Source organism: Vitis riparia, chromosome 12 (assembly GCF_004353265.1).
Source record: "Vitis riparia cultivar Riparia Gloire de Montpellier isolate 1030 chromosome 12, EGFV_Vit.rip_1.0, whole genome shotgun sequence".
NCBI lineage: Eukaryota > Viridiplantae > Streptophyta > Magnoliopsida > Vitales > Vitaceae > Vitis > Vitis riparia.
In genome coordinates, this window is record NC_048442.1 from 3,667,565 (window position 1) to 3,739,653 (window position 72,089).

The 72,089-nt window shown below is 33.8% G+C and overlaps 5 protein-coding genes and 2 pseudogenes across 5 annotated transcripts in view; 6 read left to right on the forward strand and 1 right to left on the reverse strand.

Moving 5' to 3' along the window:
* LOC117926846 overlaps nt 1-466 on the forward strand; it is a 1,936-nt pseudogene extending 1,470 nt beyond the window's left edge.
* Nucleotides 467-10,745: 10,279 nt separating this feature from the next.
* Nucleotides 10,746-16,349, forward strand: LOC117926847 (dimethylnonatriene synthase-like). The gene is made up of 2 exons (XM_034846136.1): nt 10,746-11,112; nt 16,168-16,349. Exons 1-2 carry the CDS (start codon nt 10,746-10,748, stop codon nt 16,347-16,349), a joined length of 549 nt encoding a protein of 182 aa, XP_034702027.1.
* A 1,965-nt stretch (nt 16,350-18,314) lies between these two features.
* On the forward strand, nt 18,315-20,503 carry LOC117927345 (cytochrome P450 CYP82D47-like). Its single transcript, XM_034846833.1, has 2 exons — nt 18,315-19,259; nt 19,806-20,503. Exons 1-2 carry the CDS (start codon nt 18,321-18,323, stop codon nt 20,424-20,426), a joined length of 1,560 nt encoding a protein of 519 aa, XP_034702724.1. The 5' UTR covers nt 18,315-18,320; the 3' UTR covers nt 20,427-20,503.
* A 15,910-nt stretch (nt 20,504-36,413) lies between these two features.
* Nucleotides 36,414-38,570, forward strand: LOC117926850 (annotated as a pseudogene).
* Nucleotides 38,571-39,972: 1,402 nt separating this feature from the next.
* On the reverse strand, nt 39,973-40,377 carry LOC117926851 (putative disease resistance RPP13-like protein 1). The gene is made up of 2 exons (XM_034846139.1): nt 40,294-40,377; nt 39,973-40,239 (listed from the first exon to the last, which is right to left on the reverse strand). The coding sequence occupies exons 1-2, from the start codon at nt 40,375-40,377 to the stop codon at nt 39,973-39,975; spliced, it is 351 nt and encodes a 116-aa protein (XP_034702030.1).
* Nucleotides 40,378-43,979: 3,602 nt separating this feature from the next.
* Nucleotides 43,980-50,156, forward strand: LOC117927134. Its single transcript, XM_034846546.1, has 2 exons — nt 43,980-45,018; nt 49,652-50,156. The coding sequence occupies exons 1-2, from the start codon at nt 43,981-43,983 to the stop codon at nt 50,045-50,047; spliced, it is 1,434 nt and encodes a 477-aa protein (XP_034702437.1). The 5' UTR covers nt 43,980; the 3' UTR covers nt 50,048-50,156.
* Nucleotides 50,157-70,946: 20,790 nt separating this feature from the next.
* Nucleotides 70,947-72,089, forward strand: part of LOC117926852 — a 5,942-nt gene continuing 4,799 nt past the window's right edge. Inside the window, exon 1 of the mRNA XM_034846140.1 lies at nt 70,947-71,966. Within this exon, the coding sequence (XP_034702031.1) occupies nt 70,947-71,966 (1,020 nt within the window). The remainder of the gene's footprint in view (nt 71,967-72,089) is intronic.

A 72,089-nucleotide genomic window follows, 5' to 3' on the forward strand; every position in this document is an offset into this window, starting at 1 on the left:
AAGGCTATTGTTAAGGAAACTCTAAGGCTATGCCCAGCAATTCCCCTATTAGTACCACTCGAGGCAATGGAAGACTATCATGTTGGGTATCACAGCAATTCCCCTGGGTATCACATTCCCAAAGGCACCCGCTTGCTAGTCAATGCATGGAAGTTGTACCGAGGTCCTGCTGTTTGGTCTAACCCTGAAGAGTTTCAGCCAGAGAGTTTTGACAAGCCATGCAACTTTAGATGTTTTTTGCCAGCATTTTGAGTTAATCCCATATGGTTCTGGTAGAAGATCTTGCCCAGGAATCAATATGGCCTTACAAATGTTACACCTGACAACTGCTCGGTTGCTTGAAGGATTTGACATGGCTACACCATCAAATTCTCTGGTGGACATGACAGAAGGGATAAGTATCACCATGCCTAAGTTCACTCCATTGGAAGTTATGCTTACCCGCCTTCCTGCTGAACTTTACTAGTACTGCATAAACAAATAGCAAAAAAATAAAAAGGCGTGCACACTTAGCATTGTGTATATCTCATGATTTCAACATGATAGGGTACTGGCTGGATTCTTAGTTGATTCACCAGATTGTCTTTTTTAGGTATAGGTCATTGTAATGAATAAATGTAAGGGCATGGAGCATCAGGGTAAGCCCATTTGTTTTTCATGTGAGTTTTAGGCGAGTGGCCGCTAGGATATGCAAGTGATCTTTTTAACTATGTAAACATGATCTCTCCATATATGATTCTATGGATCCGAGTGGTCTAGAGATGGCATCAGGGTAGGGTTGAGACAAGCAACCGCTATCCCAACCACCTTCAATTTATGAAAACTCATTTTTCATCCTTATCTTGATTAAAAATTTAAATAGGTAAGAATATGGTGGGCATGAGAATTTCTCATACTTTTTGCATCTTGCTTTGTGTAATTTTTTCTTTTTTAATTTTTTTTTAAAATTAATTATATTATGAAAGTTAATAGATCTAGACTAGGCAACATATAGAGGGGGGTGAATAGGTATTTAATTATTTTTAGCCCAAAATTTATTATTTTTAAGTTTCTCCTCTAATATAGGGAAGAGGAAAAAAACAATAATGCACAAGATTTCACATAGAAAACCACCCACATAGTCTCTCAAAGACTATGCGGATGTAAAAACCATAGGACCAGAGACCATAATATATAAATTCACTATTTGAAAGAATAGTATACAAATTGACCTTGCAGATACGATCCGTAGGTCTTATTCCTCAATATTTGCACTAAACTTCATATTCGTGATACAACACCATGCTTGCTCCCGGTGGACCCTACCTTAGTGCTTGGGGCATGTAGATCTTCTCAATTTAGAGAAAGCAAAGACAAACTTATTGAGAGTTTTGGGTGTGGGGAAGGCTGATAGGGTTTTGCCAATGTTCACATCATGAAACAAAACCTCTTTTTGGCATGATGTTTATGGGATAAAAATACCTACCAAATGGAAAGTTGAATTCCACAATCAAACCAATTAAAATATGGGAAAAATATAATTGTGAAGAGTTGAATTTCTGCCTTGAGCACTTGAGTGCCCTTAGGAGAGGTTGAGGGATTGGAGACTCTTTTAAAACCAAGTTTAAAACATTTTTCACTAAAATTAAAACCCTAATCCACTTCACGCCTTAATTGATTCCAACTAACCTTTCTAGGATCCCTTTAGACTTACCTATGTCATTCCTATTGAACATAAAACAACTTTGAATCTTCAATGGAGAATAAAACACAGTCTAAAAAGGTCCTAAGTTAGAATGAATGAAACAAAATTGTCAACTTAAAATACATACCCTAATGTACCAACATATTAAAAATAAATATGTTTTATAAATAAATAAATATTTTAATTTTTATAATTTATTTTTTAGAAGTAAATAATTTTTATTATTTTTAATGTGTTAAAAAGAAGAAAATGTAAAAAAAATAATAAATTAAACCATTTTTTATTGTAATTATACATACAATCAAGGCATGATGAGGTGGGAGAAGTCAATACTTAAATCATCTTAAGTTTTAAAAAATATTTCAAACTCACCCCTATATCCTATTTATCCTCATTCCAAAAGCAGCTTTATTACTGGTGTATGTGTGAGGGGTGAGAGGGTTACCCAAAAAAACCCGCTCCATGATAATCCATAAAATGGTTTTACCCCACCAACTAGGGGTTGAACTAAAGAAGCATGTAAACAAAGTTTGTTTTGTACACATTAAATTTGCCAATATAGGCATTCTGCTCACCATTTACATCTCATATATAGGCCACTTAAGAACTAAAATTTATTCAAAATAAAAAGACGTTGGAAATGGACTGAAGAAAATAAAAAAATTGAACAATTATGTTGTAATAATACTAATAATCATAAAGATATTTAAATTTCAAGATTACAACTTCTCCTTCTCAAGACTATATCGTTGAACTATCTTCTTTTAACTTCCATGATATTTAATACATTTTAACTTGTACTACATCCAAAACCATTAAATAGAGAATGTAAAATTCCATAAACTTTGGACTAGATGAAAAACATGGTTGGTAATAAACTAATTAAATTTTGTGATACTTGCTAAATTGTTTTGCACATATGCACTTGGACAAAAATTATTATCAAATATCTGTTAGTGCAATAGTTGCTTAGTTTAAGTTAGCAACTTAGTTCCATTCATCTTGGATGAGGATTTTTCTTGTTGACTGTGTCTTACTTTCCATTGAAGACTCAAGCTAGGTTGTTGCATGATCAACCCAAGATGGCGCAAGTAAATAGAGAAAGGTCCAGGAAAGGCTAATTTGATTAAAATATGGCATAAAGTGGGTTTTAGATTTTAATTGGGCTAACATATTTTTTAATTTAGTCGAGTGCTTAAGCACTCAAAACTTAGCACTTGAGCACTCAAACCTAGCATTGAAGTGTTGCAAGTGCTCCTTCAAGTGCTCAAGCATTTAAAGTAGATTTTCCTAATTTCAAGTAGTGATTTGTTTTAATTCTTTCCATTTTCTAAAGTTTTGAAAACTTTAGGATTTTGTCCACTAGAATTTCATCTTTATAAATACTATGCACAAATTTTTGAAAAATGATTATTAGCCTTTCCCACATCCAAAAAACTCTCAGACTATGTTTGTATTCTCATTATTAGCTTTGTGAAAGAGATTTACATTCCCTTAAGTATTAAGGTAGTCTACTAGGAGCACATGTGGTGTTGCATCACAGATATAAAGACTAATATAGGTACTAAGGAATAAGCCTTAGGGATCGCATTTACCTGGTGAATCTGTTCTTTCTTTTGATAGTGGATTTGTACATCCACAAAGTCTTTACGAGGCTTTATGTGTGGTTTTCCACATAAAATTATTGTCCCTTTGTGTGATTGATTTCTCTTATTTTTCTATAATTATTAAAGAGGACTTAAAAATTAAAAATTTAGGCTAAAAAAAGTTTATAGCTATTCACCTGGCCCCTCTAGCTATTCCAAAATTAAGATATAAATACTTTCATATCTAATTAAGTTTCATATGTTTCTTATGTTGATGAACCCACTCAAAATTAAGTGCAATGTCTTGTAAGTTTTATGATATTTTTTTATGCACATTATCACTATTTTTATATTATTATTGTTGCTGAAGTCTAGTTTTTGATACTACTGTCAATCTTAGTGCTTTTATGCAGGTTTTAGATTGCTTTTGGCCAAACTCTCTAATTTTGGTTCAAAATAAAATAAAAGAATGTAATTGTTTATAATGGCCTTTGGACAAGAAAAATATGTTACATTGAGCAACTAAAGTAGTGAAAAGAAAAGAAAAATTATTGGCTGATATGAGGTTCCAATGCCTCCCAGACAACTTAAAGAGTTGATATAATTGTTTGACTTTATTTAGAATCAGTCAACTCTTTTATAATGACTTACTTCATGTTTATATGCATAATAGTAGAAAACAATAACTGAAAATAAACAGGTTCTAACATTTACAATTCTGTTCTCATGTTTACAACTAATTCAAATATTAGATAGAGAAAAATAAGGAATAAGTGAACAACTGCTTCTAAGGCATTGTAACAGCTCTCTTCCTTTTAGAAAACACCCTTGTCCTCAAGGGTAAATTCTGGAAATTGCTTTTTGATGGCATTACAATCTTCCCACGTGCCTTCAGGTGGAGAAAGTCCTTGCCAATGAATTAGAACTTCGGGTTTCCCTTTCTTCAATCTTGATCCTAACACAGCTTGAGGCAAAGATTTGAACTTCTTTCTAATATTCAAAGTTGGAAAATCTTTGAACACCATTTACTCTTCCCCAATCTTCTTCTTGAGAACTGAGACATGGAACACCGGATGTTGTCGAGAATAAGAAGTCAAATCTAGCTTGTATGCAATCTTTCCTATCCTTTTTGAAATCCAGAATGACCCATAAATTTGAGGAGAGAATTTGTAATTTTTTCTTGCTACAAGAGACATTTGTCTGAATAGTTGTAGTTTCAAGAACACCCAATCACCCACAGAAAACTCATGCTCTTGGTTTTTGGAGTCATAAACCTGCTCCATTCTTGCTTGTGCTCATGAAATTTGACCTCGTGCCTCCTTGAGAACTTTTCCTGCTCCAATAATTCATGCTCAACTTGCTTTATTCTAGTTATACCAGGAATGTAATTCAAAAGCTCTGGTGGCTCTCGCCCATAAATGACATTCAATGGGGCTTATTAATAGTTGAATGCCAACTTGTGTTGTAATAGTATTAACCACCTCACTTTGACCGTCAATTTGAGGATGGAAACTTGAGCTAAAATTAAATGAGGTTCTATTTAAGCAAAACAAGTCTTTTCAAAACACACTAGTAAAAGGAGGATCTTGATCACAAACAAGGAATTTTGGTTGGCCATGTAACTTGAAAATGTAATAAAAAAATAATCTTGCTACTTCAATGGCAGTATAAGGATGTGAAAAAGGAATGAAGTCTGCATATTTGGAAAGTTTATCAACAACAACAAAAATAGTGGACTTACTATTTGACATGGGTAGGCCTTCCACAAAAGTCCATTGAAATATCTTCCTAAATTTGTTGTGGAATTAGATGTGGTTGCAACAATCGCAAAAGCTTAGTTTGGTCAATTTTATGGTGCTAACAAACATCACACCCATGGATAAACTTTTTAACTTGTCTCCTCATTCCCTTCTAATAAAAATTTGCCTTGGTTCTCTTAAATGACTTCACGTACCCTTCATGTGTGCTTCCATGAAACTCTTGGATAATATCATTTGAGAGGTTAGAAGCATATGGAAGAAAAATACTCTCCTTATACAAGATCAATCCATCCACAATCTACCATGACTTTGTGGCTTCACCTTGTTGAATTCAATTCTTAAGCTCTTCTATAGAAGAGTTGGCCTTAAGCTCTTCTTTGATGACATCTACCCAGTGAGGTATTAGACTTGAAAATGGAGAAATAGACCTGACAACTGGTTTAGCTTCATGGCACCTTGACAAGGCATAGACAACTATATTATCTCCTCCTTTCTTATACTCAATGCTAAAATCAAACCCCATTAGTTTGTATAGCTAGTGTTGTTGATCTATTATAGTGATTTCCTTCCTAATAGATAAGGTCACCATTTTTATACTACCAAAACTAAAGTAAGAATTTCCTTCTCATGAGTGGATAAAAGGTGTTTCCCATATAGTACTTGGCTAAAGTAAGCAATGGGTTATTCTTGTAATAGCACTATACCTATACCAACACCAACACCAAAAGCATCACATTCGATAATAAAGGATTTTGACAAATCAAGAAAGGATGACACTCGATCTTGTGTCATAATGAGCTTTAACTTCTCAACTGCCTACACCGATGTCAGCATCTACTCAAATGAGTCTTTCTTCAACATATATTGGTTAGAGGAGTAACAATCTTCCCATAGTTTTGAATGAACTTGAGATAATATTTTCTAAGGCCCAAAAGTCCCCTTAGAGCCTTAAGTGTTTTCGCCTTTGACCATGGGACCATAGCTTCAATTTTTATTGGATCAACCCTCCACTCCACATTGAGATATAAACGAGTTTTTAGGGAGGCTCCGTTTTCACCCTGTTCTGGACACCCAAGATCTTTCTGCAAAAATAAAATGCCAGGCGACTTTTTAAATTTGATTCACAATTTTTCCTCAATTCTAGGCTTTTTGAAATTGATCCTAGACACATGAAATATTAAAAAAATATACCTTTTTGAGGGAGATATGATTTTTCAAAGTCGGACTTACTGCATATGCTGAATTTTGGACATCTGATTAACTTGAGTGTTTTAAAAATATTTTTGAGTACTATCCAACCCTGGATTCATTTTTTATGTGATATAGACACTTTGAAATATGTGTGTGATTTTTTTATTTTTTATTTATGATTTTATGGATCATTTATTATTTTTAAAAAATTCATTTATGCATGACAATTTTTCTTGCCTAATTTGGACCTTTTGGAATTTTTAGGTGTCTTTGTTGCAATTTGTCATTCGAATGAGTGTTTGGATTTGGGTATCTCGTTTTAGACGCGTAGGAGTTGTTTCCTAAAATTTTTTGTGATTAAATTCCACTCCAAGACATTTTTTTTTTAGAAATTATTTTTGTGATACTCCCTTTATTATATGCATGCTGATGACTCAGTACTTGCTTGAATTGGTATTATTTTTGGAGTCATTTGATTTATCTTAGCTCAATTTTGGCTTTGGAAATGTATATTAGACATAATAAAGATGTTATATGATATATACTTGTCTTAACCACTCTAGCCTTTTTTTGAGGAATCTTATAAATTATGCAAGCTATCCATGTACATTCTCTATCACTAACTTTTTGAAATTTTATGAACATGCATGTTATTGTGAATTTCATTTATGCTTGATATGATCCTTAGGTGCTTAGATGTATGCTTGATTCTCTATGATTAAATACATGTTGTGTGATATATTTTTAAACTCTGATGTTTTATGATAGCGCTTGAGAAGTAGTTCGGGTATGCATCCTAACTCTCATTTATTGTGATTTGACCTTGTTTGGCATGCTATTTTTTGAAATCACCTTACTCTACCTAAGTACCTTCAATTAATCAATTAATTGCCACATTTCCCTCAACTTAGTTAGTAGAGACCTTTATAGGGCTTAGAGGGATGTTATCTCCTAGAGGTACCTTCCCAATAAGTAACCTGATCCTTGGACCTAGACTCGGGTTTTTCAAAGACACGCTTTTCCAAAAACTATGGAGTTATTTTTTAGGGTTTTTTTTCTTGTTTCATTTTCCCTTTAAAATAAAATAAAATAAGTGGCGACTTCGAGTTTTTTCCAAAACAATTTTTTTTTCACGAAATAATAAAAGCGAGTCTTGCCGATCGAGTGGGGGCGCACGTGAGAAATATGGGTCCACACCTATATATGGGGTTTAGAGATATTGTTACTAGTCTACCGCCTTTGTTTAAAATGGTTTCCCACAATACAATTAAGAGTGACAGTGAAGATTTATGAGGTTGAGAAAGGAAAAATGATTAGCTACTTAGAGAAATTTGAAAGTAGAATTGCTATCACAACTAATATGTGGACATCAAATCAATTGAAAGGCTATATGGCTATCACTGTACATTTCATTGATTAGTTTTGGTTATTGCGACATCATATTGTAAGGTTAGCTATGTTAATTATTATTTTTATTTTATTTTATTTAACTTCCTAAGTGTTTTTTAATTTGATCCTTTAATGATATCACTTATATTAATGATATAATCTTATATATATATATTTAATGTAGGTTTGTTTATGTGCTGCCTCCACACACAAAAAAGTTCTTTCGGATGTGTTAATTAATGGATTTTTTATTGGATTGGAATATGAATAGAAAAAGTATATGAATAATTGTTCAAGTAATGACAAAATGATTGATATCCCTGTGAAAATCTTTGAGTGGTTCACTTTTATTGAATGGAAATTTTGTTTACATGTGATGTGTGACACATGTCTTGAACTTAATTGTGAAGGAAGGTTTGGACATCATTGGAATAGAAATGGAAAAAATTTATGAGAGTGTCGCATATTGGTTGGCAATACCATTAAGAGTGAAAGAGTTTGAAGATGTAGCTCGCCAATTGTGTATTCTATGCAATAAGAAGTTAAGTGTTGATTGCAAAACACAATGTGTTGGGCTCCCTCATATGTGAGGGAGTGGTCCCCATATGCTTAGGGACCAAGTTGGTTGAATTGGAAAAGACAAAAAAAGACAAAAAGGTGATAAAGAAAAGGGAGCAAGAAAAAAAAGATCGGGAAAACCAAAGAGAAGAGAAAAGAGAGAAAAGAGAGAAAAATGCATCTCATTGCCCAAATTCCATCAACGAGCCGATCCCGCTTCATTTGTGGTCCGATTGAGTTGAAATTTGGAGGAGAGGTTTGAAACTCAGGTAGCTACAATCTGAACGTTGGAGATCAGATTTTGAGACCAGGAAATTATGTTACTGCCCATGAATAGTAATGACATTTTTGGTATACTTTCTCCAATTTTCTTTGTTTTTGACAAGAGAGATTGTATAATCCAAGACTACATGTGTTCTTGATGTATTTGGCAGCCTCTAGAGATTATTCTAGAAAAGACAAGTGTAACACTATTGATAGTGGAAGTTTGAACTGGATTAGGTCCCATGGTTTTTCCCTTCACATTGGGGGGTTTTCCACGTAAAAAATTCTGGTGTCTGATATATTTTCTATTGGATGAGTTTAATTATTTTTTGTTGCTAATTGATATTGCTTATTTAGTCTTGCACAAAGAAAGGGTAGAAAAATTATGGTGTTTGTTGGAATATTGTGAATTCACCTAATAAGTGGTATTAGAGCCAGGTTGATTATCAGTGGGATCTATTGTGTGAATTAAATGAAGGAGGATGACAGTGGAATGATTAAACTCATAACTTCCAATTATTCAATTTGGAAGACTAAGATGGACGATATTCTATATTGCAAAGAGTTGTTTGAGCCCATTGAATGTAGGGGTTATAAGCTAGTTACTACAACTGAGGATGAGTGGAAGAAATTAAATAAGAAAACCATTGGACAAATTAGACAATTAATTGATCAGAGTGTCTTCCATAGTTAAGAAAATTTTCTAATGACACCCTTCCTCAAAGAGAGGAGTTTGTCGGTTTATAAGACTTCCTTTTTACATTTTTTTCCTTGTACATTTTTTTTTGGGTTATAGAAAATAACTATTGATCTCCAATTAATAGCGCTCCATACCTGATGAGACGATTCTATTAATTGAACAACCATATATCTTGAAGACTACCTAAACTCCGTGTAATTTGGCAACTAAAATGGGTAAAATACGTTGGAGTTATGTTCCTATAAAAATTTTAAAACCAGGGCTGCCATCTTGAAAGAAGACAAAATTTTAAGTAAGAGGTTTAAGAATCTGATGATCCTTTTATAAAAGAAATTCTTCATATTTTTTAATCCCTCTTTGATTTCAGATAACGGTATTTGTACTCAGAGGCATCATAACATTTCCTCTAAATGTCGAGTACACAAGTGTTCTTCAGAAATTTATTTATCCCAAAAGGCAAGAAAAATCTGTTTGCCTTTGATTATAGAAATGGGTGTTTGACTCCTTCTCAAGCACAACGACCATGAAAATTTTGTATTGTATATAAAATTATTCAGTCTCTCATGCTTCTTCAATAAAAATAGAACCTCCAGATTTCATTGGCTGATACCTAATGTGATTTGAAAAACTCTGCATGCTACTAGCTAGACATAGCATCAAACGCAGCTAAATTCTTTGACTAACGCAATTGAATGCAATACTCCATGCTTAGTGTTGAAAAATCAAAACATGCATTGAAAAAGCAGTTGGAGGAGATTGCTCTGTAAGAGTGCATGCCGTCTAGCTCCAAAAATAAATTATTGATGTTAGTGGAACATTCTAGAGGAAATTAGAAAGGACGAACACGTGAGAGGAAAAAATTTCCTGACGGGGAAAATTATTTGAATTTGGTGGCAGCGGGCATGTTGGAATTTAAACATTGACGCAAGGGAAATCAGTATAATAATTAGGCCAGTGAGACCAGCAGTAGGCAGGACTTCATAGACATCATGCTAACCAAGCTCAAAGATGCATGCGTCCCTGTTTGGCTACTCGCGCGAGCCTATTATCAAGGCAACAGTAATGGTATGTTTTTTTATATCTATATATCTATTTCTATATATATACTTGATTGTCAGGAATAATAATTATGTTGAACAAAAGAATTGACTGCTATCACCATGTTCACCCTAGTCATGACTATTTAGTAGCTAGCAAGTAAATAGGAAAACACATATACAGATGCTGTTGGTATATAAATCGAATTTCTAGGTTGGTTCACCCATGATCGGTTGTTATGGGGCATGAACTACTGCCCATGGTTTCAGTAGGAGTACTCCATGAACTCTTTAGTAGAGTGCAGAAACAAGGAAGACCATAAAAGACTTGTATGAAAACTACTAGACTTAATCAATTGATCAACCCCAAGTCTTCCAATGATGTAGAAACGGGCAATATAATCATTGAAAGCAACTACAAATAATTCACGTAATGTATTCCCATACTTTTTTGAGTTGTCAATTCCCTTTCATATTTATTATGCATTTGGATTGATCTTAGGTTTTTTCTTTTGATACCTTCTCTCTTCTAAAAGCTTTTGTTTTGTTATTTTCTGAAATTTAAAACTATAGACCATGATCGTGGCGGGCTTTGACACCACTTCTATTACCTTTACATGGCTCCTGTCCGCATTGTTGAACAATAAACATGTTATGAAGCATGCTCAGGAAGAGCTAGACTTAAAAGTTGGTAGAGACAGATGGGTGGAACAATCAGATATCCAGAACCTAGTTTACATTAAGGCTATTGTTAAGGAAACCCTCAGGCTAAACACAACATTTCCCCTATTAGTACCACACGAGGCAATGAAAGACTATCATGTTGGTGGGTATCACATTTCCAAAGGCACTCGCTTGCTAATCAATGCATGGAAGTTGCACCGAGATCCTGCTATTTGGTCTAACCCTGAAGCTGGAGAGGTTTTTGACAAGCCATGCAAATGTAGATGTATTTGGCTAGCTTTTTGAGTTAATCCCATTTGGTTCTGGTTGTGAAAATATGCAGAATTGCAAAGGAAAACATAGGAGAAAACAAAGGAGCACTTAAATGTGTATTGAATCAGAAATTCTCCTTACATTCAAATAAGATAAAACTGTACAGGTGAGGTCTATTTATACACTTGAAATAGATTAATAAAGCTGTTAAGTATTGACAATTGACATAACTAATTTAACTGACATTAGTTAGATGAATTCTGTTTGGCTACTTGTGACTTTAACTCTAATTCATCTATCAAATTTTGGATATTCCAACACCCCCCCTCAAGATGAGAATGAATGTTTATCATTCCCATCTTGCTGATAAGATGATGAAAATTGAGACATTCGAGGGGTTTGGTCAATATATCCACCAGTTGATGCTTGGAAGGAATGTGGATTATTTTGATCAAACCCTCTTGCAATTTCTCTCTAACTAGATGGCAATCGAGCTGTATATGTTTTGTCCTTTCGTGGTGTACTGGGTTGGAAGCTATTTCTGAAGCAGGTTTGCTGTTAGTATATAGCAGTGTTGGTTGAGGATGCTTAACATTCAAATCAGCCAACAAATAAACCAACCATTGAAGCTCACAAGTTGTAGTGGCTAAAGCTCTATATTCAGCTTCTGCCGAGGACCTACTTACAGTAGATTGCTTCTTTGATTTCCAAGATATGAGAGAGTCTCCTATGAAAACTGTGAAACTAGTAACACTTCGCCTAGTGTCAATGCAGCCACCCCAATCACTATCGGAATATGCCTTTAAATGTAGATCAGATGAAGCCTTTAGGAATAAACCTTGACCCGGTGTTGCCTTAATGTATTGAAGAGCTCTTTTTGCAGCTTGTAAATGTGTTGAATGAGGATTAGACATAAACTGGCTAAGAGCTTGTACTGCATATGCCAAGTCAGGTTTAGTGATTGTTAAGTAAAGAAGTCTGCCAATGAGTCTTTTGTATGATGCAGGATCAGACAATAAAGGACTTGAATCATTGCCAGTAAGTTTTAAACTTGATTCCATAGGAAAACCAACTGGTTTAGAGCTAGAGAAACCACTATCTTTCAATACATCCATAGCGTACTTTTGTTGAGACAACACAATACCTTTTGCTGATCTGGCTACTTTAATGCCTAAAAAATATTTCAGTTCTCCTAAATCTTTTATAGTAAAAGATTCATGGAGAAACCTTTTCACAACATCTATTTCCTTGAGATCATTTGAAGCTATTATAACATCATCAACATAGATTAATAGAGCAATGAAACTAGTTGATGTTTGTCTGATAAAAAGGCTTGAATCTGACTTTGCTTGACTGAAACCAAACTTGAGTAAAGATGAAGACAACTTTGAGTACCACTGCCTCGAAGCTTGTCTCAAACCATATAAACTCTTTTTGAGTTTACAAACCTGAGGGTCATTTGGTGTTGAAAAACCTGGTGGCAATTGCATGTAGACCTCCTCATTTAAGTCTCCATGTAAGAAGGCATTATTTACATCAAGTTGATGTAAATACCATTGTTTAGCTGCTGTAATAGCAAGAAGCACTCTAACTATTGTCATCTTTGCAACAGGAGAGTATGCGTTAAAAAAATCAAGCCCCTCTTGTTGAGTGTAGCCCTTGGCTACAAGCCTGGCTTTGTACCTTTCTACACTTCCATCTGCCTTAAATTTCACTCGATATACCCATTTACAACCTATAACAGTTTTGTTTGGAGGTAAAATTGCAAGATCCCAAGTTTTATTATGCTCAAGAGCTTTTATTTCATCAGTCATGGTAGTTTGCCAATGAGGAATTGAGACAACTTGTTTGTAAGTTTTTGGTTCAAAAGTGGATGAAATAACAGAAATGAAAGCTTTGTGTTTAGAGGATAATCTAAAATCAAATAAAAAAGAGAATATGCAGTAGGGCTTACCAGATGAGGAGCAGCTTGAAGGTGCTTGAGTTGCTGAATCAATCTTAGTCATATTACCACAATAGTAATTCTGCAAGTATTTAGGTAAATGCTTAGTTCTTTCAGACCTTTTAAGACTATTAGCATCATTGTTTGCATGAATTGTATTTTCAGGAATTGAAGATTCAATAACAAAGGTTGGATCAGTAGAATTTGTAGAACCAGAAGTTATAGAAACTGAGTTGTTTGGATTCATATATTTGGGGAAAATTTGGAAAAACAAAAGGTTTGTGAATTATGTCTGGAATAGAGGGAAATGTAGATTCATGAAAAAGTACATTTCGAGAAACAAAAGTTTTGAGAGTTGTTAAGTCAAGAACTTTGTATCCTAATGTTTGGTGGATAACCAAGAAAAATACATTTTGTTGTTTTTGGCTGGAATTTGCCTCGATTGTTTGTGATTGTACTAGCAAAACATAAACAATCGAAGACTTTGAAGTAATTGTAGTTAGGTGGCTTTTGAAATAATAATTGATATGGTGTTTGATTATTTAGAATGGATGATGGAGTATGATTTATCAGATGTGTGGCTGTTAATACACAATCTTTCCAATAGGATAAGGGTAATTTTGATTGAAACATGAGAGATCTAGCTACATTCAATAGGTGTTGATGTTTTCTTTCAACCCTTCCATTTTGTTCAGGTGTTTCAACACATGATAATTGATGAATAATGCCATGTTCTTGATAAAAAGCAGGCATATTAAATTCTTGACCATTATCTGATCTAAGAGTTTGAATATTAGTGTTGAGATGAGTGTGAACATAAGCTAGAAAGTTGGTAAGTATAGCTCGAGTTTCTATTTTGGTTTTCATTAAGAATAACCAAGTGAATCTTGTGAAATCATCAACAATAGTTAGAAAGAATCTGTAACCAGACTATGAAGGAATGGAAAAAGCCCCCAAATGTCAATGTGAACCAATTGAAAGGCTTTATTTGATTGACTGTTTGATATAGGAAATGGTAGCTTTTTTTGCTTAGCTAATGGACAGATCTCATAAACTTTGTTATGAGTAGCCTTTACAGAAGAATCAGAACTATTTATGAGTTGTTTTTTTGCATTTGGAATATGGCCTAAACGAAAATTCCATAGATAAGAATTAACAGTACAAGACTCAACTAAAGAACTAGAAGGTAAACTAATTGAACTAGAAAGCAATTGTTTATTTGTTTGAGCAGATGATTGTTGAAGATGGTACAAACCAGATTGAACTTCAGCAAGCCCAATCATCCTCCATTTGCTGAGGTCTTGCAAGATACATTTGGATTGAAAAAAAAATAATCCAATTGAATTATCTTTAGTTAATCTTGATGTAAAAACAAGATTGATATTGAAAGATGGAACATAAAGAGTATTGTGTAAAGTAATATCAGGTGAGAATTTTACAGATCCAATGAAGATAATTGGAATTGTTTGTCCATTTGGTAAATGAACTTTGGAAGATGTTTTAGGTAAAACAATCGAGTCAAATAGAAGCAGAGAACAAATCATATGATCTGTTGCTCCTGTATCAAGAATCCAAGTAAACTGGTTCTTTGATGAAGAAACTGTATTGCAGAATAAGGAATTACCTGAGGTGGATGCAACATTGGCAGTTGCATTAGAATTTATGTTTGAGCTGGAAAAGCTATGTGCTAGAGGAAGCAGATTTTGGATTTGTTCTTGAGAAAAAAATCATGTTGGAATTACTTGAATTTTGCTCCAAAACATTAGTATTATTTGCAGCGGGCAATCTTTGAAATTTTTTGGCTGCAGTTGGTGTAGAGTTGAATCTTTTTCCTCTTGGTCCTTTCCATCCAAGAGGATATCCAATTAGCTGAAAACATTTATCAACTAAGTGACCTGAATAACCAGAATGAGAGCAGATTGCATCAGACTTTCCTTTTTGCTTTATGAATCGAGTATTACTTGTTGAAACAGTTCTTGATGATTGTTTAGCAACCATTGCTTGTGAATCAATGGAAATGCTAACTGCATTAGTTAATGATCTTTGACTCTCTTCTTGTAAAAGTAGGGAAAAAACTCTACTCATAGATGGTAAAGGAGATTGCAGTAGCAATTGACTTCTAATTGCTGAATAAGAATCGTGAAGCCCCACAAGAAATTTCATTACATAGTCTGATTGTTGTCTATCAGTCAGGTCCTTCAAAATATTACATGAACAACGATTAAAGTTCCCACATCTGCAATTGGAAATAGGACGGTAGCTAATGTATTCATCCCATAAAGCCTTGAATTCACTAAAATATTTAGTGAAAGATTTTGAATTTTGAGAAATGGAACTTAAGGATTTTTCCAAGGAGAAAACCCTTGGTCCATCATTTCTGAGATATCTGATTTTCAGCTCCTCCCAGATATAAAAAGCATTTGTGAAATAGAGAAGACTACCACAGATTTCTTTGGCAATTGAATTCATTAGCCAAGACAGGACAAGATTATTGGCTCTTAGCCAAGCAACACAAAGATAAGGTTCATTAGTGATCGGTTGAACTAGAGAACCATCAACAAATGCAATTTTATTTTTCACTGTTAGAGCAATTGACATAGATCGACTCCATGCAATATAATTCTTACCAGTGAATATCTCGGAAACCAAAAGTGCACCAGGATTATCAGATGGATGTAAGTAATAGCAGCTGGATGAGTCATCCGAAAGATTTTGTATAGATCCATTTGATGAATGAGAGTTAGCCATAGAAGCATTTTCTTCCTCAGTCATTGTGAAGTAATAATCGACCAGGAAAGATGAAGAAGAATCAAGAAAGATCAAGAAAATAAAAAAAGATCAAGAGCAGCGAAAAATATCTAGCTTTGATACCATGTGAAAATATGCAAAATTGCAAAGGAAAACAGAGGAGAAAACAGAGGAGCACTTAAACGTGTATTGAATCAAAAATTCTCCTTACATTCAGATAAGATAAAACTGTACAGGTGAGGTCTATTTATACACTTGAAATAGATCAATAAAGCTGTTAAGTATTGACAACTGGCATAACTAATTTAACTGACATTAGTTAGATGAATTCTGTTTGGCTACTTGTGACTTTAACTCTAATTCATCTATCAGATTTTGGATATTCCAACACTGGTAGAAGATCTTGCCCAGGACTCAATATGGGCTTACAAATGTTACACTTGACAATTGCTCGGTTGCTTCAAGGATTTGACATGGCTACACCATCAAATTCTCCCGTGGACATGACAGAAGGGATAAGTGTTGCCATTGCCATTCTCACCTTCCTCTTCTAGAGCTGCAACACCTTTTCAGTTAATCCATGTGGACCGATGGGGACCAACCCTGATGTTTAAACAATTGAGAAGTCTCAACTGCAGGTTGTTAGTTGTAGAAGCTATTACCAAAGGCTGTTAGTTGTAGAAGTTGTTACCATCTTTGTATGTATGTAAACCTAAAGAATCAATAACAGAATACAATGAAAAATTCCTCCTTCAAGCTGCCCCATTGCGAATGTTTTCAATTTGAACTCCTAACCTTCAATATAGTCCTGAGGATGATTGCAATTAAGAAATTCCTGTCTCTAACTGGGGCTTTTGTGGTATCAAATGTGATCCCATTTCTTGAATAGGTGGATTACGAGGCCATTTGTCCTCTTATGAAACTTGTTGCAAAGGAATTAGATTCACTTATAGAAAGTCGGGTAGAAGAACATACAGGGAGGCTCATCAGTGAGGCTAGTAGTAGGCTGGACTTCAAAGACGTCATGCTAACCATGCTCAAAGACGCTTCCCTGCTTGGCTACTCACGAGAGACTATTATCAAGGCAATAATAGTGGCATGTTTTAAATATCTATATCTCTATTTCTATATACATATGATATCTTCTCGATTATCAGGAATAATAATTAGGTTGAATAAAAGAATTGACAGATATCCAACCCCATCACCATGTTAACACCCCTAGTCATGACTGTATAGTAGTTAGCAATTAAATAGGAAAACACATATGCAGATGTTGTTGGTATATAAATCGAATTTCCAGGTTGGTTCACCCATGGGTTGATCAGGAGTCCATGAACTCTTTAGTATTAAGGAAAGCCTAAGGCTTTACACACTAGCTACCCTATCAGCACCACAAGAGGCAATGGAAGACTGTCATGTTGGTGGCTATCGCATTCCCAAAGGCACCTGCTTATGATTAATTTGATTTCCTCTTCAGCATCATTAATCAGCATCTGCTCAGATCCTTGTAAGGCTGGGACAAATTCATTGAAAAATGGATAAGGTGGGATTTTGCAAGCATGGCAATCCGGAAATCCTTGTATTTAGGGTCCAAGTCATCAACATATTCCACCGGTATCTTAATAGCTGCTGAATTATCACGCATTCCTCTAAAGTAGTTAAGAAATTCTTCTAATGACACCCTTCCTGAAAGAGAGGAGTTTGTCAGTTTATAAGACTTCCTTTTTTTCTTTTTTTTCTTTGTACTTCTTTTTTTTGGGTTATAGGAAATAACTGTTGATCTCCAATAGAGCTTCATACCTGATGAGCCGTCTCTATTTGAACAACCCTAAATCCTGAAGATTTCCTAAAATGCGTATAATTTGAAAACTAGAATGGGTAAAATACATTGGAGTTCCTATAAAAATTTTAACCTGAGCTGCCATCCTGAGAAGACAAAAGTTTTAGTAAGCGGTTTAAGAATCTGATGATCCTTTTATAAAAGAAATTCTTCATTTTTTTTTTAATCCCTCTTTAATTTCAGATAACGGTATTTGTACTCAGAGGCATTACCATAACATTTCCTCTAAATCTGTTTGCCTTTGATTATAGAAATGGGTGTTTGACTCCTTCTCAAGCACACCAACTATGAAAATTTTGTATTGTATATAAAATTATTCAGTCTCGCATGCTTCTTCAATAAAAAATAGAACCTAATGTGATTTGAAAAACTCTGCATGCAACTAGCTAGACATAGCATCAAACACAGCTAAATTCTTTGGCTAATACAATTGAATGCAATATTCCATGCTTAGTGTCGAAAAATCAAAACATGCATTGAAAAAGCAGTTGGAGGAAATTGCTCTGTAAGAGGAAATTAGAAAGGACAAACAAGTGAGAGGAAAAAATTTCCTGACCGGAAAATTATTCCAATTTGGTGGCAGCGGGCATGTTGGAGTTCGAACATTGAAGCAAGGGAAATCAGTATAAATGTCTGGTAGTGAATCCTAAGTTGAGCACCATTCCCCAATCTCTACTCCAACATGGATTTGCCTTCTCATTTCCTAGCAATTGCAGGGCTTATTCTGGGGTTGGTGTTATGGTATAATCACTGGAGAGGTAAGACTCTTACTCACAAGAGTAAGGGCATGTCCCCCCCGGAGCCCTCCGGTGCCTGGCCATTTGTAGGTCACCTGCACCTACTACAAGGCAAAGTCCCAGTTTTCCGAACCCTTGGAGCCATGGCTGACAAGGTTGGTCCTGTGTTTGTGATCCGGCTTGGAATGTACCGAGCCCTTGTGGTGAGTAATCATGAGGCTGCTAAAGAATGCTTCACTACCAACGACAAGGTTTTCGCATCACGCCCAAGTTCTAGTGCATCCAAGATCCTAGGCTACAACTATGTCGCATTCGGCCTTGCTCCTTATGGACCTCTTTGGCGTGAGATACGGAAGCTATGCATGCTGGAAATTCTCTCCACCCGTCGCCTCAGTGACTTGATGCATGTGCATGTTTCCGAATTGCATGCTGGCATCAAAGACTTGTACATACTTGGCAAAGATTACAACTGGGTGAATCCAAAAAAAGTGGTGATTAGTGAGTGGTTTGAACACCTGAACTTCAATGTAGTCCTGAGGATGGTTGCGGGGAAGAGATATTTTAACAACGTCGTGCATGGGGGTGAGGACGCGGGGTCTGCTACAGCAGTAATTAAGAAACTCGTGCCTCTAGCTGGGGCCTTTGTGGCATCAGATGTGATCCCATTTCTTGAATGGGTGGATTTACAAGGCCATTTGTCCTCTATGAAACAAGTTGCAAAGGAAATGGACTCAGTTCTAGAAAGCTGGGTAGAAGAACATACAGGGAGGCTCAACACTCAGGCCAGCAGTAGGCAGGACTTCATAGACATCATGCTAACCAAGCTCAAAGATGCTTCCCTGTTTGGCTACTCGCGCGAGACTATTATCAAAGCAACAGTAATGGTATGTTTTTTTTTATATCTACATGTCTATTTCTACATGTATATATATAGGGCATCATCATGATTTTCAGGAATAATAATTAGTTTGAACGAAAGAATTGACTGCCATCACCATGTTCACCCTAGTCATGACTATTTAGTAGCTAGCAATTAAATAGGAAAACACATATACTGATGCTGTCGGTATATAAATCGAATTTCTAGGTTGGTTCACCTATGATCAGTTGTTATCGAGCATGAACTACCGCCCATAGGTTGAGCAGCAGTCCATGAACTCAATAGAGTGCAGAAACAAGGAAGACCAGAAAAGCCTTGTATGAAAACTCCTAGACTTGATCAATTGATCAACCCCAGGTCTTCCAATGATGTAGAAACGGGCAATATAATCATTGAAAGCAACTACCAAATAATTCAAGTAATATATTCCCAAATTTTTTTGAACTGGTCAAGCAATAGTATCATTTGGATCGATCCTAGGTTCTTTCTTTTGATACCATCTCTCTTCTAAACCTTTTGTTTTGTTATTTTTTGAAAATTAAAACTACAGATGTTGATCGTGGCAGGCTCTGACACCACTTCTATTACCTCCACATGGCTCCTGTCTGCATTGTTGAACAATAGACATGTTATGAAGCATGCTCAGGAGGAGCTAGACTTAAAAGTTGGTAGAGATAGATGGGTGGAACAATCAGATATCCAGAACCTAGTTTACCTTAAGGCTATTGTTAAGGAAACACTAAGGCTATACCCAGCAGTTCCCCTATTAGTACCACACGAGGCAATGGAAGACTGTCATGTTGGTGGGTATCACATTCCCAAAGGCACCCGCTTGCTAGTCAATGCATGGAAGTTGCACCGAGATCCTGCTGTTTGGTCTAACCCTGAAGAGTTTCAGCCAGAGAGGTTTCTGACAAGCCATGCAACTGTAGATGTTTTAGGCCAGAATTTTGAGTTAATCCCATTTGGTTCTGGTAGAAGATCTTGCCCAGGAATCAATATGGCCTTACAAATGTTACACCTGACAATTGCTCAGTTGCTTCAAGGATTTGACATGGCTACACCATCAAATTCTCCGGTGGACATGGCAGAAGCGATAAGTATCACCATGCCTAAACTCACTCCGCTGGAAGTTATGCTCACCCCCCGCCTTCCTGCTGAACTTTACTAGTACTACATAAACAACTACCAAAAAAATAAAAAGGCGACCATACTTAGCATTGTGTATATCTCATGATTTCAACATGATAGGGCACTGGCTCGATTCTTAGTTGATTCATCAGATTGTCTTTTTTAGGTATATGTTGTTGTAATGAATAAATGTAAGGGCATGGAGCATCAAGGTAAGCCCATTTGTTTTTCATGTAAGTTTTGGCGAGTGGCCGCTAGGATATGCAAGTGATCTTTTTAACTATGTATGCAAGCGATCTTTTTCACTTTGTAAACATGATCTCCCCATATATGATTCTATGGATCAGAGCGATCTTTTTAACTATGTAAACATGATCTCTCCATATATGATTCTATGGATCAGAGTGGTCTAGAGATGGCATCAGGGTAGGGTTGAGAGACAAGCGGCCTCTAACCCAACCACCTTCAATTTATGAAAACTTATTTTTCATCCTTATCTTGATTAAAAATTTAAATAGGTAAGAATATGGTGGGCATGAGAATTTCTCATACTTTTTGCATCTTGTTTTGTGTAATTTTTTTTTTTTTAGTTTTAAAAAATTTAATTATATTATGAAAGTTAATAGATCTAGACTAGGAAACATATAAAGGGGGGTGAATAGGTATTTAATTATTTTTAGCCCAAATTTATTATTTTTAAGTTTCTCCTCTAATATAGGGAAGAGGAAAAAAACAATAATGCACAATACATGACTTTACAAAGAAAACCACAAAATTGTTTTTAATGAATGAAACAAAATTGTCAACTTAAAATACATACCCTAATGTACCAACATATTAAAAATAAATATGTTTTATAAATAAATAAATATTTAATTTTTATAATTTATTTTTTAGAAGTAAATAATTTTTTATTATTTTTAATGTGTTAAAAAGAAGAAAATGAAAAAAAAAAAAATTAAATCATTTTTTATTTTAATTATACATACAAGGCATGATGAGGTGGGAGAAGTTAATACCTGAATCATCTTAAGTTTTAAAATTTTTTTCAAACTCACCCCTGTATCCTATTTATCCTCATTCCAAAAATAGCTTTATTATTGGTGTATGTGTGCATGTGTGAGGAGGGAGAGGGTTACCCAAAAAAACCTACTCCATTGTCATCCGTAAAATGGTTTTACCTCACCAACTAGGGGTTCAACTAAAGAAGCATGTAAACAAAGGGGTTTTGTGTTGTACACATTAAATTTGCCAATATAGGCATTTTGCTCACCATAATATACATCTCATATATAAGCCACTTAAGAACTAAAAATTTATTCAAAATAAAAAGACGTTGGAAATGGACTAAAGAAAATAAAAAATTGGAAAATTATGTTGTAATAATATTAATAATCATAAAGATATTTAAATTTCAAGATTACAACCTTTCCTTCTCAAGAGAATATCTTTGAACTATCTTCTTTTAACTTCCATGATATTTAATACATTTTAACTTCTACTACATCCAAACCATTAAATAGAGAATGTAAAATTCCATAAACTTTGGACTAGATGAAAAACATGGTTGGTAATAAATAATTAAATTTTGTGATACTTGCTAAATTGCTTTGCACATATGCACTTGGACAAAAATTATTGTCAAATATCTGTTAGTGCATTTGTTGCTTAGTTTAAGTTAGCAACTTAGTTCCATTCATCTTGGATGAGGACTTTTCTAGTTGACTGTGTCTTACTCTCCATTGAAGACTCAAGCTAGGTTGTTGCATGATCAACCCAAGATGGCACAAGTAAATAGAGAAAGGTCAAGGAAAGGCTAATTTCATTAAAATATGGCATAAAGTGGGTTTTAGATTTTAATTGGGCTAAAATATTTTTTAATTTAAAATTTAAAAGTTAGTTGAGTGCTTAAGCACTCAAACCTAGCACTGGAGCACTCAAACCTAGCATTGAAGTGTTGCAAGTGCTCAAGCATTTAAAGTAGATTTTCCTAATTTCAAGTAGTGATTTGTTTTAATTCTTTCCACTTTCTAATGTTTTGAAAACTTTTCATCTTTATAAATACTATGCACAAATTTTTGAAAAGGGATTATTAGCCTTTCCCACATCCCAAAAACTCTCAAATTGTTTGTATTCTCATTCTTAGTTTTGTGAAAGAGATTTACATTCCCTTAAGTATTAAGGTAGTCTACTAGGAGTACATGTGTCTTGTATCGAAAATGTAAAGACTAGTATAGGTACTAAGGAATAAGTCTTAGGGATCACATTTACCTGGAGAATATGTTCTTTCTTTTCGATAGTGGATTTGTACATCCACAAAGTCTTTAGGAGACTTTAGGTGTGGTTTTCTACATAAAATTATTGTCCCTTTGTGTGATTGATTTCTCTTATTTTTCTATAATTATTAAAAGGGACTTAAAAATTAAAAATTTAGGCTAAAAAAAGTTTATAGCTATTCACCTGGCGCCTCTAGCTATTCCAAAATTAAGATATAAATACTTTCAATATCTAATTAAGTTTCATAGGTTTCTTATGTTGATGAACCCACTCAAAATTAAGTGCAATGTCTTGTAAGTTTTATGATGTTTTTTTATGCACATTATCACTATTTTTATATTATTATTGTTGCTAAAGTCTAGTTTTGATAATAATGTCAATCATAGTGCTTTTATGCAGGTTTTAGATTGCTTTTGGCCAAACCCTCTAATTTTGGTTCAAAATAAAATGAAAGAATGTAATTGTTTATAGTGGCCTCTGGACAAGAAAAATATGTTACATTGAGTAACTAAAGTAATGAAAAGAAAAGAAAAATTATTGGCTTATATGAGGTTCCAATGCCTCCTAGACAACTTAAAGAGTAGATATAATTGTTTGACTTTATTTAGAATTAGTCAACTCTTTTGTAATGACTTGCTTCATGTTTATATGCATAATAGTAGAAAACGATAACTGAAAATAAACAGGTTCTAACATTAAATGAGGTTCTATTTAAGCAAAACAAGCCTTTTCAAAACACACTAGTAAAAGGAGGATCTCGATCACAAACAAGGAATTTTGGTAGGCCATGTAACTTGAAAATGTAATAAAAAAATAATCTTGCTACTTCAATGGCAGTATAAGGATGTGAAAAAGGAATGAAGTCTACATGGAAAGTTTATCAACAACAACAAAAATAGTAGACTTACCATTTGACATGGGTAGGCCTTCCACGAAAGTCCATTGAAATATCTTCCTGAATTTGTTGTGGAATTAGATGTGGTTACGACAATCCCAAAAGCTTAGTTTGGTCAATTTTATGGTGCTAACAAACATCACACCCATGGATAAACTCTTTGACTTGTCTCATAATTCCCTTCTAATAAAAATTTGCCTTGATTCTCTTAAATGACTTCACGTATCCTTCATGTGTGCTTCCATGAAACTCTTGGATAATATCATTTGAGAGGTTAGAAGCATATGGAAGAAAAATACTCTCCTTATACAAGATCAATCCATCCACAATCTACCCTGACTCTATGACTTCACCTTGTTGAATTCAATTCTTAAGCTCTTCTATAGAAGAGTTGGCCTTAAGCTCTTCTTTGATGACATCTACCCAGTGAGGTATTAGACTTGAAAATGGAGAAATAGACCTGACAACTGGTTTAGCTTCATGGCACCTTGACAAGGCATAGACAACTATATTATCTCCTCCTTTCTTATACTCAATACTAAAATCAAACCCCATTAGTTTGTATTGCTAGTGTTCCTGATCTATTGTAGTGATTTCCTTCCTAATCGATAAGGTCACCATTTTTATACTACCAAAACTAAAGTAAGAATTTCCTTCTCATAAGTGGATAAAGATGTTTCCCATGGAGTACTTGGCTAAAGTAAGCAATGGGTCATTCTTGTAATAGCACTGTACCTGTACCAACACCAACACCAAAAGCATCGCATTCGACAATAAAGGATTTTGAAAAATCAAGAAAGGATGATACTCGATCTTATGTCATAGTGAGCTTTAACTTCTCAACTGCCTACACCGATGTCAGCATCTACTCAAATGAGACTTTCTTCAACATATTGGTTAGAGGAGTACCAATCTTCCCATAGTTTCGAATAAACTTGAGATAATATCCTCTAAGGCCTAAAAGTCCCCTTAGAGCCTTAAGTGTTTTCGGCTTTGGCCATGGGACCATAGCTTCAATTTTTAATGGATCAACCCACCACTCCACATTGAGAAATAACATGTCCCAAGCATTGCACTTCTTCTCTTCCAAACTAACACTTATCTAGTTTAACTCACAATTGAAGAGTTTTCAAGTGATCAAAGACAATTTACCGGTGCAACAAATGATCATTCTTATCATTACTATATATAAGGATATCAATAAAAAAAACCAACACTAATTTACGTAGATAATCCTTAAATATCTCATTCATTAGAGCTTAATGGAGCATTGGTAAGGTCAAATGGCATTACTAGAAATTCATAATGACCTTGGTGCGTCCTAAAAGCAGTATTTTCAATGTTTTCCATATGCATCCACACTTGATGGTAGCCTGAGCACAAGTCCAATTTTGTGAAATAATGAGCTCCCATTAATTCGTCAAGGAGTTCATCAATCATTGGAATCAGAAACTTGTCCTTCACTATTATCCTATTCAAAGCATGATAGTTGATACATATTCACAAGCCTTTACGCTTTTTCAAATAAAATTGGGGACGAGCAGGGGCTGGTACTAGGACGAATAACTCCGGCCAAGTGCCAAAAGCTCCTTAACAATCTTTTTAATCTCATTTTCTAAAAAATGGGGATAATGGTATAGTCATACCACTACTGATCATCCGGGATAAGGAAGAAGTGGAATTCAATGATCCTGTGACCGTTGAGGAGGAAGAATTGTAGGCATTTTAAAACCACTAGATATGATTGCAAGAGATCTTTGATTGGTGGTGGAATGTGATCTAGTTCAGTGATTGGATTAGTGACGTCCAAAGCATGCAAAATGATCCTTTGCTATTGTTTGTTGAGCTTGGAAATTGGAGTAGCGTCTAATACTTTGCCTTGTGAATTGGTTATTCCATGCAAGACCACCTCTTTATCATTCCAAGTAATTCATGAAAAGCTTTTCAAAGTCCCATTCAATAGAGCCTAGCATTCTCAACTATTCAGTTCCAAGTACAGCATCATACCCCTCTAATTAATGGTAAAACAAAGAAATCCCTAATGAAAGGGACTTTTTAAAAGTTTAGATGCACTTGAGTACACTTACCTAGGCTCACTAATTTCTCACCAGACCATAACTTCCATCCTCCCATTTGAATTCAGGTGCAAATTCGCCTATTGAGTGACTCTCGAGTTGATGAAATTCTGAGAGCTTCGGGAATCGATGAGAACAATTACTGAAAACCCTTGTAAACTACCACAAACTCTCATAGTTTGTGGTGCCTGTACTCCTGCCATTGCATGCAAAGAAATTTCGTGTATCACATTTTTGTTTGCTTTATCGACTTCCATTTCCATATCACCATCATCAGCATCCTCAAACCAGCAAGCTTAGATCCGAAAGAGCTTTGCACAATTATGACCAGGGACATACCTCTCATTGCAATGAAAACATAATCCCTTTGGTCGTTGCTCCGCCAACTCATCCATTGTCATGTGCCCGATTGTGTTGGAACTTATTGAATTGCGTTCCAGGACATTTGGTGTTGCTTGTTGAGGATCCATTGGTCAATTTGCTTGATTAGTTGGCTTCTTAAGTGCAAAATCACGAGCTTCATATAATTTCACCATGCCGTGCAATTGTCATCATTAATGTAGTTGGTTGGTTAGCTTTTATGTCCGTATGAATACTCTCTTTCAAATTAGTGACGAAACAACTCACCTTTCTCTCTTTAGCTAATAGCTTCTCAAAATTTCCTTGACAATCAACTACTGAACTAAATGGATCTTCGAATTGGTTGGGGCTAAAAAGAGAGAAAATTCCTGGCTTGCGATCTTCTCAAGTAACATAAATAAGTTCTCCTTCCAGCATTTGGAACCAAAGTTGGGCATCACCCTCCAAATAAAATGAGGCCACAATGACCTTATTTTTCCACCTTGCACACCCTAGACGTAGGATCATCTCAGCCATTGTAATGAAGGTCTTAGGAACATAGTTGCTTGCTGAAAGTAACACTAGTTTGACCACTGCCCTTGTGTTGCAGAATGCTCACAATCATCCTTATTTTTTCCGAAAATGTGTTGGTTGAACTGCCCCTCCATTCTCTCAATGATATGATCCAGCATCTCCTGTTGATTGATGGTAAGACCTGCCATAGTCTCTTCAATCTTCATCATATGATATTGCAGATCCATGTTTGGCTTTGATACCAAAGAATGTTACATTGAGTAACTAAAGCAATGAAAAGAAAAGAAAAATTATTGGCTTAAATAAGGAACCACAAAAAGAAAGAAATTTCTAATTTCTAATTTTGAATTTATGAAAAGAAGAAAAATATAACTAAAAAATTTGATGATTAAAAGTCTATCCAAGAATAAATCAAATCTTAACATTGATTCAAAAATAGAACTCAAATCTAGCAATTCAATCCAAATCCACAAAGTTTTATTAGAATATCAACCTAGTCATCTGTTTCTCATTTACATTCAAACACCAAACCCATCTTTAAGATTAGTCTCAAATTTGTTCACAATCAATCAACTTGAGTTCTCCAAACCTTATGTCATAATGAAAATCTGAAAATAAAAATAACGATATGGCAATTAGTAGGAAATTTAACTACAATTTTATATTTAGAAAAAAAATAATCATAATACTTATTTTCTATTATCAATATCACATGCTTATTTTTTAAGTGGTTGTTAGTAAGGTCAAGCTAATTCTTTTTATTTGGCTCAAGTTAAGTCAAATTTACTTCATGCTAACACAATCTCAACGCCAATATAAAATATCAACGCTAATACAATCTCAAGAGATATTTTTAGGTTTGCAACAATACTATTCCTACATACAAAAATCATAGCTCAAGGAGTAACACTGGTATCAGTTGTGTTTAACTTTGAGATTGTGTTAGTCTCAAGACTTGGTGTATTTGTAATTTTGTGCTTACCCCAGGTATTGACTTAAAATGTAAGCCCAAAATTACTTTTGGCTTAGAATTTTGTGCTAGCCCGAGATTGTTGTGAAATTATATCGACTTGATTGGAATTTGGTGTTGTTCTTCGAATTTTGAGGATGAGTTAGTGTAACTCAAACCACAAGGAAATTAAGGCTTAACTTTACTTCATAAATTTTGAGTTAGATGTCAGATAAAATGACTAATACTTCAATTAATCACAACAAAATTAATTCTAGGCATAATATATATATATATATATATATATATATATATATATATATATATATATACACATATGATTCTTTGGTCATGTCAAAATCTCCTCAAAATTAATGATAAAAAATTATCCTAAGAATAAGAATAACAAAAAATAAATTAATGAAATGCATGAAGACAACAAAGAAGTTGAGCAATTTCTTCATTTCTAGATCAAATCAAGAAGTTCAATGAGGGAATCACCATTGATAAATTCAATATAGTAACAATTCAAAATGGCAAAAAGAACTATAAGGAGTCTTAAAGTTAGGTCACTTTAATTACAATATTTTTCTTGAAAGTCTCATAGTATAAACCTTTTGTGGGCGAATCTCAACTATGGATAACACCTAGGGGGTAAATAGGTGTTTTTAAATGAATTTGAGATGGCATCTCACAAATGCTAATTATTCTCATAATTTTTTTTAGTTGTTTTGATCTTCATTTTCAATCCTAACAATAAGCAAGCAAAGTAAAAGTAATAATGGATGCACCAACACTATCCCAACAAGATAGCTAATGCAATTCACATGCAAATGAGTCAACACTCCCCAACTAAGATATACAAGACATTTCATCTACTCAAAACCACACTTTCACATATCCATATGTTAATTAATACAAAATGAGAAACTATTTCATACTATTCCAAAGCTTAAATGTTCTAATTCCATCTCATTTCCTCAATCAACCAACATAATAAATCAATGAAAATTTTATAAGCTAAGATAAACTAATGAAAGGCTGAAATAGAAATAAAGATACAATAATACTAAGATTTAACATAGAAAACGTTGGAAGAGATAAAAACTCATGAACCTACAAGTGATCAAAAGCATCCACTATAAACAAAATTAACTGAGTATTTGGATTTACCTAGCCCAAACCTTGCATACTCTCCCAGATCACTTACCAAGTAACTTCAAACTTTAGCTACTCACTTTCTTGTTTTGGAGCATACTTAGAGTCCACAACAAGCTTGATCTCAACCTCTTCTTGAATCCATACAAGAAAAAATTTAGGTTATACACTAAAGATTATGAATATGAGAGTAGGGATGAAAGGTACATTGAATCAACCCATTTTGAAAGAAAATTTCTCACTTAAGAGATGATTTTCAACTCAAAACCTATAATTTTTTTTTTCAAACCAAAAACTCCTAAAATAGGTAAAGAACTTGAACCACTAGGAGGCCACCTAGCTCTCACAATTGTAAAACCCTCTTTTAGAAAAAATGATTAAATGCCAAGGTTTTAATCTCCATTCAATAGCTTAGATTTGGTTGGAAAAAAATGAGGATTTCATGCATGATATAAAATCATGATCGGATGAGAATATGAAATTCTAGGTATAATAGAAATTGCTACCCTTTAGTATGATTGATTTGTAATTGATCTAAATGCTTTAAACACAAAATTTTACATTCTTAAAGCTTCAACTCCAATTTTCAACAAAAAACAAAAGTTTAAAATTAAGTTGATCAATATTGTTTGATATCATCCATTACCTCAAAATACTTACTATACGCTTTAGCAATCTTCCATCACAATTAATTTAAAAATGATAAGAATTCAGTAGAGGATTTGAAGTAATTGAGCTAGGAGAACACAATGGGAATTTTGACCTCGAATTGCCAACACATGAAGATGCTTTCAATCTCCCCCTTTGGAAAGTCTAAGACAAAACCCTTTACAACATGAATGAGTACAAGTGTAACCTAACCTACTCTCATAAAAGGTATACACATTCTCATCGTTGTAACCTAGATACTATAAAACTTGTCACCAAAATTTGATAAACATTAATAAGTAAGTACTATTGGGATAAAGCCTATAAAAGCATGACATGATGTCATAATAAATGGATTTCAGTAATATTTATAGCATGCATAATTTTGATTTTCCATTCACCATCCTATTTATAAATTATGTATGTTAAGCATTCAAGCATGCATAACTTGTATTGTACATGATTTAAGTGCATTAATAGTAGTATGAAAGATCATAGAATAAATTAATTTTATGTTCTTGCATTTGGGAATTTATAAAAATTTACAATGTGGCCCAAATGAATCTATTATATATATGAATGCCACATTTAAAAAAAAAAAAAAAACACTATGCATTTAACTAATAATTCATGGATAATAGTAATGGTTGCTTATTATTTTATAAAGATCACAAGTATAAAAAAGTTCAAATATAAAATATAAATGTTTTAAGCAAGATGTAATTTGAATTGTCTCTTCCAATACCATAGACTCTTCCATGGTTTGATTTGTTCTATAGTTGCACATGGTTCAAATCATTCAATTTGTTTAAGGAAGGAATAAATCCTCAATTAGAACAAGATTACATGTTCATTAGATATTTTAATTTTTAGTGTACTAGTGAATGGTTTTTGAAAAGGTGAATCTCAATAATGGACTACACCTAGAGGGGGGTTGAATAGGTGTTGTAGAACAATTTAAAAATTCTCCTAACAAAGATTACCTAACCTTTTACTTTCTCAATGTCAAGAAACTTCTCTTCCAACAACTATTCAACAAAGCAAAACTTCCACAAGCAAGAATGTATGCACCAACACTCCCCCAACAATTTATAAATGCAATACACATGCAAATGCTTCAACAATCCTCAAAAATAAATCAAAAGAACAATTATCTCCTCAACTCATATCAATTTACTTCATGATATCATTAACTAAAATGAGCAGAAAAACTATTAAGGATATTCCATGGATCATCACACTTATATCACCTTATATTTCTTCCATTCAACATGTTTGCCCAAACAATCAATGATATCAAAAACAAAAATTAAATCAAAGTGTAGAGTGAGAGAAAGAGACAATTAACACTGGATTTTAATGTGGAAAACCTCTGAAGAGATAAAAAACCACAGGCCTACCACCGATTGAAACACTCCACTTTAAAGAATAAAAATCGAGTATAAGGTTTTACCTAGCTCAAGCCAACCAATCCTTCCTGGACCACTTGACTAGTACCTTCACTTACAGCTTCTCACCTTCATCTTCTGAAGCACACTTGGAGTTTGCACCAAGCTCAATCTCGACCTCTTCTTGAATCCACATAAGAAGAAAATGGGTTTTTGCACAAACCTAAATAGAAAGAGAGATTGAAATATGAATGAAGGAATGAATCAACCCATTTATTGCTCAAGAAAATCCATTAAAAAACTAGTTTGGAAAACATTAAGAGAAGTGGATTTTCTTTGCAATCAAAAACCCCAAATTAGGAAAACAAGATGAGAAAATGAAGAACACATGAAGTGGATGCTCTCTCCACGTTTTCTGCAGTCATTGCCCATAAAATGAGAGAAGATTCCTTTTTGAAGTGTAAAAAGAAACCTTTAATCTAATGGCTAAGATTTGATAAAAAAAAAAAATTAGTTGGATCGATCCACCCCTACACCTGAATCGATCCAGAAACAGGAGAATGAAAGCCTTGCACCAAAAACCATTTCTCCCAACTTTCTAACACATTTAAAGATTAAAAACCGGGTTGATTCACATTCAATCACCACACATTTGGCTACATACCTCGGCCTCTTAGCAAAGTCTTAGTCTTCAAAGTCAAGTAGTCCGAAGATGAATTGGAAAGCCGAGTTAGGGGACACTTAGGAGTTTTGTTCGGAATTGCCAACCTAGCTAAACACTCACAATTTTTGTTGGCCAAAACACATATATGATTAGCACATAATTGAATTTTGATGTATGTATCTTTTCCTATAAGGTTTCCCATAAAATTGAGGGTTAGAGAAGTTTTATGGCACTTGTGAAAAAGAAAAAGGTTCTCTAGCAAAGATAACCAATCCTTTGAAAATAATTCACCTAATAAAGAACGGGAATGTATTGAATACAATTTTAACTATTGTATAAATTTAAAATTAAATTTTGTTTTTTTCTTATAGTTCAATTGTTATATTTCCTTAAAATTCTAAATGGAATTAACTTGCAATGTGCACTTCGATTGTACATCTTTCATGGAGTTTATTTAATTTGCAATACAATGAGACAAGACATCATTAATGAGTGTTACGCTGGAAATTTATAAAGAAGATCAACTGCATCATTTTTTATGCTCCAAGATTCTAGTTGATGTGAACATTTTCTTCGCAATTATTGCTAAGAAGACCTATGCTATCCGTATCCATGGTTAATTCTATGGGCATCTCATTACAAGGTACTTGAGCATATTATGGTGAATTGGTCTGCAAACAAGTAAAGAGAGAATGCTTTGAAACACTATAATGCAGTATTTACGCTACAAAGATGAGAATACTTATTATGTATACAACCAAAATTTTTATGCAGATTTTGGAGCTACAGGACACATGACAAATGATGTAGGGTATGTTAACCTCTTCCAAAGTTTATAAAGGTCAAGACATTATTTATGTTGGTAATGTTAACAAGCTTTCTATTTCACACACTGGTCACATCCAATTACACACACCTCATGGCAATTTAGAATCGAAAAATGTCCTTGTGGTTCCAAAATTAAAGAAAAACTTGTTGTCAGTTAGTCAATTTTTTGCTACTAATAATTCATGTGTCTTTGAATTTAATTCTAATGGTTTTGTCATAAAGGATCAAAACCAAAAGATTCTAGCGAAAGGGCATAAATAAGGACATCTCTATGCACTTGAAGAAGAGTTGAATAAAGCTCTCACTGCAGTTAAGGTTGGTACCACACTAGTTGGTGTTTGACACCAAAGATTAGGTTATCCTCACTTAAAGTTTCTTCAAGTTTTAGATAGCAAGAGTGTTATCGAGATTTCAAAATGGTCAAATAAAAACTCTATTTGTACAAGCTGTCAGTTAGGGAAAAGATGTAAATTACTTTTTAATAAATCTAGTTCCAGATCCCTTTTTCATTTGGAGTAGATACATTGTGATTTATGGGGGCCTGCTCCAATTACTTCTACTCAAGGATTTCATTATTATGCAATCTTTGTTGATGATTTTAGTAGATATACTTGGCTATATCATCTTAAATTTCAATATGATTTCTATGGTTCCCTTATTAAGTGTCAAAAATTGGTCGAAAATCAAATTGATAGAAAAATCCAAAATTTTCAATGTGATAATGGAGGAGAATTCACCTCTAATGTTTTTACTAACCATTTGGCTCAATATGGAATAGAACAATTATTATCTTGCCCAGGTACACCTGAACAAAATGGAGTAACAAAAAGAAAGCACAGACATGTGATGGAAACGACTTTCACCTTATTATTCCATGCCAAAATGCCACTTAAGCTTTGGATAGATGTTTCAACTACTATAAACAGGTTACCTTCTTCATCACTTAACATGGAAACTCCTTTCTTCTAGATATTTGGTAAGCATCCTGATTACAATACCTTAATAGTCTTTGGATGTTGTTGCTTCCCCTATTTAAAGCATTCCAATACAAATAAATTTGAAGGACAAACCTTTCCTTGTATTTTCATTGGTTATAACCCCTTTCGTAAGGGGTGTTGATGCTTACAACAAAAAACAAATGAAGTCTATATATCAAGACATGTGGTGTTTAATGAAAATGTTTTTCCTTACTCTTCTAAAGTAGCTCCTAAGTCTCATGCTATGCAAGACCTACAACTCATGACCTTCAAAAATGTTGTTTCATCACAAGAACAAGCTTAAAAAACAAATAATGTTGACTGCAGCGACATTATTGATCAAAATCCTTGCCAACTACAAGCATCCAAGAACTAGAAGGAGAATTATTTGTTGAATTACCCATCCAAGAATCCGCTGCAACAGAAGCTGTCTTAGAAAAAATTCCAACAGCTGCATTGGCTCTTCAAGGAACTAATAATGTGTTAAATGTGCACCTCATGCTAACACGAAGCAAGGCAAAGGAAAACTCTGAACTCCACTCTATAATGGCACTTAAAGCAAAAAGGAAAGACCCAACAAAGGAACCAAAATCACTAAAATCTGCTTTCAAGCAGTCTAATTGGGTGATGGCAATGGAAGAAGTTCAAGCCTTGGAGCACAACAGGACGTGCATGGACCCTGGTACCTGGACCGAATAATGTCAACATCATCGGATCCAAATGGATCTTTAAGATAAAATAAAAGAAAGATGGGTCAGTGGATATTACAAAAGGGTTTTCTCAAATTCTAGGATTAGATTTGATGAAACTTTTAGTCCACTTGTCAAGCCAACAACAATTTGCCTCGTTCTATCCTTAGCAATAACGTCTCAATGGTCTATTAAGCAACTAGAAGTTAAAAATGCATTTCGACATGGACATCTCAAGCAAAAGGTTTACATGGAACAACCTTCAAGTTTTTCTAATCCAGACTTTCCAGATTTTGTATATCTTCTTCATAAATTCTCATATGGTCTTAAACAAGCACCTCGTGCTTGGTTTTTGATAGACCCTCTCAATTTTTACCAACCTTGGGTTTCAATTGCAGCAAGGCAGATTCATCACTTTTCATTTGCCGAAATGAAACTGATTTAACTTTATTGTTGGTATATGTAGATGATGTGATCATTACTGGTAGCATTACATCTTATATACAACAACTCATTTACAACCTTGGCCAAGAGTTTGCACTTAAAAGACCTTGGACAGTTACACTACATCCTTGGGCTTGAAGTTAAATTATTCCCTAGTGGTTTATTTCTCTCACAAACCAAGTATACCTGAGATCTTCTCAAACTGCAAAGATCGATGCTAGAATCCTCCAACTTGTCTACACCCATTACTGTTAAACCCCCAATCACACCAGATGATAACATACTAGTTGATACAACTGAATATCGCAGTATTGTAGGAGCATTGCAATACCCTATCTTTACTGCTTTAGTGAAAGAATCCATGGTCGTTTATCTGATATTTCTCACGGAAACCACTTTGGGTGGTTTGCTGCTTTAGTGAGATGATGTAGTACTCCAAGACTTCGAACCACAGGAAAAACTTGGGAAGGTCTTAACAGAAAGCTTAGGCCATAATATGAGACGAGTCTAGCCAAAAAGGAAATTTCCTAATGAGATAAGAGTTTGGCCAAAAAAAGGAAACCCCACTAACCCCAATATACAAACCTTTTATAGAAATAATCAAATAAGTGATTTGAGACAAGATCCAAAATTATAGCTTCCAGATAGTTGACTAAGAGTGACTCTGGTACCTGAAAAACCCTAAGATAAAATTTGACATTCAACCAATTATAAGCAAGGGAGAATTTGACTAACGACTATGTACAAATCTTTACAAAAATAATAAAATAAATGGAGACAAGATTCAAAATTATGACTTTAAGATGGTTACACGAGTGAAAAAAAAAAATACCAAGACAAAAATACTAGGGCTGAAGTGGGTTAAAAGTGCGGACAATTGGTTGATCTGAATCGTATATTGTTTAATTAGAATATAAAGATTTTTAATTTTTAGCTTTAAAAGAAGTATATATTTTGTTTGATAACTTGTAGAAACCCCAATTATACACAGACATAGCATGGGTTAGGAATTCTCAACCCGACAGGCCAAGTTTGGTACGATTTAATCTTCTTACCCATCCAACCCAACCAAGTTGCAATCCTAATTATACTTTGTTGTTAGATCCTACATGTTAAACTCAGCCTAGGCTATTACAAAACTTGTTTGGCCCAAAGCAAATTTGCCAGTTGCCGGCTTGTTATTCCGATTGTGATGGGCTTTAGCCATGAGCAGCACAGCCTGTGCACCTTCCATAGTTGTCAAAAATATTAAAATTTTGTAAAAATTTCTTTCAATTATAAGGAAGTCAGTGAATGAGTACAATTGGCTAACTAGAATGGGTAAAATGCGTTGGAGTTATGTTCCTATAAAAATTTTAAACCTGAGCTGCCATCCTGGAAGAAGACAATTTTTAGTAAGAGGCTTAAGAATCTGATGATCCTTTTATAAAAGAAATTCTTCATTTATTTTTTCTTAAAAAAAAATCCCCCTCTTCAATTTTAGAATAGGGTATTTGCACTCAGAGGCATTACCCTAAGATTTTCTCTGTAAGCGAATGTCGAGTATACATGTGTTCTTCAGAGATTCATTTTTCCCAAAAGGCAAAAGAGATCTGTTTGCCTTCGATTATAGAAACGGGTGTTTGGCTCCTTCTCAAGCACAACTACGAAAATTTTGTATTGCATATAAAAACTATTCAGTCTCGCATGCTTCTTCAATATCCTGTGTTTTCCCAGAAAGATGGAAAAAAAAACTCTGCATGTAATTTGATTGTCCGATACCTAATGTGGTTTGAAAAACTCTGCATGCTACTAGACTTGGCATCAAACGCACCCAAATTCTTTGGCTAAAGCAATTGAATGCGATATTCCATGCTTAGTGTTGAAAAATCAAAACATGCATTGAAAAAACAGTACCTATTTGGAGGATATTGCTCTGTAAGAGTGACGTCCAGCTCCAGAAAGAAATGATTGATGTTAATTTTCTGAAGTGGCAAGTGGAACATGCAAGAGGAAATTTGAAAGGACGAACGCGTGAGATGAAAAAATTTCCTGACCGGGAAAATTATTCTAATTTGGTGCAGCCGGCATGTTGGAATTTAAACATTGAAGCAAGGAAAATCAGTATAAATGTGAGGTATTGAATCGTAAGTTGAGCACCATTCTCCAATCCCTACTCCAACATGGATTTGCCTTCTCATTTCCTAGCAATTGCAGGGCTTATTCTGGGGTTGGTGTTTTGGTATAATCACTGGAGAGGTAAGACTCTTACTCACAAGAGTAAGGGCATGGCCCCCCCGGAGCCCTCCGGTGCCTGGCCATTTATAGGTCACCTGCACCTACTACAAGGAAAAGTCCCAGTTTTCCGAACCCTTGGAGCCATGGCTGATAAGCTTGGTCCTGTGTTTGTGATCCGGCTTGGAGTGTACCGAGCACTTGTGGTGAGTAATCATGAGGCTGTTAAAGAATGCTTCACTACCAACGACAAGGTTTTTGCCTCACGCCCAAGTCCTAGTGCAGCCAAGATCCTAGGGTACAACTATGCCGCATTCGGCTTTGCTCCTTATGGACCTCTTTGGCGTGAGATGCGGAAGCTATCACTGCTGGAAATTCTCTCCACCCGTCGCCTCAGTGACTTGATGCATGTGCAGGTTTCGGAATTGCAAGCTGGCATCAAAGATTTGTACATACTTGGCAAAGATAACAAATGGGTGAATTCAAAAAGGGTGGTGATGAGTGAGTGGTTTGAACACCTGACCTTCAATGTAGTCCTGACGATGATTGCGGGGAAGAGATATTTTAACAACGTTGTCCATGGGGGTGAGGAAGCAAGGTCCGCTATAGCAGCAATTAAGAAATTCATGTCTCTATCTGGGGCCTTTGTGGCATCAGATGTGATCCCATTTCTTGAATGGGTGGATTTACAAGGCCATTTGTCCTCTATGAAACTTGTTGCAGAGGAATTGGACTCACTTATAGAAAGTTGGGTAGAAGAACATAGAGGGAGGGCTCAACCGTGAGGCCATTAGTAGGCTGGACTTCATAGACGTCATGCTAACAATGCTCAAAGGCGCTTCCCTGTTTCGCTACTCACGCGAGACTATTATCAAGGCAACAGTAGTGGTATGTTTTTTTTTATATCTATATATCTATTTATATGTATATATATATTGGGCATCTTCTTGACTATCAGGAATAATAATTAGGTTGAATGAAAGAATTGACTGATGAATACTTGACCCGGCCCCCAGTTGCCCAACCCCATCACCATGTTCACACCCCTAGTCATGACTATATGGTAGCTAGCAATTAAATAGGAAAACACATACACGGATGCTGTTGGTAGATAAATCGAATTTCTAGGTTGGTTCACCCATGATCAGTTGTTATGGGGCATGAACTGCCGCCCATGGGTTGAGCAGGAATCCATGAACTCTTTAGTAGAGTGTAGAAACGAGGAAGACCAGAAAAGACTTGTGTGAAAACTACTAGACTTAATCAATTGATCAACCCCAGGTCTTCGGATGATGCAGAAACGGGCAATATAATCATTGAAAGCAACTACCAAATAATTCAAGTAATGTATTCCAAAATTTTTGTGAACCGTCAATTCCCTTTCATAAATATTATGCATTTGGATGATCCTAGGTTCTTTCTTTTGATACCTTCTCTCTTCTAAACCTTTCGTTTTGTTATTTTCTGAAATTTAAAACTAAACATGATCGTGGGGGGCACTGATACCACTTCTATTACCTCTACATGGCTCTTGTCTGCATTGTTGAACAATAGACATGTTATGATGCATGCTCAGGAAGAGCTAGACTTAAAAGTTGGTAGAGACAGATGGGTGGAACAATCAGATGTCCAGAACCTAGCTAGTTTACCTTAAGGCTATTGTTAAGGACACCCTAAGGCTATACACAGCAGCTCCCCTATCAGTACCACACGAGGCAATGGAAGACTGCCATGTTGGTGGCTATCACATTCCCAAAGGCACCCGCTTGCTGGTCAATGCATGGAAGTTGCACCGAGATCCTGCCGTTTGGTCTAACTCTGAAGAGTTTCAGGCAGAGAGGTTTTTGACAAGCCATGCAACTATAGATGTTTTTGGCCAGCATTTTGAGTTAATCCCATTTGGTTCTGGCAGAAGATCTTGCCCAGGAATCAATTTGGCCTTACAAATGTTACACCTGACAATTGCTCCGTTGCTTCAATGATTTGACATGGCCACACCATCAAATTCTCCAGTGGACATGACAGAAGGGATAAGTATCACCATGCCTAAGGTCACTCCACTGGAAGTTATGCTTACCTACTGCCTTTGTGCTGAACTTTACTAGTGCTACATAAACTAATACCAAAAAAGTAAAAAGACAAGCACACATAGCATTGTGTAAATCTCATGATTTCAACAACATAGGGTACTGGCTCGATTCTTAGTTGATTCATCAGATTGTCTGTTTTAGGTATATGACATTGTAATGAATAAATGTAAGGGCATGGAGCATCGAGGCAAGGCCTTTTTTTTTTCATATAAGTTTTGGCGAGTGGCCGCTAGGATATATGCAAGTGATCTTTTTAACTATGTAAACATGATCTCTCCATATATGATTCTATGGATCAGAGTGGTCTAGAGATGGCATCAAGGCAGGGTTGAGACAAGTGACCCCTATCCCAACCATCTTCAATTTATGAAAACTTATTTTCATCCTCATCTCAATTAAAACTTTTAACGGGTAAAAATATGGTAGGCATGAGAATTTCTCATACCTTTTGCATATCGCTCTGTTAATTTCAACTTTTTTTTTTTAGTTTAAAAAAAAATAATTATGTTAATAGATCTAAATCATTCACATTTATTTATACCTTATAATAGTTGCAATCCATAGTTAGATATTTGTTTAGAAGACATAATTTATTTTTTTAATGACAAATAGAATGAAGCAATTATATGAATTGAAATAAGCAAAAATAGCATGTAAATGGTTAGCCTTCACTAGAAAGAATATCATGGTAACGTTTTAGAATTTAATAAGTAATTTCTTTAAAAATGAAAGTGGGATTGCTACAAAAAGAAGTATCGATTCCAATGCTTAAATCACTAACTTGTTCAACATTGAGGTAAGCAAAATATTTAAGTTATGGTTGGGTCTTTGAAAATTTGAGAGAAGAAAATGTGAGGAAAAAAAGTAAAGAGAACAAAATAAGGAAAGAATAAAAGAAAATATAAAATAAATTTAAATTTGATAAATTATTGTATTTTACTTTAAACTCATTTAATTTATTTTAACTTTATATGTAAAGTTATATAATTTAAAAATACATAAAATTTTAATTTAATTTTTTTATTTGATAAATTTTAATTTTAATTTGATAAATTATATTTAATTTTTTTTTTTATAATTTTCATAATATAATTAAAAATGAGGAAATTATTTTTCTTTTATACATATCGCCTGCCTCTTCCATTCTTTTATTGCCATATGGATGTAGAAAATATTCTACTATCCAAAGTAAAATCAGGTTGTCTTTATTGAATTGATAATCCTTGGAAAAGATCTAACAATAAGCAAAGCGCGCACCGCTTTAGATGCAAAGGGAGATGTTGGTAACTCAATCTTAACAATGGAGGAATTGCAGTTGGCAGATCCCCATATTTCACTTCTCAAAATTTCATCCCATTCCCTTTTTTGGACCCTTGAGTACAAGAGACTATCAAGTGCTTTTACTGCTAAAGGCAAACTATGGCACTTGTCCACAATCTTCAAACGCAAATTTTGTAAAAAGGGACCAGTAATCTTTTGGGGATAATTCTCCAAGAGGATAAGTCTGAACTGCATGCATGACTGTTGCAACACCTTTACTCCGAGTAGTCACAACAACCTTGCTGCCCAGCCCAGCAGCTACAAGTGGAGTACGTAACTGATCACATTCCATGCAACCTTCATCCCAAACATCATCAAGAACAAGCAGAAGCTTCTGGTCACCTAGGCTCTCTTCCAGTTCAAGCTGAAGCAAATCTAGGTTATTCCTTTGGAATCAGAAGGGGTTGCAGAACCAAACCCACGCTTTCAAGGGGAAGTGTTTCTTCACTCTCTCATCTTTATAGAGGAGCTGAGCCAGTGTGGTCTTGCCTGCGCCAGCCATGCCGAATATGGAGATCACATCTAGGAACATTCCTAGAATTGAGAAAAAAATCCTCTAGAATCAAAATTCTAGATTGGTAAAATAATTGAAGTCAAAGAAGATCAAATTCATAATTTTCACATAAAATCAAGAAGTTCAATGAGAGAATTACAATCAACTACTTCAAGATGGTTAAAATCAAATTCAAATCAATTTAAAAAAATTATTTTTGGAAGTCCCACAAATTTTTTATTTTTATTTTTTTTAAAAAAAGGCTTACTTCTATTGAGATAAATAAACAAGAACCACTGCCAATGGTCACCAGTTGAATTGTAGGCATTGCAATAGGAATGCCAAACAAATGTCAAAGAAATGCCAAAGAATATACATGAGAGAGATTTGTAAAATTCTAAGCCTACTTAATTATTGTTAAGAAATGCCAAAGAAACATATGCCAGATTATTTTTTAAATGATTCATATCTCGCTAAGTCATAGAACGGCGTGTTATTATCTTTTGAAAGAAGCGGAGAGAAAAGCTCCTCCAACTAACTCCAGGGCCATGTCTGTTTCTCTGCAGAGGAAGCGAAGGAATTGAGAGGAAGATGAAGGCAAGCAGGTGCGAACTGGAAATGAAAGACACATGCAGGAGGTTGTTAAGAAGAATGGAAATGGCCCAGCAGCTTTGCTTATTTCAATATTGACTCAGCGCCATTAATAATTGAGTGGAAAGTAACGAAGAAAACTAAAAAGTTAAAAAGACAAAGCAAAGCGTTGAAAAAAAAGGGCAGAGTTAGCACATGGCCGGCTGTCACTTGAAGGCTACACCTTATAATTTACATAAATTTACACCAAGTGGCAATTATAACAAAGTGGAAAGTTGGCCGTGCCATCACTCAACCGATGCCCCATCCATATATGTCTGCTTTTTATAAAGGAAGCGAAAGAATTCAGGGGAAAAAAGAACAAAAAAAAAAAAAAAATGCTTACTATGGCTTACATAGCCAATTTCAAATCAAATGAAATAATTAGTTGGATTGGTATAGGGCAAGTATGACATGTAAATGATAATCTTTTTCCATTTAAAAAGTAATTTCTTCAAAATTAATGAAATTAAGACAGACTGAAATTTCTTCAAAATTTCAGATTGTATTGCTTGAATCACCATCTAATTTAACATTCATAAACTTTGAGTTGATTTTCATTTTCTTTTATAAATTCGTTTGCAGTCCACGGCATTTTGAATTGAGATAGGTGCAACAAAAACTTAGTAGAATCTCTTCTTGTCTTGACATATAGTATCAGTACTCTCATTGCTACTACTGCTACTTTTGTCCATCTTGTAGTATTCTTTCATGTACACCTCGAGCATAAAACCAACCTGATTTAATATTTTCATAACATTTTTAATATTTTTTTATATAAAAAAAAAATATATATATTTTAAAATATCAAATTATAATTATATCATCAAATTTTCATTTTTTAAAAGATACGTACATTTATTTCTACTTTTTTTTATTACTATTTAAAAATTTTATTTTACTATTTAAATTTTTGTATAAATACAAAAAAAAAAAAAAAAGTTTTTAGAAAACATTGTGAATGGATTTACAACCATATCAATTTGAATCCAATTCGAGATTAAAAAGATCAGACTGGATTGAGCTTGGAATTTTAACTCATTTTTATGGAAAATTATAACATGGAAATATAGGGGTGTCAAGACTCATTTTTCAAGCCAAGGGCTTATGTCCATTAGCTTTTCATAAAATAAAAAAAAAGTGAAAGAATTAAAAAAAGAGAAAAGAAAAAAAAAAGAAATAAAGAATGAAAGTAGTGAGACGTAAAAGAGTTCGTCAAAGAATTTACAAAGGAAAAAAAAAAAGGAAATATGATAACTAAATATAAGGGTGCAATTTGGACAAGATAATTTAGTCCAATCTAACATTTCAGCAAATTAGGCAATCATTTTCAACGCTTTGTTAGTTTTAGGTTAATTTTGTTCAACTCAAATCAAGGTTCGAACAATCTAATTGTAACTCAAACACGATTTAATATTTTAAAATATTAATAATGTATATTATTTTATATAATAATATGCATTTTTTTTTAAAATTCTAAGAAGAAATATCAAATTATAATTGTATTATATACTTTTTTATTTTTTTGAAAGATATATAAATTTATTTTTATTTTTTTTATTACTATCTTGAAATTTTGTTTCATTTCTATTTAAATTTTGGCATAAATATATAGAAGAAGAAAGTATTTAAAAAACAATATTCTAAATGGATTTTGAATCATACCACCTGATCAATCCGACCAACTCGAATTTAAGAGAAAAAAAAAGGAATTTAGAAAAATGAGGTTAAATTACACTAGAATTGAAATTTTTATTTATTTGACAGATTCGTCGTGAAAAATTATAACAATGTGGAAAGATTGGTGAGTCATGTCTCATTTTTCAACCTAAGGGTCCATGTGCATCCACATCTGAATAAAAAAGGTGAAAGAATTCGAAAAAGAAAAAGTAAAAAAGAATAGAAATAGCTAGAAGTAAAAGAGTCCATTAATAAGTGAAGGAATTAAAACTATTATTTACATTGGTGATTGTCGCATGGTTAGATTTTTCTATGATATCAAAAGGTAATGGTTCAATATTAATCATATGAACATAATGTTGTGGAAAATGTCATTAAAGTGTCTTTGACTATACACATAGGATTTTGTACTCAGGTAATTACACCGATCGAATCAGTAAAATGGCAATTAAAAGAAAGGGGAATAAGGCAAAAATCCTTGGCTTTAGTTGGAGAACATTATCAGAGGAACACTGGTGCCAATTCCTTAGCCATGGCTAATTGGTCACCACCCTTCAACTTCCAATGAAATTTCAATGTATTTGTTGGATCATTTTTATGAAAAAATAGAAGAATGTGGAAAAATGGGCATGCTATGACTCATTTTTTAATCTAATGTGGAAAGATTTATTTATAAAATAAAAGAATGGTGGGTGGGTTATTAAAATAATAACAATGTTGAAAGATAGGAGTGGCATAACTCATTTTTCTAAGTCAAGGATCCATGTGCACCGGCTTTTCATAAAAGAAGTTAAAGAATTCAAAAGTAATTATTTGGATTGAAATGCATGGAGAGAGTCTAGCATGCAAATGACGCAATCTTTTTACTTTTCTTTAAAATTAATGAAAGTATAAGATTGTTGTGATTCCATTGCTTGAATCACAAACTCATTCAGCATTGGGATAAGCTACAGATTTCAATCTTGTAGCTTGTGAAAAAGAGAACTTCAGATTCCGATTCCTGTACTTGAAAAATTTACTGGTAGACCCAGACAGTCCAAAGGTATAAAATCGATTCCACTGCTTGAATGTGTGGTTAGACCCATACACTGCCAAAGATGAGAATTTTGTTCGGTAAAAATTGGCATCCCAAGGTGCGAATCTCAATCCATGTTTCCTGGGCCGCAAACCCGATGCATGCATCCCAAGGCACACATCTAGAAGCGCAATTCCCGAGGCACAAATTACAATGCACGTATGAGAGATCCATCTGAATAATTCAGACCAATCTCAATCATCATTTCCACCTTTTCGGCATTTCCCATGGCTAGAGCTCCATCTGAATCCTGTGGTGATACTAACATTTCACACTGGTCTTTCTGCTCACCCAAACTCTTTGTTTACATCCTGGCCGCTTGTGTCATTCTCTTGATTCTCTTCCAGATCCAATATCTTGACTCCCCTGGATCTCCTTCTTCTTCTTCACCTTCATGGCCTCTCATCCACTCATGGAAAGCAGTGTCCCAAGAAAGGCCAAACTGCAGCCATGAGCTCCTAGCCTTGGCCGAGAAACTTAGTGATGCAGTCACGTTTCTCCCTCTTAAAGATCTCCGCTACGCCCAAACTGCCCAGCAAGGCCACACGTGGTTCATGAGCTCCCTATATGATACTCACGTAGAAGGCGAGGTCCAATACCAACAATATCCTTCAGCTGCCTCCAGAGGCAGGCTTCTATGCATAAAGGGACGGGACACCCACGACGGCGCGCGCAACTCCTATGCCTTGGCATGGACGGACGCTCTTCCTCGAAATGCCACGTTCTTGACGGGCCTAACTTTTGTTTCCTACAATCATTATGACTACGACAACATATGGCACGGGCTATCAGCAATGGTACCATTCGTGGCGTGGCACCTGAGAGACGGGCAGTGTGCAGTGCCGGCAAGGTGGGTTCTGTACCACTGGGGGGAGCTGAGAATAAAGATGGGGCCATGGGTGAAGAGCTTAATGGAAGTCACATTTGGTGGGTCAATGAATATGGAAGAGTTTGGCGATTCTGGTGATGAAGGAGTGGCTTGTTTTGAAGAGGCAGTGGTGATGAGGCACAATGAAGGAGGGATGTCTAGAGAGAGGAGATTGGAAGTGTATGATATGATGAGGTGCAAAGCCAGGGAGTACTGTAATGTGAGGAATGAAGGTAGGGGTCTGGCGGTGATAGGGCTGACAATGCTGATGAGAACAGGGGCGAGGTCTTTCAGGAATGAGTCAGCTGTCGTTGGAATCTTTCAAAGGGAGTGTGGGAAGGTGGAGGGGTGCAACTTAACGGTGGCTTATGCCCATAACCTCACCTTCTGCCAACAGGTTAGCATAATATTCCTTTAATTCGTTTCTATGCAAAGATTTTCTGTTGCAAAAATGCTAGTCACTTCAATACCTATTTGATCCTTTCACAACTATATATTTTTCACACTTAACAAAATTGAAACTCATAATAATAAAATATAGAAACCTTCTAAGAATGATTATTCAAATGTAAATCAAGTTTAACTTTCCAATATGTTCCCTTACGCTTGATTTTTAATCTAAGTATCATCCTTAACTTTCTAAAATCTTTCAACTTGAGAGGCTTGGTAATAATATTCGTAATTTAATCTTGATATTTTGCAAATTTTAATTATAATTCTTTCTTTATAATGCACTCGCTAATAAAATGATACCATGCATCGATGCGCTTGTTTCAATAATGGTATACTAGATTTTTTTTATAATGCAATTAGTGATTTGTTATCCACATAGATCTCTATTGGTTCCTCTTACAACAAATTAAGCTCATCCAACAATTTTTTAGCCAAATTGCATGACATACACATGATGTTGCTAAAAAAATTATGTTTCACTAGTTAAAAATAGGCTACTTCTTTAAGTTTCAAGTGATTGTGGTATCTCCCATAAAAAATTAAAAATAATATAAAATAATGCCATTGGTTCTTTTTTTATCATCCAAATCTTCACCCCAATAACTATCAATATATCCAATAAGCTTAAAATTGTCAAAATGTGAATAATATAAACCATAATGAAGTTTACCTTTGATGTGATAAAGAATTTGTTTGATGATCTTCTTGTCAGTCACTATATATTGGCGCTCTTATACAACAACTAGTAAGTCTAACTTCAAAAAGAATGTTTATCCTTGTACAATCAAATAGTGTAGGCTTCCAACTATGTTTTTATTTTGTCTGGGATCCACCTTTTCTCCTTTTTCATGTTTTGACAATTTAACAAATAGGGAAAGAGTATCATAGTTGCTTCTTGAGCACCCCAATCTCATTCTTCTTTTTTATTAAACTTAAGACCTCTTGTAATAGCCATGATGATCATTATTTAGATTGTATATCATGTAACCTTTGTACCTTGAGTCATAACCAATGAAAATATATTTTCCACTCTTTTCATCTAACTTTGATCGTTTTTTATCCCATATATAAGCATATGCAATGCTTCCAAACACTCTCAAATATGAAATGTCTGACTTTCTTCCATTTCAAGATTGTTTTGGTGTTTTATTCCATACATTTTGATTCGGAGAACGATTTGACAAATAAATCGCACAATCACCCATTTTGGCCCAAAATTCTTTAGGCATCTCCTTACTTTTCAACATACTTCAAGTTATGTCAAGAATAGTTCTATTTTTTTCTTTTAATTATACCATTATTTTGTGGAGAATGTGAAATTATTACGACTAATACATCATATGACAATTTACTTTTGTCTTTTACTAGAATTTTGAATGTATCTCCAAAATGAACATGACCACTTTTTGATTCATCAAGTTCTACAAATAATTTTGAATCCACACATATGATTTCTTGTTCTAGTGTCAAGGTATCATGTGTTTTTATCTTCATTTTATCCTTTATATGCCAACAAGATAGTAGGTTCTTCTTGACATTTCTTTTGAAGATAATTGGCTTGTCCTTCCACATTGTTAGTGACACTTCCATGTTCACAAGCATAATGACCATATTTTGACAATTATAACATTGAATTTGGGATTTATTCATTTTGTCTTGAGTTGTATCATCTTCCACCCTCTAATAAGGAATATGAAGTTTGACTTGTTTTTTCATTATTTGATGAATTATAATCACCTCTTTCTCTATTACCTTGGTCATGCCCATGGCCACGTCTACAACCACATCCAAGATTATTCTAACTTCTTTTATTGAAGTTTTCTTTATTCTCTTTTAATATAAGTTTTGTTTGAAGAACTTATCCTAATTTTCTTGGTTCTTCCTTTTTAGTTTCTCTTCATAGGTTTGCAATGATCCTATAAGTTGATCAATGACCATAAAATCTAAATCTTTATATTATTTAATGACTATAACAATGTAATCAAACTTTGAATTTAATATATATATATATATATATATATATATATATATATATATTTTCAACCATAAGAGTTCGTTTAAACTTTCACCTATTCTTTTTAATAAGTTCACAATAGCTAGTACTCTAGAAAAATAATCAAAGATTGGTTTTGATTCTTTCATGTTCAAATCTTAAAATTTTCCGTAAGAGTTTGAAGATATATATATATATATATATATATTGGTACCTTATCAACTCCTTTGCATGTATTTTGTAACATTTCCCAAGCTTCTTTGGAGGTAGTTGCACATGAAATTTATAGAAAAAAAAAACCTTAATCCATTGCTTGATAGAAGATGATGAGAATCTTTTTTATCTCTCCTAATCCTATCTTTCAAAAAATCCCTTCGGTTTGAGGATAGAACGATTTTACCTTGTGGCTTTTCATAGCATTTCTCTATAACCTTTCATGCATCTTGTGGTCCAAACAAAACCTTCATCTTGATGTTCTAATTATCATAATTGTCTTTGTTGAGTTGAGCAACTTGAAATGGATACATTCCATTAGCCATCTTTTTTGTATGGCTCTAGAACCAATTTATTGGAGTAATAGAATTGAATGAGAAACACAAACTGCAACATAAAATAAGATAAAATTAAGAAGAATTAAAGATTTATTGTCCTCTACCACTATTTTATTCAAATATTACATCATCTCTTATTTATAGATACTCACATTTAACAAAGTAGAAACTCCTAATAACAAAATATAGAAATCTTCTAGGACTTGACTACTCAAATAAAAAATCTGAAGTAATCACCCAAAATAAAATATTTTCATTGCCTTGTGGAGCTAAGTCTAATTATAATTTTTAGAAATTTTCTAACTCAAATTGAACTTTCCAATAATCCTTTCGATATGTGCAATTTTAAGTGTATTAGAAATAGGATATACCAAAACAAATCACCACAACTTTGGGTGTAATTACAAAAATAAATGTTCTTGATTGAGTCACATTTAAGAGATTGTTCAAAATAATTAATCTTTTATGCATTCAAACATCCTTGAACGCGAATCTCATCGATAGACACACCTAGAGGGGGGTGACTAGGTGTTTTTGTCCAATTTTAAAGGTCTCCTAACACTAGTTAACTAACCTAAATGTTTTTTTCAATTTTTCCTTCTCTTTACAAACACTTAAAAAACACAAATTAGAAATCACATGCAAATATGAATGCAACAACACTCCCCAATAAGAATAAAATGCAACTCACATGCACATGTTCCAACACTCCCCAACACAAAACCTTAAAACAATTTCTAATGAATAACAAGAGTAAAATTTCTCAAATATGCCTATGAACAATATTCAGAAACAACATTCAATGTTCTTAAAGGCAACTCATATCTATTTTACCTCAACATTCAATCAAAAATTAGATGTCCAAATTATCAAAGATAGCTAAAATTGAAAATGAAATGAAGAGGATAATGAGAGACAATGAGATAACACCAAAATTTATGTGGAAAACCTTCAAAGAGTTAAAAAAACCATGAGCCTACAACCAATCAAAAATCCACTTTGAAGAACAATCAAGGTGTACAAGGATTTACCTAGCTCAAGATCTTTAATCCTTCACGGACTACTTGAAAAGCACTTTTTCACCTCACCAAGATGTCTTCATCTTCAGGAACATGCTTGGAGTCCTTCCCAATCATGATCTCGACCTTCTCCTTGAAGCTCCATTAAGAAGAAAATGGGCTTTCACTCAAACCCAAAATGATTGAGAGATGAATGTTCCAAAAACTCAACCCATTTATTTATTTATTTATTTTAGAAAATCCAAAAAAAAAAAAATGCTTGAAGATTTGAATGAATTTTCTTGGAAAGCAAACAACATCTTAAAAAGGAAGGGAATGAGGAATACAAGAACCGACTACTACAGTCTCTTATCTCCATAATGGGAAATTTTCATTTTAAAGAGATATGAAACCTTAATCCAATGGCTAGAACAAGATCACAAAAAAGTTATTTGGATCGATTTGCCCCTGCACTTGGATCGATCCAGAAATAGGGTAACCTACAACTTTTAGCAAAAATATTTTTCCCATGCTTTCCTAACTTTTTAAAAATGATTCAAGACAATCAACATTATGAAAATAGGGTTGATTCAAATTCATTCAACACAAACTCAGTTACTTACCTTGTCCTCTTAGCAAATCCAATATCTTGATCATCAAGTCAAATAGTCCAACAATAGATTTAGAGAACCATAGCTAATAGACACTTAGGTATTTTTTCTAGAATTGCCAACCTAACTACAACACTCACAGTCCTAATGCTAAATTTAGTGGAAAAGCTTCAAACATGTCCTAAAACACAAGGGCACTTACCATGCTAATTTCAATTTCTTATCTAGAGTGCTTAATTTGAAGGTTAAAAAATGGCACTTTAGATTTCATGTCAACACTAAAACAAGGTTTCACACATTCTTTTTGTGGAGTTGTTCGTATCCACCAAGTACATTTAAAATGGGAAATTAAGCTATAAGTTTACTCCACACATATATACTCTAACAATGACGCATATTGGCATGGGTTAATGTATTGATCCAGGTGAAATTGATGAGCTTGACAGACATTGTAGTATCTGCACATGGCGCCCAACTAACCAACTTGTTCCTCATGGACAAAAATAGTAGTGTGATGGAATTCTTTCCCAAAGGATGGTTGAAACTTGCAGGTGTTGGTCAATACGTATTTCATTGGTTTGCTAGTTGGTCTGGGATGAAACATGAAGGAGCATGGCGGGACCCAAATGGAGATGATTGCCCTTACCCAGAAGATGATCGGCGTTGCATGTCCATCTATAAGAATGGCAGAATCGGATATAACGATACATTTTTTGAAGAGTGGGCAAGAAATGTTCTCATGAAGGTGAAGACACGGAAGATGGAAGAAGCCTTGAATAAGAACACTACTTCAGTTTTAGGTGGTTGTGCTTGTAGTTGAAATGCTAGACTACCAATGCTTAAGCACATTGATTATACTATTTAGTTTCCATGATAGAAACGATATCTTAATTGATGGTTCTTTTTAATTAAAATTTTTAGCGCACAAGTATCAACATAAGTATGAACTTTTAGAAGTTACTTTTATTGTGACCACAATTGTATCTTCAGGTCCCTAAACATTAATGCACATGTTAAAATTAATATTCCTAAAAATCTTTATTTTTCTTTAACTAGCCTATAAACAAAAAATCTAGAAGTTAGATGTAGATGTCTTCGAATAACATATATAATCACATCAAACAAGTGATTTTTATTTGCCCACGAAGTTGATCAAACCAAAATAATATAATCTATACTTATTGAATAGTCAGTGTGTCCTAACTTCTCATAAAATATTTTTAAAATGTCTATACATTAAAAAAAAAAAAGTTTAAAAAAGATATATGTGATATTTTTTAAAAGGACTTTTTCAAAATAAATAAATAAGTTATTTTGTTTTTTTTTTAATTCATAAACTCAAATATAATTTTCTTTATGAAAGAATATTTTTCCTTTGATTCTTTCACTTTTATCACAATTCAAAAAATATATGTTGATTTTCTTTTATTTTTGTTTTTTTTTTTAAAGATCAATCGATGGTATAGAGTGGCTTTTTTTCTTAATGAACTTGTTGAATGATGAAGAACACATGTAGTACTTTTGTCATTTCATGGACTAGGAGGGAGATTTTATGAAGCCTCTTTTCCCTGTGAGGTCATTTTGCTAATCCTCCTCTTTGAAGGAACTCACCTTTATTTATAGGTGAAGTTAGGGAATTCATCCAATTTTGAATTCCCAATATTTGATTGCTTAATTTAAGGAATTTGGTTCCTTGATTTTAGCAAATTTTCTCCCCTCCATGGAAGTTTTGCCTACAAGAGAATGTTTGTTATTATTATTTTTTTATTCTGTTTTTTTTACTTCAATTGGAGATTTGTTTGCCCTTTTTAGGAAACTTATCAACAAAATAATATTTATTTTGTATTCCCTTTTGACTTTAATTGAAGATTGGTTTCCTTTTTTTTTAAGGGAACTTATCAATAAGAGAATAATTATTTTTAATTCTCTTATGACTTCAATTATTTTATTTATTTTTATTTATTTTGAAGACTTAATTTCGTAGTCCTCCAAATTTTGTCATGTCTTACCTTTTGAGTTGCATGCCACATATTTGATGTGTATGACCCATCACTTGTCAAGCACTAATTTTGTTGAATTATAAAGTCTTGATTTTGAAGACCAAATTAGTGGTAATTTAATCCACTAAAATTTTTTATATCCACATATGCAAAGAAAGAGAACTCAATAGGGAAATATGGTGAACATTTCAAGGCCAGATTGATTGTAAAAGGGTATACACAACAAAAAAGTATCAACTATAATGAACTGTTTTATCCTATTGTTAAGCATTCTTCCTTTAAATTATTGCTAGCTGTTTTTGCTTGTTATGATCTAGAGTTGTCTCAATTAGATGTGAAAAATGCCTTTCTCCACGTTGATTCAGATGAAGATAAATATATGTCTCAATCCAAGGATTATAAAGAACTTGAAAAGGAATAATTTCTTTGTAAAAGAAGCCAATATCATTATTTTGTTTATATTAGCAAATTATCTGATGGAAACTTTATTTATTTGTTAATATATGTAAATGATATGTTGATTGCATATAAGAGTATGAATAAAATTGAGAGGTGAAAAATTAGTTGAGAAGTGACTTTAAAATTAAAGATCTTAGAGATGCATGAAAAATTCTTGGAATTGATATGATAAGAGATAGAAGCCAAGGGCTTGTTGCATTGTCACAAAAGTAATATTTTCAAGCCTTGCTTCAACATTTTCTATGAATTTTGAAACAAAGACGGTATGTACTCCTTTGACACCTCATATGGAACTTAGTGCAGATGTCTTCTTACATAGATGAAGTTGAGTACATGAATAATGTTCCATATACTAGCGTTATTGGAAGTTGGATGTATATCATGGTTTGTAGAAGGCTTTATATTTCACATGTTGTTAGTATGGTTAGCAGGTATATGCATAATCTAGGGAAAAGATTTTGGCAAGAAATAAAACGAATTTTGAGATATATTCTTGGCATAGTTGATATTGGAAGAGTACTATTTCAACAAGGAAGTTCAACACAAGCCATGGGGTTTTTGGATTGAGACTACAAAGGAGACCTTGATAAGTCAGGTAGATCTACTATAAGTTATGTATGTACACTTGCAGGTGAACCTATTTGTTGGAGATCAACATCACAATCTATTGTGGATTTGTTTAAGAAGGAAAATATATGGCAGTGGCAAAAGCTTTCAAGGAAACTATTTAGTTGCATGGTTTGGTTGAGGAATTGGGACTCAAACAAGATCATATTCTAAGTTGTTGAATGTGGCTTCATTTAAGATACTTAACCCAATATTGCAAGAAAAGTTTTGAGGCCTTAATATTTGAACTAGATACTTCTTTAGGTGGGGGTTGAAAAATAAAAACTACAGTTAGCATATAGTTGCTTTTGAGAAGTTTCTAGGTGTGTGTGTGTGTGTGTCTATATATATATAATTGGTGTTCTTTGTATTGGTTTTTTCAAATTTTGAAATTCCTGAGAAACCTATATGGAGAAAACCCAAAACCAGAATAGAGAGTACTTTGTAATTGTTCTGTACTCTTTTGAAATCTATAGTGAATGATTTTGCTACCACCTCACATATAGGCACACTGTTGAACTACATAAATCTTGATGTCTTTTGTTGATTTGGTTTTATTATTCTTTTGCATTTTGTTTTCACAATCAATTTCATAGATCCATTTTGTTTCTACATAGCATTTGTAACTCTTTAACGATATTGTGATTATGAAACAATTTAAATTAAATTTGATTTTTTTTACATGTATTTGTTATTTAAAAAAAATTAGTTTGGTTAAAAATTATTTAAAGTAAATAATTTTTAGATAGTTTAAAATAATATAAAAAATATAAAAGGACAAATAATCCCAGTGACTGTTTTTGGTCTTATTGATATATTTTTTTTATTTCTATTGCATCCTTATTATAATTAAATAAGAATAAAGATAAATACTAATAAACATTTATAATAAATTTTTAAAAATTATTTATTAAATTATGTCAATTCTAAAATCAATACAATCCTAAGAATGAATATAATACAATCCTTAATAAAAATAATTTTTTATAAGAGTTGTTTTTAAAAATAATTTTTCATTTCGATTTTAAAAACAAAAATATTAACTCAATTTATATAACACAAACTAAATTTAATTCAAATATTATTAAAAATAAAAATAATTTGGTAATTAAAGATAAATAGTTTTTAATTAGTAAAATATGAGAAGTAATAATATATAGAATAATAAATTATATTTTTTTATAAATATTATAAAAATATGGATATTAACATCCTCATAAAAGTATAATTGAATTATTTTTTATAAATAAATAACAATAATTTAAAATTAATAATTACTAGTACTATTTTATTTTAAATGAATTTAAAAACTGAAAATGTTTATTTTTTTAAGGTATAAATTAGTCAAGTTTTTCATTATATAAACACATTTAATACTTAATTATAAACTAAGTATTCTAAAATTCTTACTGTAGCTTGTAATTAATTAATTAATTTTTTGAATTCTAAATTATATATTCTTAAATATTAAAAAATTCATTAAAGAATTTAAAGTATTACTCATGTCTCACTTAATCCAAAATCTATTTAGCTAATTAAAAAATTCATAAAATATAGGTGTGTGTACAGGAGAAGCAATAAAGTCATGACCATACATCTAATAAATCTTTTATTTCGTAGTGATTCACTTAATGGTCTATTATTATTATTTTATTTTTTGTGATTATATATATTTTTTGAGTTACAAATTAAAATCATTAAATTCATTAATAAATTCAATACAAAGTCTCACTTAATTTGAAATTCATTTCTTTAGTGAAAAAAAAAATTAATTCTTCCAAAAAGAAAAATGATAGAACCATTCTAAACTAATTTTCATTCATAAATTTATTGTAGTTATTAAGTTATTATTTGACTTTTGAATTATTTGTTTAGTACAAAATTTAGAGAAGTTAAAAGAAATTCATAAGAAAAAAAACACATAATTTTAAAGAATATCATATTTGAAGATTTTCGGTATTGGTATTGGATGGTAAAAAGGGATTAAAAGAAGAAAGATTTTGTGTTCTACTTTATTTGTTTTTTATGGTTTTTTCTTATTTCTTTATATTTTCTTTTTGTTTTTAAAAATTGATAAAAACATTTCATTTTATTTTTAAAACTGGTTTCTAGATAACAAGAATCAAACAGTGCTATAAATTTTTAAAAATAATTTTTTATTTTTAAAAGATAGAACATTGTTTTTAAATCAGACATCAAATATGCTTTGAATATTTAGTAAAAAAACCTTGAAAGATGTTTTATTTAAATGAAAATAAAAAATTATTTTAAACTATATGCATCGATATTATTATCAATTTATTTCTTTTTGTATTCTCCTCCCCATTATTACCTAACATTAAGATGAAAACAAATAATAATTTCAACCTTACATTTGTAGGTGTGCATCCAAATATAAGAATCGGTATCACCAAATTTATTTATATTCAAAGAGAAATAGGAATAGAAACAAAATATTCATCCTTATTTCTCATTCCCATGTACCAAACATGGAAATGATTGATTTTACAAGCTACAATAAGGTGGAAAAAAAGGAGCTCAGTAACATTATTTATAGCTGAAGGCTGTAAGAGAAGAATGTTGGTTGGGCAGCGAGAAAAACCAGGATTCCAAAGGGTTAGAAATAGAGGATATAGCTCTTGATAGAGCTGAATGCGTGGTTGAGTAGTATTCAAGTAGCTTGGCCAAAGGCAATTTCTTCACTTCCAGATCTCCTTTTTCTTGTTGCTTTCACTAGAAATTACCTGAATACCATAATCCCCAAATATTCAAAGACACTTCAATGACATTTTCCATAGCATTAAGATACAATTTACACATTATTTTATGGCTTCTTAAACTAAATAAATTCAATCAAATTGAATTTTCAACATTTGACCAACTTTTCCATTCTCTTGTAAAAGAAATTCTACGGAAATTTTAAAGAAAGTACAATATGACTTCCAACTTTAATGTAACCATCTCAACCCTAATTACACAAGGAGTTCAAAAAAAAATCTCATGATAAAAAGGCAAATGTAGTGGGGGTTGAGAAGTGAAGAAATTGGATTGGATTAAAAGACACTTGTGTACATGCAATCGGGTTCAATTCAATATTATTATTGAGATGGTCGATTCAAGTTCAACTTCATCTCATTTTTGTAAGTTGGAATTGTTGAACCTCAAAATAGTCTCAAAACTAACTACCAAACTCCACCTGAAAACTCCTCATCTGCACCAGATAACAGTCTCGTTTGTTATTCTGTTATGGCTTAACTAATGTACTTATAATTTCTTAGTTAGTTATCTCATCTTCAAGATGTGTATAAATAGGTTGTAATAGTGTAGAAAATGATATGGAATTGTAAGAAACCTTCCTGCAATATCCAGTTTCTTATATGGTATCATAGCAATCGTCCATACTCATCACCCAGATTTTCTTTTAGCTAAATCCATGGCCAATTCCATCCAAAGTTCCAATCCTCAACAATTCCATGGTCTAGAAGTCATCTCATCACAACAGCCTAACACGATTCAGTCACTGCACATGCTGAATCATCCTCTTCCTGTTAAGCTAGATAGAAACAACTACGTTCTTTGGAAAACTCAAATGGAGAACGTCATATATGCAAATGGATTCGAAGAACACATTGAAGGACTCAAACCTTGTCCTCCCCAGATGATTGCAACAAGTGAAGTTAACTTGGATTTTCTCACCTAGCGGCGTTTCGATCGCATGATCCTGAGTTGGATCTTTTCTTCTCTTACTCCTGAGATTATGGGACAGATAATTGGATACCAAACATCCAATACAGCTTGGATAGCTCTTGAGAAAATCTTCTTAGCTTCATCCAAAGCCAGAATAATGCAACTCGGACTTGCATTTCAAACAACCTGGAAAGGATTTCTACCCATCATGGAATATGTCCTAAAAATGAAGACAATCACAGATAGTCTTGCTGCCATTGGAGAACCTGTGGCTGAACATGATCAAATCTTGCAACTTCTTGCTGGTCTCGGAGCTGATTATAATCCTATTGTAGCTTCTTTAACAGCTCGTGAAGATGATCTTACACTACATTCAGTACATAGCATTCTGCTCTCACATGAACAATGACTTCATTTCCAAAATTCTACAACAGAAGATGAAGTCATTTCAGCACATATAACTACTCAAGATCATCCTCAACCATTTAAAAAATACCATACTGGGAAACCTGGCTCTTCTTTTAATAGTCAGAATTCATTTCATCACCAGGAAAACAGAAGACGTCCAAATGCTCATGGTCAAAATCAGCGCACACATCAATCTGGTGGCAGACCTCAATGCCAACTTTGTGGCAAATATGGGCATACAATAATTTCTTATTATCATAGATTTGACATTAATTTCCAAGGCCAGATATCTTACCTACAAACCCTACCAAAGCTTCATCAAATGTACCAGTCAACACCAACAAAATGCAAGCAATGGTAGCTTCACCTTCTTCAGCCTTCAATGATTCCTGGTTTCTTGACAGCGGCTCCACTCATCATCTATCCCACAATGAGGGTCAACTCTCCAACATACAACCCTATCAAGGCAAGCACCAAGTCACGGTTGGAAACGGTAAGCAATTGCCCATCTCCAGTATTGGTTCCAAATACTTTCATTTCTCTCTTAAATCTTTTCAACTTCAAGATGTCTTTCATGTCCCTCAACTCACCACAAACCTTATCAGTGTGTCTAAGTTTTGTACTGACAACAACTCCTTTTTTGGATTTCATCCCAATATCTATCTCATTAAGGACAAAACTACAAAGCAGATTCTCCACCAAGGCACAACTGAACGAGGTTTATACAAGTTTCCTAGCACTCCTTGTCACGGTTCAATATCATCTTCATACAGTTACTCAGCGTTTACTACTCAACCAAAAAATGAATTCTCCAAGTGGCATAATAGACTTGGACATCCAACTCCACCAATCTTGAAACAAATTCTTGCTTCTTGTAATATTCCTTGTAATACGAATACAAAACAAATTTGTTGTGCATGTCAGTTGGCCAAAAGCCACAAGCTATCTTTCTCTTCATCTACCTCTAGGTCTTTTCATCCTCTTGTACTAGTTCACTCAGATTTATGGGGTCCTGCTCCCATCCTTTCCACAACAAGTGCTTATTATTTTCTTCTATTTGTAGATGATTTTTCAAGATTTACTTGGATATATGTTTTGCATTCTAAAGATCAAGTGTCTTCTACATTTCTTAAATTTAAAGCTTTAGTTGAAACTCAATTCAACCTATCCATTAAAAACCTCCAATCTAACAATGGAGGAGAATTCAAAGCTCTTGCTCCTCATCTTTCTAAACATGGGATTCATCATCAATTCTCATGCCCATACACTCCGGAACAAAATGGACGGGCTGAAAGAAAAATAAGACACATTGTTGAGACCGGCCTATCTCTTCTTAACACTGCTTCCTTACCTTTAAAATTCTGGACTTATGCATTTCAAACAGTAGTCCATCTCATCAATTGTATGGCCACTCCAACCCTTCAACATATGTCTCCATTTCAAATTCTCTTCCATAAACTTTTAGACTACAAATTTTTCAAAACTTTTGGCTGTCTTTGTTACCCATATTTACGACCATATTCATCCAATAAACTCCTTCACCGCTCAGCTCCATTTATTTTCCTTGGTTACAATTTGTCCTGCAAAGGTTATTTGTGCCTCCATCATTCCACCAATAGAATTTACATCACTAGGCATGTAATATTTGATGAGTCCAATTTCCCTTTTCATTCATCTACTTCTCTTCCATCATCTTCAACATCTTCTAACCAGTTATTACCCCAGCTGTTCTAGTTCCTCTTCATTCTTCACAACTAATTCCCTCACCATCCTCAGTTTCCTCTCCACCAACATCCCATAATTCTACATCTCATATCCCCATTCCTCCTATAACTAAAGTCCCATTCTCTAATTCATCCACCTCCAATTCTATTTCCACTTTCCACAAGACCAACTGTCATTCCATGCTAACTCGATCCAAAACTGGAACACTCAAGAAAAAGGCATTTACCGTCTCTACTCCAGTTGAACCACATACAATCAAGCAAGCCTTACAAGACCCTCATTGGCGCTAAGCAATGGAGGTTGAGTACACAGCTCTACTAAAAACAAATACCTGGACTTTGGTTCCACCTCCTCCACATGGAAATGTTATCAACTACAAATGTGTTTTTAAACTTAAATACAAACCAGATGGAAGCATTGACCTCTATAAGGCTCGACTTGTTTCCAAAGGCTTCAATCAAACTCCGGGAGTTGATTATTTTGAAACCTTTAGCCCAATGGTTAAGCCTTCGACCATTCGTATTGTGCTCTCTCTTGCACTATCTTTTCAGTGACCAATACGCCAACTAAACATTCAAAACGCCTTCCTCAATGGAGATCTCCAAGCGCAAGTATACATGCATCAACCTCCTGGCTTTGTGAACACCCAAAACCCATCTCATGTATGTTTTCTTCACAAGGTGCTTTATGGACTCAAACAAGCTCCCCAAGCGTGGTTCACTAAGCTCAGCTCCTATCTACTCACATTTGGTTTTCAAAATTCCCGGGCCGATACCTCACTCTTTTTCCATCACACAGCTACAGATTTACTCATTATACTCAGTTATGTTGATGACATTCTCATCACCAGGAGCAGCACAACTCAGGTCTTCTCCTTCATCAAACACCTCAACAACACATTTATTCTTCGTGATCTCGGGAACCTTAACTATTTTTTGGGAGTTGAAGTCACTTCTCAGTTAGATTCTCTTCATCTTAGTTAGCAAAAATATATACAATACTTGTTACATAGAACTAATATGGTTGATGGCAAACCAGTACACACACCTGGAGCTCTCGGGTAGCAACTTTCTCTTGTTGATGGAGATCCTCTTCTAGACGCCACCTTATATAGAAGCACTGTTGGAGCACTTCAATACATTACCATCACCCTTCTAGACCTTGCATTTGCTGTAAATAAAGCATGCCAATTCATGGCACACCCAACCACAACCCATTGGAATGCAGTTAAACAAATTCTACGCTATCTCAAAAGCACCTCCTCTCATGGTCTTTCATTACATGCCTCCTTATCCTTTGAACTCCAAGGCTACACTGATGCTGACTGGGCATCATCCCCAGATGATCGTCGTAGTACCGGAGGATATTGCATATTTTTGGGACCAAATCTCATCTCTTGGTCTTCCACTAAACAAAAGGTAGTCTCCCGTAGCGGCGCTGAATTGGAATATCAAGCTCTTGTTTCCCTCACAGCTGAAATTACATGGGTGCAAACATTATTAAAAGAACTTTGTATCTCTCAAACTGTCCCTTTGCTCTAGTGTGATAATCAAAGTGCTGCAGCCTTAGCGGCTAACCCTGTTTCTCATGCACGTTCCAAACATGTGGAATTAGATCTTCATTTCATTCGTGATAAGGTTCTACGTCAAGATATTCAAATTCAATATATCCCTTCCACAGATCAAGTAGCTGACATCTTCACCAAGCATTTACCAAGCTCACAGTTCATCACTCTCCGTACAAAACTCTCTGTGGTTCCTTGCCCTATGAGCTTGCAGGGGGATGTTGAACCTCAAAACAGTCTCAAAACTAACTACCAAACTCCACCAGAAAACTCCTCATCTGTACCAGATAACAGTCCCGTTTGTTATTCTGTTATGGCTAAACTAATGTACTTATAATTTGTTAGTTTGTTATCTCATCTTCAAGATGTGTATAAATAGGTTGTAATAGTGTAGAAAATGATATGGAATGATAAGAAACCTTCCTGCAATATCCAATTTCTTATAGGAATTAACAAGATTTGAATTCTTTGAGTCCCAATGGATTGAATCTATATTTTCACAATTTTTTTCTTATATATTTATATCAAAATTTTAATAGTGAATAAGATAATATTTTAAAATAATAAAAAATATATATATTAAATAAAAACGTGGTCATAATCCTAACTCTCAAGAAAATTAAATTGCCTATTGCATGAGGCAAATTAGTAATTGTATAACCGCATAATGACAACACCTACAAATGCAAACATCTAATTTCTAGTAAATTATTGTACGAAACCATTTACTCAATTGATACCTAAAATCTATCTTGGACTCGAAGAATATTTGAAGGTGATTAACTTTACTAAGAGCTTCAAACCTTTTAAATGTCAAATCACTTTCAAAGTGCAACAAATGGCAAGCCATCTCGGATATCTTTTGCACCTTTTTATTTTCCATTCAAACACAATTTTCTAGATGTGTTGAGCCAAGTCACGTATGAGACCATGCATTACAAAAAAATGATTCTTAATTTTATAATAGATTTTTGGAAAAATAACTTTGATATAAGCTTGTTAAAGTACATATCGCCTACATCTTCCATTCTTTTATTGTGGTTGTAGAAAATCTTCTACCATCCATAGTAAAATCACATTGTTTTTGTCGAATTGATAGTCCTTGGGAAAGATCGAACAATAAGCAAAGCGTGCACTGCTTTAGATGCAAAGGAAAATGTTGGTAACTCAATCTTAACAACAGAGGAATTGTTGGCTGATCCCCATATTTCACTTCTCAAAATTTCATCCCATTCCCTTTTCTGGACCTTTGAGTACAAGAGACTGCCAAGTGCTTTTATTGCTAAACGCAAATCATGGCACTTGTCCACAATCTTCAAATGCAAATTTTGTAAAAAAGGACCAGTAATCTTTTGGGGGTGATTCTCCAAGAGGATAAGTCTGAACTGCATCGCCATGCATGACTGTTGCAACACCTTTACTCCGAGTAGTCACAACAACCTTGCTGCCCTACCCAGCAGCTACAAGTGGAGTATGTAACTGATCCCATTCTATGCAACCTTCATCCCAAACAGCATACAGAACAAGTAAAAGCTTCTGGTCACCAGGGCTCTCTTTTAGTTTAAGCTGAAGCAAATGTAGGTTATTACTTTGGAATCAGAAGGGGCTGCAGAACCAAACTCATGTTTTCAAGGGAGAAGGGTTTCTTCACTCTCTCATCGTTGTAGAGGAGCTGAGCCACTGTGGTCTTGCCTGCGCCGCATGCCGAATATGGACAACCTTCACCTCTGGAGAAGCCAACCTGTCGAAAAGAATTTGGAGAGAAGTGGAGAGAAAAGCTCCTCCAACTAAAGCATCAGCCATGTCTTTTTCTATGCAAACCCGAAATGAAAGACACAGAAGATCCATATCAGACCCAATTATAAGCCCTCAAACTTTTGTCGGCACAAGATTTTACTCTCAAAGAATCCTAATTACATATAATAAGGTAGTGTATGTGTCTTTGTTATTACATACCCAAAAGAGACTCATGCCTCTTAGGACTGACAATCATAAGTGGTTCATTGGGCTGGCCATGTAGTCTCAATGTGTTAGCCGATGGAAACAGGACTGAAAGAGTTCCATTACTCCTAGACAGTGGCCAGAGATTCTTGCAATTAAAGATCTCATTGATCTCCACTGTGCCATTGAAAAAAAAAATAATAATAAACAGATAAATTCAGAAATAACCTAGTCCATATCTTTGCTCCAGCTTCCGAGCACCTAGCTTAAGAAATAACTCTTAAATCAAACAAGCAGAGCATGTCCTGCACCCTAATCTCCATTAACATTACAAGCAAATGACATGTATAGATGCACCATTCTCAAACTTGATAGTCAGAAATGGACCTCGGACTTCTTTGGCAAGAAAATCAGGAATCAAAATGTGCCATGAATTTTCAGGGAATTAGTCTATTGAAATAAGCTTGAGGCTGAAAGGACATTCCAATTAACAATTGGGGGGCCAAGAGATCAGACCTATAGATCTGTTGAGCATCTGCACAATGTAAACTTCAAGCCATCTTAGAAGTAAGTATGACGAGATGTGGCCCGGTCAGAAGCTACAATCAGTACTATAATGAGAATGAAGCATAGCCTAAACCTGAAAGACACTAAAAGTCATTTATAATCATAAATCAAACTGGTATTTTGGCACATCTAATTTTTAAGAAACTTATGTTGAGCATGGAACAAGCACTAGACCTCGGATTCATGCAGTTTCACCTTCATCAGAATAGCACATCATCTATCACCACACATCCAATGTGAGCTATATGACACCAATCTTCCCCTTTTCCAAATTCGCACCGATGTTCCAGGAAAGAGCATTTTTGTATTTTAAGCAATGAAAGGGGTGTAGGCAGTCTCTCTTTCGATCAAACATTCGAGCCTACGAAAATCATTGATGTATAATTTTTTGAGAGAGGTAAAGTGTTGAAGACCCAACCCTGTTTAAGGACAGGAGGGCAGGGCAACTACTGTTCTCCAATTATTCAAGAGATGTAAGATGTTGAAGCCCCTCTTCCCCAAAAGAGTGGAGCTCAGGGCAGTTGTTGATGGATAATTTTGTAAGAGAGATTCGTAAGTTTATGCAAAAAATTCTAATCATTGATTTCCTCTGGGCCTCTGTAAGACAAGTAGATAAGTTCAGACATTGAAGTTATTAAAGTGGAAACAAGTCATAGAAAAATGAGAATTGGTGGGTATTCTCAAATTGCTCAAAGGATGTTTTTGAATGAATATGTATGCTTAACATTTTGGCCAACCAGTGCTCAATCTCTACTTGCTCTCTTTCATATCTTTGTTCCAGCTTCCAAGCATCTATCTTAGGAAAAAACTCTTAAATCCAACAAAGATAGGGCATGCTTTGCTCTCTTAGTTCCAATAACAGTATGAGTAATGATATTTGTACATTCACAATTCTTTAAGAGAGTTGAGGCTCTGCAATTCCTGATTTTATGCTCTCTGTCATCAACGAAACAGTTTCATGATTCTCAAAATTGATTATCAGGAATGGTTTAGGGAAGAGATGGCTTTCAGAGTTCTTATATTTTTAATGAAGAAAATTGGGACTCAAATTCTGCCATGAACTTTCGAAGGAATTATTCCTTGGAAAATGATACTTACGATAAAGGCATTTGAGATAGTCTATTAAGAGGATAAAATAAACTTATTTGACAATAAATAATAAAGGCACGACCTAATTTTATAAGCTTGAAGAGAATTTGAGGATTATAATCCTGTTGGGAATGGGATCCATGAGTGATCTCAATAGTCATCTCCATAGCAGTAGACATATATTAAATTTCTGGTCACAATCAAGACCAGAAATAACAAAAATGGGTAAAGAAACAATCTAACAAGTACACAACAATTTGTACATTCTTAGCTTGGTATAAACTTCCAAATTTGTGCAAAAATAACAAAAGAACAATGCATGAGGACAATGAATAAGCCCCAAATCATGTTTTCTATATAAAATCAACAAGTTCAATGAGGAAACTGCACTGCACCACTTCAAGAAGATACCGACATCAAAATGGCTAATAGAGCTACAAAAAGTCTCAAAGTATGATCAATTTAATTACAATATTCTTCTTGCAAGTCTCATGGAGTAAACCTTCATTAAAACTTTGGATATTATTTCTCTACAAATAAACAATTGACTCTAGTTGATACAAATAATGAGAACCAATGCCCATGGTCACCGATAGAAGCACAAGAAGGCTCTCAATTCTAGGACCATAACCCCACAACAATGGAACATCTTCACATACTCCTGCTGCAATCAAGACCTAACAAACACAAGAACAAAAACAACAAAATGACATCAAAATTAGGAAAGAAATGAGTGGCAACTACAAAACTATTATGAAAAAGAAACAGAGTATAAGAAAAAGAGAAACAGAGTAGAGAAGGAAAGAGAAGAAGCAACAAAATGCTCTGTATCGTTCTCATTCATCATCTGAAATATGTGTAGGAAAGCTCTAGATATAGGAGGCTGGAAACAAAGAATGCTATAACTAATCTGAAACTAATTTGTAGCTAACTTGTAACTAATTCCAGTTCATCCTCTTACAATTGTTTAACAAACTAACACAATCTTATTTCTCGCAGTTAAGAGAACTTTAATAAGAACAAAGATGTTGGAAATCTATTCCTTGCCTTTGGTAAGTGGTCCACTTGTTTAGGCAGAATAAAGCGTCACCAAAACCTTATGTTATAGGAACTCCCAGTAAGTGCAATCTGCCAAATAAAATGAAAGCTGGCTGTATTGAAATGTGAATTATCTAGGACTAGGCTTGTTGGGTTAAGAGAAAAATGTTTAAGTGAAACAAATATTCTTTTTGGAAGAAATTTATTTTGAGCACATAACAAGTACCTGGTTATATATTGATGTACCACCACCTTCATTAGAACAGCACTAGGCCTATCTCCATGTGTGGAATGTGAGCTATATAATGCTTGTCTTTCCCTTTCCTGAATTGGAACTATTCTTGCAGAGAAAAAAAGCAATTGACAGTCAGATAAGAGAGGGAGATTGGCAGTCTCGGTTTAAATAGGCTTTGTCTTTTGAAAGCAATGTCATTTTTAGTTCGTTGAATTAAACAGGCTTTGTCTTTTGAAACTAGTTGACTTAAGGCAGGACAAAAAATCTCTAGGGCCTTTCATCACAGGGACTCCTAGTAAGCGCAGCCTGCCAAATCAGAACAGAACCACCTCTGTAAAATTTGACCAATTCTATTTCAGTAATATAGCATGGAAAGGCATGGTAGTTGTATTGACCCGCTCCCAACCGTGTAGATATTGTCTGTTTGGGCCCAAGGGGGCCCTCACGGCTTTAAAACGCGTCTACTTGGTTAAAAGAAGTCTCAACATATATAGTGCCAGGAACTTTCCCCCCTATCCGATGTGGGATGTCACAAACACCCTCCCATGCAAATACAACGTCCTCGTTGTGTCTCACGGGATTGTGGGGCCAAACAGACAAACACCCCTTACGAGGCCAAACAAACCCCCACACCGAGGTCGGGATCGACTCTAATACCATTTGTAATGACCCGCTCTCAACCGTGTAGATATTATCCGCTTTGGGCCCAAGGGAGGCCCTCACAGCTTTAAAACGTGTCTACAGGGTTAAGAGGAGCCTCTACATATATAGCGCCAAGAACATTCTCCCCTATCCGATGTGGGACATCACAGTAGTGGCACACTCCTTGGTCAACTTTGGCAAATCCCATCAAGGAGGAGAGAATCATCAAGAATAATATCTCTTAATTTTAGCAGCAATTATGTCATAGCCACTACAACAGACACGTCTTCCTAACTCCACCTTCTACTCCAAAGAACCATCATAGTAATTAAATAGTTACTTTGAACATACAAAAGATTAAGCTTTAGGAACAAGACCAACCATGAAAACAGAAAAAGATATTTGCTTCATAATCACAAATGATCAGAAAAAGAATACAGAAAAATTCACTACTGAGTTTAATTTATCATTGGCATTAAAAACTCTAATTGATAATGAATTATAATATAAAGGGGGAAGGAAGTGGCCAGAATGTGTTGGGTGACATGTTGTTAAAGCATGAAGAATTTTAGTTTGAGTCATCTAAATGATTACACCAAATGGATTTGGAGAAGTCTTTAAACCTTTTCAAGGAAGGAGTACAGTTTCAGATTAACACAAATTGGACTATGGACTATCTTGAGGGATGCCTTTCTCTCATTTAATAAATTGTATTATCTTAGTTTTGCTTCACTAGGTTTGTTTTTGGACTAGTAGTTTCCAAAACGAGTCTAAAATAAATTTGCACAACAATGAAAGCTACCTAGGGTCAATTCTCTGTTGCTATTCTTCATATATATGTTCCTAGTTTCTAGTTTCAAAATATGTCTTAAATTCGACAAACAAGGAAGGTTCCTTCTCCATCAAAAGTATTAGAAAATAACATTCAGTTCATGAAGAGTGTTGAGGTTCTGTAGTCCCTTGAATGGAGCATCAAGATCTGAAAGGGGGTTCTTGGATGCAAATGGTAGTCAGAATGAAAAAGAGAAAATGACATTCATCAAAATGGTATGTGTCTTGCTTGCTATGTATGCTTAAAGCAATAGCTACCTTAAGTCGATCTCCCCTCATTCTTCTTCTATTTTTGTTCTAGATTCCTACCTTTGGAATAAATCTTAAATCAAAGAAATAGAGCATGCTGCATCAATCTTGGGAAGGGCATTGTGTTGGGCTTTGTGGAGCCTAGTTTTGTTTGATTTAGTTTGACTACCCGATCCAAATAATACTGCGTGATTTTTTAATGGGAAATTTACTGAGGCTTAGTCCATGAAGCGAAGGCTTGGGCTGATAGGCCCATTTAGCCCATTGTGGAACCGCCTTTTGTAATTAGGGTTTTTTTAGTGTGGTGTGATTGTTGTGTTATATATAGAGAGAAAATATTGTAGCCACAAGTTGTACTCTGTATTCTTCCCTGATAATAGTGATATCCCTGCAATTCCGTGGACGTAGGCAAATTGCCGAACCACGTAAATATTGTCTTGTGCGTGTGATTGTTTTTCTTTGGCGTGTGTTTTCTCCATTTTTTTGTTTCTCACAGGTTGGGAATTCGACTTAATTCCCTTCACATTGGGATGCAAAAGATAGTAAAACAAATTTTCAAGCACAAGTTTCACAAGTTGCAAAAAATCTAACTCATATATCAAACACTATTTGGAGAAGAGAACACAAAACCTGACAATAAATTGGTGTGCAATCGTGGTCATTAGAAAGCCAGATCATCTCTTACTACACGTGGGACATCAGCCATGAACAATTGTTAATCCTCATTAAGGTACCAGAGGCGCATAAAAGTGGGTTTTTTTTACTTAAAAATGTGTTTGATGACTAGAATGTATTTCAAATTCAAGCTCAAACAAAAAGACCACCCAATCCCCTAAGAGCTCTTTAGAGATAAAAACAACATAACGATTCATAAATTGTGAAGTAAATCCTACATGTATATTCATATGTATTTGATAGAATTAACTTAAATGGAATAGAAATATCATGCAATTCTTTTTGTTTCTATCAACAATTCTCATCAAGAAATCATTCAAGGAGGACAACTCACATCTTCAAGGTAAGGAGTAGTTATCACTAGTTGAAGATACTTAAACTTTTTTCCTTAGAAGAATTTATATTTATATGAAAATTGCTTAATTCTCTTTAAAATCAATTGTACTATAAATAATGTTTTTATTTTTTATTAAATGAATAAAAATTAATTTTTTAAAAATAAATTTTAGAAGACTAGGAAACGTTTATAAAAAACCAAATGGAACCACTCATCCATTATTTTAAAATGTCTCGTAAGAAAATAAAAGAAGAACATGGGTTGTCATTCAAAAGTAAGATTGTGTGACATCAAATAAATTTACTTGGAATTTAGGCTCTTAGCATTCAAAAATTTTGAGTTGATTTTCATTTTCTTTTATAAGCTCACTCGTAGTCCACAACATTTTGAATTGAATAGGTGCAACCAAAAACTTAGTGGACACTCTTCACCTCTTGACATATTGTATCAATACTATCATTGCTACTACTGCTACTTTTATTTGTCTTGTAGTATATCTTCATGGTTCAGATATCCCCAGCATAAAACCAACCTCATTAATATTTTCATAATATTTATAATATATATATTTTTTATATAACAATATTTGCTATATTTCATGTAATTATAATTATTTCATGTAATTTTTCATTTTTTTAAATACATGTAAATTTATTTCTACTTTTTTATTACTATTTAAAAATTTTATTTGACTATTTAAATTTTTGTATAAATATACAAAAATAAAAATTAGAGAACATTGTGAATGGATTTTGAATCATACAACTCAATCAATTTGAATCCAATCCAAGATTAGAAAAATAAGATTGGATTGAGCTTAATATTTTAACCCATTTAGGATCATTTTTGTGGAAAAATATAACATGGAAAGATATGGTAGCCATGACTCATTTTTTTTTTAATATAATTTATTGATTTAAAGAACATTCAAAGTTAAAAAAAAAATAAAATTAAATGTTGAACATTTTTTCCTTTGATGTTTTTACTTTTTATTATTTTTCTTTGGACATTGTTTTCATATACAAATATTTTATGAATTATTTTAAGTAGAAAAAAATAATATCAATTAGAGTTGTGAATGAAGAATCAATAATTTTTATGAAAGGTACTATAATTCTATCTCATACTAACTTTCTCTTGACATTTTTTTTAATAATGATTAGGTTTTTTGTGTTATATACACAATTTTTATGTTTGTTACTGTATCATGTCCTATCATATTAGTAAACATGAAATTTTCTTTTAATCTTCGGAAAATTTCCTCCAATAGGACTTTTTGTTTGTTTTCTAGGAATATTATACCATGTGTGATGAGGATATCAATCAAGGTGAAGGGAATTTAATGATGAAATTTATAAATGACATCATTTTCACATTATGTGTACAAAAATACAAAACTTTTCATATATTTTTATAGATTTTGTTTCAATCCAATATAGAATTTTCTAAAAAAAAAAAAAAACAAGAGTAGTTGAATTTGCTAGTAGCCAATTCCTTCCATAAAACTCTTCTTCTTTTTCTTTCCTTTTTTTTTTTTTTCTTTTTTTAAGAAGAAGAAGAAAATGTTTGATAATTTATTGATCTAAAGAATATTAAAAGTAAAAAAGAAAAAAGAAAAAAAGATTAAAATGTTGTACATATTTTCTTTTGATGTTTTTACTTTTTATTATTTTTCTTTGGAGATTGTTTTCATATACAAATATTTTATGAATGATTTTAAGTAGAAAAAATAAATATCAATTGGAGTTGTGACGAAGAATCAATAATTTTTATGAAAGGTGCTATAATTCTATCTCATACTTTCTCTTGACATTTTTTTAATAATGATTAGGCTTTTTGTGTTATATACACAATTTTTATGCTTGTTACTGTATCATGTCCTCTCATATTAGTAAACATGAAATTTTCTTTTGATATTTAGAAAATTTCCTGCAATGGGACTTTTTGTTTGTTTTCTAGGAATATTATACCATGTGTGATGAGGATATCAATCAAGGTGAAGGGAATTTAATGATGAAATTTATAAATGACATCATTTCCACATTATATGTACAAAAATACAAAACTTTCCATATATTTTTTATAGATTTTGTTTCAATCCAATATAGAATTTTCTAAAAAAAAACAAAAGTAGTTGAATTTGATAGTAGCCAATTCCTTCCATAAAACTCTTCTTCTTCTTCTTCTTCTTCTTCTTCTTTTTAAGAAGAAGAAGAAGAAGAAAATGTTTGGTAATTTATTGATCTAAAGAATATTAAAAGTAAAAAAAAAATTAAAATGTTGAGCATCTTTTCCTTTGATGTTTTTACTTTTTATTATTTTTCTTTGGACATTGTTTTCATATACAAATACTTTATGAATTATTTAAAGTAGAAAAAAGCAATATCAGTTGGAGTTGTGACTGAAAAATTAATAATTTTTATGAAAGATTAATTCTTTCTCATACTAATTTTCACTTGACATTTTTTAATAATGATTAGGCTTTTTGTGTTTTATACACAATTTTTATGCTTGTTATGGTATTCATGTCCTATCATATTAGTACTTGAAAACATTTGTTCGAGGGGAAAACTAAGAGGATGTGGTTGGTGTTAGTAACAATGATTTTAAAATAGGCACTTTTGGTTTAATCTTCTAGAAAATTTCCTCCAATGGGACTTTCGGTTTGTTTTGTAGGAATATTATACTATGTGGAAAATAATTGGTGATATTTGGAAAATAATTTTTAAGAAAATTATTCTCCATATTGTCATGTCCCACAGAAAGGAAAAATGAAGAAGGTGGAGGGAATTTAATGATGAAATTTACAAATGACATAGTTTCCACACATGTGTACAAAAATACAGAACTTTCCATATATATATTTTTATAGATTTTGTTTTAATCCAATATAGAATTTTCTAAAAAAACAAGTAGTTGAATTTGCTAGTAGCCAATTCCTTCCATAAAACTATTTTTATTTTTTATTTTAAGAAGAAGAAGAAAATGTTTGATAATTTATTTATTTAAAGAATATTAAAAGTAAAAAAAAAAAAAAAATGTTGAACATCTTTTCCTTTAATGTTTTTATTTTTTATTATTTTGCTTTGAACATATTTTTTATATCCAAAATTTTTATTAATTATTTTAATTAGAAAAAAACACTATGAATTGGAGTTATGGCTAAATAATTTTTATGAAAGTTACTTTAATTCTTTCTCATACTAATTCTCTCTTGACATTGTTTTAATAACAATTAGGTTTTTTGTCTTACATACGTAATTTTCATGCTTGTTATAATATCCTGTCTAGTTGAAATTAAACATTTTTATATTTTAAATTTTTTATATTTTGTAACTAAAATTTTATTTTATATGATTGAGACGGGATTTAATGGACATTAATTCACAAAATGGACATTCAAAAAATATTGAAGTTAAGAAAATCTTTTCAAGAAAATTAGTTTTAAAAGCATGATGAATAATTGAAAATAAATTAAAAAGTGCAGCTTTAACTAATTAAATTAGGATTAAAAGCATTTTTGTTATTTCACTTGATCCGTCATACTTGATTTCAATTTTGAACTTTTGTTCCATTTTTCTAATTTGTTCTCAATTTAAGTAAGCCCAAGAGAGCTCCATCTGAATAATTCAGACCAATCTCAATCATCATTTCCACCTTTTCGCCATGGCCAGAGCTCCAACTGAATCCTGTGGTGATACTAACATCTCACCCAAACTCTTTGTTTACATCCTGGTCACTTGTGTCATTCTCTCGATTCTCTTCCAGATCCAATATCTTGACTCCCCTGGATCTCCTTCTTCTTCTTCAACTTCATGGCCTCTCATCCACTCATGGAATGCAGAGTCCCAAGAAAGCCCAAACTGCAGCCATGAGCTCCAAGCCTTGGCCGAGAAACTTAGTGATGCAGTCACGTTTCTCCCGCTTAAAGATCTCCGCTACGCCCAAACTGCCCACCAAGGCCACACGTGGTTCATGAGCTCCCTATATGATACTCACGTAGAAGGCGAGGTCCAATACCAACAATATCCTTCAGCGGCCTCCAGAGGCAGGCTTCTATGCATCAAGGGACGGGACACCCACGACGGCGCGCACAACTCCTATGCCTTGGCATGGCCGAACGCTCTTCCTCGAAATGCCACGGTCTTGACGGGCCTAACTTTTGTTTCCTACAATCATTATAACTACGACAACATATGGCACGGGCTATCAGCAATGGTACCATTCGTGGCGTGGCACCTGAGACACGGGCAGTGTGCACTGCCGGCAAGGTGGGTTCTGTACCACTGGGGGGAGCTGAGAATACAGATGGGGCCATGGGTGAAGAGCTTAATGCAAGCCACATTTGGTGGGTCAGTGAATATAGAAGAGTTTGGCGATTCTGGTGATGAAGGAGTGGCTTGTTTTGAAGAGGCAGTGGTGACGAGGCACAATGAAGGAGGGATGTCTAGAGAGAGGAGATTGGAAGTGTATGATATGATGAGGTGCAAAGCCAGGGAGTACTGTAATGTGAGGATTGAAGGTAGGGGTCTGACGGTGATAGGGCTGACAATGCTGATGAGAACAGGGGCGAGGTCTTTCAGGAATGCGTCAGCTGTGGTTGGGATCTTTCAAAGGGAGTGTGGGAAGATAGAGGGGTGCCGCTTAACGGTCGCTTATTCCGATAACCTCACCTTCTGCCAACAGGTTAGCATAATATTCCTTTAATTCGTTTCTATTGCAAAAATGCTAGTCACTTCAATACCTATTTGATCCTTTCACAACTATATATTTTCACAATTTTTATGTTCTAAGGTGACTTTCCTTGTT

Excerpts from the sequence above, each read along its gene's own strand:
- LOC117926847 (XM_034846136.1), top strand. The coding sequence starts at position 10,746 with ATGATCGTGGCGGGCTTTGACACCACTTCTATTACCTTTACATGGCTC. Across the intron at positions 11,113-16,167 it reads TTTTGACAAGCCATGCAAAT|ATTTTGGATATTCCAACACT; the intron begins GTAGATGTATTT and ends TTCATCTATCAG.
- LOC117927345 (XM_034846833.1), top strand. The coding sequence starts at position 18,321 with ATGGATTTGCCTTCTCATTTCCTAGCAATTGCAGGGCTTATTCTGGGG. Across the intron at positions 19,260-19,805 it reads TTATCAAAGCAACAGTAATG|ATGTTGATCGTGGCAGGCTC; the intron begins GTATGTTTTTTT and ends TTAAAACTACAG.
- LOC117926851 (XM_034846139.1), bottom strand. The coding sequence starts at position 40,377 with ATGGCTGGCGCAGGCAAGACCACACTGGCTCAGCTCCTCTATAAAGAT. Across the intron at positions 40,240-40,293 it reads ACTTCCCCTTGAAAGCGTGG|CTTGAACTGGAAGAGAGCCT; the intron begins GTTTGGTTCTGC and ends GATTTGCTTCAG.
- LOC117927134 (XM_034846546.1), top strand. The coding sequence starts at position 43,981 with ATGGCTAGAGCTCCATCTGAATCCTGTGGTGATACTAACATTTCACAC. Across the intron at positions 45,019-49,651 it reads ACCTCACCTTCTGCCAACAG|GTGAAATTGATGAGCTTGAC; the intron begins GTTAGCATAATA and ends GTATTGATCCAG.